Raw genomic sequence first — 60,948 nt, forward strand, 5'->3', positions numbered from 1 at the left:
CACAAATAATAATCAGAGCTCATGTTGGGTTTGTATTGCTATAAAGGACTGAAGAATGAAGAGATGAGAGATGCCCAGGACGTGAGATAATAATATCATTTTCTTGATTTTGTATGTTTTTGCAAACTATGCAGTCTAGTGGCTTGACGTAGGCTTTGTGCTCAAATGTATATAAAGATGCTGCCTGTCCTTGGTCAGTAAGATTTTGGTAAGCTGTCTGTACGCCCAGAATATGAAAACAACTAACTGTTGTCTAGTCCGCAACTTAGATATAATTAATTGGCAGGTGTTGCTGTTTCATCATTTGTTTAGAATATGTCATAGTAACTCTTTGTGTTTTAAGGTATAAAGGACCATCTTCAGCTACTTATTTTTTAAGTCTGGTGGTTGCAAGCCGGACTTCCATATGCATATGAATAAAGAGACTTCTGCTTCACAGACACCTGAACTTTGTCATTTGTTTGACACTACAGCCTCTTACTCACGTCCTCAATGTAGGGTTGACTGTTGTGTTGGACTGCCTGCCCACAGGTAATTTAGCCTATTTGGTAATTAGTGGCTCATTTGAAACCAGGGTATTGGATTGGATCTGACAACATAGCTGGTTAGCTTGATCCAGACTCCTACAACCTTTTGCATAAAGATGGGCCTCCTGTTCTTGGTTTTAAATGCACTTCCATCTAGCTGCCATTTCTCTCCTTTGGTTCAGTTGGTGAACTCCATCCTATTCAAAGACAACTGCAGCACAGCCCATCACACTGATTTACAAGTTGCAACACTGACAGACTCTAAATCTTAATCGCTACATACTGAACCTTACAAATACAGATTTTCTGTCCCAATTTCAAACAAATCTCATGGAGAAAATACATAGGAGCCTTTTTAAGAAAAACACCCTACCTCTGTGGGCAAAGGAGATACTTGAATTAAAGAAATGAAAGTGGAATGTTTGAGTAAATACAAAGCAACACAGTAGAAGCAAGTCATGTCATAAGCAATAACAAGAACTAATGTAAATGTTTTGGTTTAAACATTCTCTACAAATTTGTTTCTTAGAAGATACCCTCTATGTACCCAACATAAGAAATGCTCAACATTTCAAAAACAATATTAATAACTGCATCACCTGTTTTATTTTTAAAGTGTAAGTGAGTTGGAAAATATGATTTAAAAGCATGGTCTGACAGGCATCACTGAAATGGACGCAACAAAAATTAAAATAATAATATGGTAATAGCCAGATTAGACTGAAAGCAACTCACCAAATTGAGGCTCAGAAATTACACCAACAAATTGTTATGACTTTAAAAACATCACATCTCTGCCTAGGTTACACATTTGTTGACACAGAGTCTACAAACACTCTATCATCATGATCCAGAGTCCCACTGATTACATTAGATTAGTTAAAACCTGCATTCCCATCTGATATTATCATTCCTCTGTGGGCTATCACATAATGCATAAGGTTGTGTTGATGCATGGAAATTTGACCAATTGGTATGGGATGTCTGTGTTTTTAAATTATTATTCAGAGCCAGTCCTTGTTATCAGTAGTGACATCTTAACCAATGGTGCAGCCGACTCACATGTGGGGATTCTGGACACTCTGCGGGGGTCTGGCAGCAGAAGGGGACAGCACTATCAGCCTGTCCTCCTCAGGCTCAGCAGGCCCGTTACAATAGGTCAGTTGCTGTCTCACTACACTCACATCTGAGGTCACCCCTGCAAAACAAGGTTAACATTTCTCAACACCCTTCACTTCTCAAAACCCACAGCAGCAGACGCACTGACACACGCACCAACCTTAACACAATGAGGGCAAATGCAAGAACTGACTGAGAAGGAAAATAGGCTGTAACGAACAGTTCTTTCCGGACCCTATGCGGACGACACAGTCCGACGGAGTGGGGAAACACTGGGGAAACGTCATGCAGGAAAACGGGGCTGAAGACAGGGGGGCGTGTCCAAGGTGCGCTGGTGCACGGGGTGTGGCCTAGGCGAACAATCCCAGAGAGTAATCCTTAGAGTATCCAAAAGCACTGGAGTAAGTCCAAAACCAGGAGATCCATCAAAAGAAGGGAATTAAAACCACGAAAGCCGGGTCGGAACCGGCGGACGGGGAACAGGAACGGGAACCGAGATTAAAACCTTAACGGGACCAGGCGCTTCCAGGTCCCGGACTCGCACGATATGGAAATCAGATGCAGAGCCCGGAAGAGCGTCAGCGCCTGGCTTTTAAGGTGGGCTGGGAATAGGGAGCAGGTGCATAGAATAAAGTCACAAGTGAAAGGGCTGGAGCACCCTTAAGGAGGGGGGACTATAATCGTGACATAGGCAAGGTCTTTATCTTCTTTATCTTTTTAACTCTAAATGAGTCCCAGCAGACAGAAAGTTTCAATCTCTACTGTGCTTTACTGTTCAAACCTAGAGGTACTAATGGAGACAGTGGAGAAAAGTGAAAAAAATGATAAACACTGCTTTGTCATCTTTACAGATGTAGTGTGCTCTCTGAAGGCACCAGTTCTGTAGGGTTTGGGCATTTACGGGGATTTACTGATGAAGCGCTAGTTCACTTTATTTAATTTAGAAGAAGGTGGAGGAGCTGCCACTGCGATGAATGTTTCAGTGAGGAGGAGTGGGAGATTTTTTTCTTTTTGTATTGCTTCTTGACTAAAAAAAATTGCAAATCTGTTATTTCGGCGTAGCACTATCAACGCTCCACCATCATATTTATTCCCGTACTGCCCATTCCACCTCTTCGGAAATGTTAGGTTTGAGCAACTTCTCATCAACACACGACACTGTGCTCACTCATGTCTCCCACCGCAACAGAATGACGCGTGAGGACCCCTCAGCTTTTGAGGTGAGAACGGTTGCAAGCTGACCCTTGTGACCCACAAAGTTCCGCATTTGAACATAAAAGTGTCTCCTGTTGGAAGAGGTACTGATGTTTGCAGCCCTAGCAACACTCCATGTTAAAATATGTCCCGTTAAATTCAGTTCAACCATGATCTAAGACTCCACGGTGGAAGTAAGACTGAAAGAAAAAGGCGCTAGCTTTCTTGGGGTAATTTTTAATGCTTCTGAATTTTAAATTTTTATTGATGTGTGTAAAATGTTACTTTGTTCAGTACATCTTAACTTATCCATAACAATCACCTATCCTACTCTTAGTCAGAGGTTTTGTACATAGGTTTTGTTTAGTGTGCTTCCAAGGTTATATCCTGCAGGAAAATGGATGACAACACATGAAAGGAAATGCAGGTTTATTCAACACCTTCTTAAAAGACAAAGCCCATTTTGTATTTTGTTTGAGCCTGGTGCTTTCAAGAGTGAAACAGTTTCTTGTACTTCTTGGTTCAAACAAGTTTGGCTGAAGGCTTCATGCCACTCCTGTCATTCGGCTGAGAAGGGTGTTCTGATCATGGGCAGTCGTGGCTTTGTAGCTGGACAGTTCCAGTGTGAAGGTGGCAGTGGTAGATGGCAAAGAGCGAAGGATGGTGGAGTAACCCTGTGAGAAAGATGAACAAAAGAAAAATCATTTTTGTAAAGAAATGCTCACTCCCATCACACTCCATTGTTTCCTGATGAATATTTTGTTAAACATGTTTTTAAACAACAAAGCCCATATTGTAATGAAACCTGAAGGACAGACAAGCTTAAATGTTCTATAAATAATATTTATTCTGTCACTAAAAACCCTGTCTTTTGCCCCATCTATTTTTCGATAGATTTGAATAGATTAAGACTAAATACAGCAATAAACATTTAATATAGCATTTGATATTTGAGTAGTATTTTTAAATCAAATTGAAAGAAACCAAACTGATTTTGTTGTTAGCATATTGGTTTAACAAAGCCAATTGTAAAAAACAGCACAACACTTCTTCTAACCTCTATGTATTGTGCCCTGGGCTGCTCAGAATATTTAACAATTGCATCTTTAACTTCTGTCTTGCAATAAGCAATGACTTTTCTTTCTACATATATTTCTCTTATGTTTTCTTATATCGGTTTATTCATTTTGGGGACTACTTTCTAGAAATCAGCCTTCCATCAAGGGCGCTTGCTTCCAGTGCACTTAGTCAACAGCTCACATCCAGCTTTTTGTGAACTTTCTGATTTTATTCTCTGTGGAAGTCTAACAGACACAAAAGTGGGAGAGTTGGTAAAGGTGGAAGTTGGCACCAGGATAGACAATGGCTGGGTGATCATGTACATGAAGCATACGGAATACAATACGTCCATCAATCAGTCAAGCAACATCACTGGGAGCCTCAAGCTCCAGCCCATCTACATTTAATTAAGGGTGTACCAGAACAGGCCTGCCACAGTACTTTCATTTTTCATCTTTCACACAATTCAGTTATTGCTTTAATTCATTCACTGATTATGAATAACAGACATTTAAAAAAATAAAGTAGTTTTTAATTAGTGAGCGATACCTTTAAATACATTGGAAGCTAAACATATTCCAGATTAGTACTATGAATGTAAAAGGATAACCTAAAAAATGCATTGGTAGAAATGTATTACAATATTTAATACTCTATAACTTTCTAAAGCACATACTAAATGTAATATTCATTTTAATTAAATAAACAGTCTGACTATTAATGATGTATATTGTCCCCTATTGAATGTGTTTGTGAATGTAGATTGTGATTTTATACATTTTAGACCTACATTTTCAATTAAAAGGAAATGAAATGTTTCTGTTTTAAAATTAGAGCTGTACTATAAAATACAGGACCGCAGACCACAGACAGTACCTCTTGCTCAAAGTCGGTCCTTCAGGGAAGACAACAACCGCTGTCCAAAGTGTCTGAAATGACAAATCTTTGCATGAGACTCATTGCACCACGGAGTTGCAAAGCTGGCTCCTTGAAGCATATCACCATCTTACCCGTCTAGGAAAAGAGCAAGCTTGTACCTGGTTTCCTGGGAGGCGTCTTGTGCCAGACGAGTGGCAGCAGGCAGGATGCGGTTGGTGATATCCCTGGGGAGGTTATGTGCACCCATCCTCTCCACCAGGTCTGCCAGGTGATGAGCCATACACGCCCTCACTCTGGAGTTCAGGTGACTGTGCACACAGAACATTGTATTGTATATTACTGAGCTGTTACTTTGATTGAAACCATATCAACCTGTCACCTAACCATTGGCAATGTGGACCTCATTTTCCAATGCTTAACCAGATTTCTTTTAAAATGATAAAAAATTATATTTAACTGTCTAATGTTGTTTTTATATTTTTTTAAGTACTGTATGTTAGCATTGTATGGCAGCATGGTGGCGCAGTGGTTAGCATTGCTGCCACGCAGTGTCCAATGGGTTCAATTTCGGACCTGGGGTGCTATCTGCTTGTGTGTTCTCATGTGTTTCTGGTGTGAGTGTGCACGTGTCTGTGTCTGTGTGTCTGTCCTGTGACGGACTGGTGACAAGTCCAAGGTTTGGGCTGATTTACACCCGCTGTTTGCAGAAATAGGCTCCAGCTACCCTATGACCCTAAATTGGAGAAAGTGGTTAGAAAACGAATGGATATTAACATTGTAGTAAATATTCTTTAATACATGCTTTGATTTCAAGCTCCATGAAACGTAAATGACCCTTCACAGCTCCTGAAGTCAGACCCTAAGATTCTGGGTATTATTCTATTCTGTATATTTCTGCCCTCACCTCAGACCTCCATTCAGCAGCGCGTTGACTGCACGAGCAGGGGTACAGCTCTGCACCATGCAGTCCAGTGTGCTGTCTACACTTTGTCGGATGAATGTGTTCGATTCTCCGGCTTTCTCTAGCAGCACCTTCACTGTGTTCCCCAGTTCCGGGTCCATCCTTCTCTTCAGGAAGGTGAACACGTCTCCCAGACACACCACTGCCATCCTAGACACAGCTGATCGCAAGTTCTTCACCTGGGGAAAGGCAAACCACCGTCAGCACTGAAGAGCCTCGTCTGTGCCCCTCTCTTGAACCATTCTATATGAATGGTTCAGAATGGATACAAAAACAGTGAAAAGCAATCATACAAATGAACAATTAATATTTTGGAGAGATCACACCTCCTGCACGAGCGCCAGGGAGACATCGTGCAGTCTGCTGATCAGGATGACAGGGTGATGCTGGGACAGACGCCTTATAAAGCTCAGTCCATCAACCTTCCTCTCCCTGAATTCAGTGAACGGAAAGAAATACATCAACCAGGACAAGGAAAGAGGTCTAACTGTATAGAGCTATGGGCAACAAGGTCTGTATTTTCACTAGTCAGAATTGTATTCATAGAAAACGGAATAGGTGGATGCTGATTGTACTGCTTTATGCCTACCAGTCGTCAGAGGCCAGAAACTGAAGGCTCTGGGTGAGGGCCAGCTCGGGCCTAGAGAAGGATTGCAGCCCAGGCTGCTCTGGACCATCTCTTCTCTTCCCTTTAAGGGCAGGGGACAGCTCATCTAAAGGTCACAACAGAGTGGGGAAACGTTCTGTGATCAGTTTGGTCACCACTGATTTGACAAAAGCAGATCGTGAAAGGCTTCTGCCTCGGGGCATCAGTAAAAAAGCTCTAGAAGAAGGAAAAAAACCTGACCTTGAAAGAAAGTGGTGGAAGAAAGTGAGAAAGAAAATCAGTGCAGATGTGTGGGAGATGCTGATCTGACCTGCGATATGGGGGGTACTCTTCAGAGGGGGAAAAGAGATGTTATCCCTCTCCTCTGCAGATCCATCCCCCCCTATCATGCGCAGGCGTTTTTTAAGACTCCCCACGCTCCTCCACCGGTCCTGGACGTGCCCCATCTTGTGTGTCTGTAATAACAGAAAAGCACAAGTTAACCCTGGGGAATCCTGGCCCGGCTCAGTTTTGAGACCAGCTGGACTAATCCTGGTAAACTTTTTTACTTTGAGTCCTCTGAAATATTTACTGTTGGACCCCATGACATAAATTGTTTCACAGCACTGAATTGTGATTCATAGTATTCATATACATTTACTTGTACTTGCTCCACCTAAAAAAACAGTACTGATGTATTGTCAGTATCAGTGTCAGTGCCAGTATTAGCAAATTAGAAAAAGAAATTGAAATTGTGTAGCCAGCAATAAAATCACCCTGGGAACAGGATAGTGAAAGGAAAGGAAAGGATAGTGTTTAGAGTAATCAACTGCTCAGATCTCAGCTTAAACTAAATTGCACAAGAATATATCATCTGTAGCATAAACAACTTGGATTGTAAAAAAAAAATCATACAAATTGACAGAACAGATATGATTTAATTTACTTACGTTTTCTAAAAAGAGAAGAACAAAACATTTTTCTAACTACTTGTCACCCTCAGGACTTGGTTGCTGTTGTGTGTATTTTTGGGGGAGTACAGTATAAAAAAAAATTCTACTATAAAAAAAAAATTATTATACATACGCATACAGTATATTCAGAGTCTAATCCCAATCATTAAAGACACAAACACAATTTAAAGACATTTCCATAAATTCTATATATATTTTTCTACTGCGTCTTATAAATATTATTATTGGATGCCAGTAGAGTTGTGTTCATAACATTTATTTCACTAGGGACAACAACATCCAAGAACTGAATGTTTTGTGAATGCTAGCAATACCTACCTAGAAAAATTTGGTTTAACCCATCTGGTTAATAGGCAGCCTCCTGGCCATAAGACAAGCAGTCTCGAACCCCAGTCATTTGAGTGAACCGAGGGGTAGCTGCAAGGTGGAGATGGGGTGTAGGAGGAATGTTTGAGATAAATGCGAAGGGAGGTGTTGGAGTTCAGTATACTGTATGTAGCTAGTTTTATAATGCTGGTGATTAGGAACAGCTGTGTGAGATTGACTTGTCATTGTTATCCCTCCCGAACGTCTGTTAATATCTTCCATAGTTTGCTAAAACTAAGGTTGCTGCTGGAAGAGGTGTTAGTGGGGCCAGCAGGGGGCACTCACCCTGTGGTCCACGTGGGTCCTAATGCCCCAGTATAGTGATGGGGACACTATACTGTAAACAGGCGTCGTCCCTCGGATGAGACGTAAAACCGAGGTCCTGACTCTCTGTGGTCATTAAAAATCCCAGGGCGTTTCTCGAAAAGAGTAGGGGTGTAACCCCGGCGTCCTGGCCAAATTTCCCATTGGCCCTTACCAATCATGGCCTCCTAATAATCCCCATCTATGAATTGCCTTCATTACTCTCTGCTCTTCTCCCCACTGATAGCTGATGTGTGGTGAGCGTTCTGGGGCACTATGGTTGCCGTCGCATCATCCAGGTGGATGCTGCACATTGGTGGTGGTGGAGGGGAGACCCCATTACCTGTAAAGAGCTTTGAGTGGAGTGTCCAGAAAAGCGCTATATAAGTGTAAGCAATTATTATTATTATTATTATTATTATTATATCTGGCAAGCCTTTTTGCATTTTATTTTGAGTTTCCTCTATATTTTGCTGCCGTAACATAACTTACAGCCATATGACGGCAACTCTATAATACTGCTGATATAATTAAGTACAGTACATAGATGAAAGTGCCATGCAAGGGATTTGATAGGTGTTTTCTAAAAGCAAGCTAAAGGCTTTCACAAGTTATCCACCAGAGTCTACAAAAATGTAAAAATGTTTTAATTTCTGAGATAAATAACTGCGTCTGATCATTGTAAGCAATCTGGCCGGTCCCAAAATGATCAAATCCCTCAAATACCAAATATACTATAGATGGAAAAAGAAACATATTAGTCCTGTATCATTATTATTTCCTATATAGTGAACCCCTGAAGACATTTTTGCTGTTTGTTATTATTGGGTCAATTCATTTCCAGGCTGTATTTTTTATATCTAAATACTCTAATATTCTATTCCAGAATACTGTCTGTATAGGGCTTCAAATACTGTTGTTGTGAATATTAGGTCAGTACGTAGACAGGACTTGATCATAATATACTGTAGTTACACTTGTGTGCTATGGCATTACAGTATACAGAGTACATATGCTGATGGAGACATTATTACTAATCTTGATTGTTTTTGATGTCTAAATTGTTTTTGATGTCTTGATGTGAAGTGTTTATAAATAAATATACTGTAGAAGGTATTATAAAAAACTAGGACATTGGTGAAACACAAAAATGAAAGACCTACAGAGCATTTTTTGAAACTCAAAAGTTTTGTTTGTAAAAAACTCAAAACAAAAGCAAAGAGAAATAAAGGCCTCTTACTAACCTCCTGGACCTGGGGGTAACTGTTCTGTTGGACTGCCTGCCCATAGACTCGCGCCAGGGGCTCGACACTTGTGTTGCCAGTGCTGATGCCTTGCCCAGGGCACGACATCAGGCTCTGATGAGAAGCAACACGAGTGGAGCTCCCCAACACTCCTATAGAGGCAAAGTGACCAAAGCAATGTTTTAGTGAGTTGGAATATATGATTTAATTACATGGTCTGACAGGCATCACTGAAATGGACACAACAATATTAAAGTAATAATGTGATAATAGCCAGATTAGACTTAAAGCAACACACCAAATTGAGGCTCAGAAATTATACCAACAAATTGTTATGACTTAAAAAACATCACATCTCTCCCAAAGTTACACATTTGTTGACACAGAGTCTATCACAGTCTATCATCATGATCCAGAGTCACATTGACTACATTAGATTAGTTAAAGCTTGCATTCCCATCTGATATTATCATTCCTCTGTGGGCTAACTATCACATAATGCATCACATAACGCATAATTTAACAAAGAATCAAAGCTTAATAGTTAATTTTCCTCTGTTTTTCCTCAGAAAATAATAATAGGAGAAGAAATCACGTACAGTAGGTTGTGTTCATGCATGGGAATTTGACCAATTGGAGTGGGATGTCTGTGTTTTGAAATTATCCTTCAGAGCCAGTCCTTGTTATCATTAGTGACATCTTAACCAATGGTGCAGCCGACTCACGTCTGGGGATTCTGGACACTCTGCGGGGTACTCGGGCCGGGGGTGTGGCAGCAGGAGGGGACACCACTATCAGCCTGTCCTCCTCAGGCTCACCAGGCCCTGCAAAACAAAGTCCGCATTTCTCAACACCCTTCACCTGTCAAAACCCACAGCAGCAGACACACTGACACTCATGCCGAAGTACAAATGCCAAAATCAACTGAGAAAAATGTGGGCAGGTGTTATTCTTTATTTCTTTATCTCTAAATAAGACCCAGTAGGCAGCAATAATGAACAGCTACTGTGTAGGAAATGCAGTAATCTAGTCTAGAAAAGAAAAAACTGAAACAGACTGCCCCATTCAAAACCCAAGCTGTAATGTTTAATTACTGTTCAGTTTTGCCCAGTCTCACGGCTGGTTTCTCAGCACACAATCAAACACATTCAAACAAATGACAGGCCAGCAGCTCCAGCTGTCAGCACCTTGGTTGGGGCTGTCCTCCACTCTGGAAGCAGCCATCAGCTTTCTGGAGGGGACTCCAGCCAAGCGAGGTCTTGCTGCTAAAGGTGGGGAGTTATCGGACCTGCAGGGAAGACACAGAGACATAGAGGAGAAAAGTGAAAAAAATAATAACGATCAGCACTGCTCTGACAGTTATCTTTACAGAGCTGGAACAGAGCTGTCAATTTTGTGATCCCCAACCCCACAGGCAAGAATGTTGTGATGTCCACCGCGCCCTCCACAAAGTTTTATCTGTACAAAAAACATTGTAAATATAGGACACTCTCTGTCAGTGAGACATTAAAAAATCACCATGTTCACAGCCCTGCTATGGAGCATGTAAAAGCCACTAAAGAAAAAGATGCCAGCATGATCCACAAGCAGACAACTTCATCATTCTGAATATGTTAACTAACTCACACCTGAAGAAGGCTACACAGCCGAAACTTTGTGTTTTCTTTCTTCTCTTTTCAGCATGGAATAAATCTATTAGTTGTTCCTTTGAAGCCTATGCATGCTGACGCAGCTCAACTATGTTAACTGTTGCTTTTAGTATATTTTGGGTTTTTTTGTCTCAGCTTTTTTTGTAGGCGTTGTTATTTGTAAAGGTGGCGTGTGTCTGTGGGCCATGAGCTGTTGTGGACTGACCCGGCTTTGATGCCATCGAGGAAGTTGTGTGGGGGTGAGCTGAGCAAGTCTTGCTCCTCTGCCACAGTGTACTGCAGGAACCTGAGGGAGTTCGGCCTCTGAAGAACACAAAAGACACAAGCCTTTAACATTCCTTCTCAGTTCCTAACCCAGCTGGGCTCTCACTGCCAGTGCATTCGCACAGCTTATTGTACTTTTTGTGCAAAGCAAAATAGAAAAGACTTGGGAATGAAACCTTGAAACCTCCTGAAGAACATAACCAAATAAAACTACACAAGCAAGCTCTTATCCCTTCCTTTTTCTGCACATTTAAATGATGATATGTGGGTTAGAAAGGCCCTGGTGTGTTCTGACCTCCTCGTAGTCCACTGCCTCCTCTTCTCCATAAACCTGCAGGGTAGTTTCCATTGGGCGCTCCAAGGGGCGCCCTGTCTGGCCGGCCTTTCCGGAGTCCCTGGGCATGCCCTGGTCCCTGTCGGGCAAGGGCTTTGTGCCTCTAGAGATCGGGGGCACAGGTTTAATCCCACTGAATACACAGCGGCAGGTTGTGGAGCACATCTGAGAGGCTCTGAGGAGCTCTGGGAAGGTCCTTCCCTGGGCTTCACCTGAAGAACACAGACAGGGCTTACACATACTGTCTGAACATAACGTTCTGAGAGGAAACTATATTTCCACTTCACCTTTAAGAAGAATAAAGGGTGAGGACTGCTTGTCTACTGTGAAGGCTGTAGTGGTTAGTCAGGATGGCAGTCTTCCTAACAAGTTGCCATTGTTGCTAAAACACTACATCAAGTCCCCTGCTCTTTCACCACATGGAAGTCAAGTTGTGCAAATCAACCTGACTGTAACCACTACCAGTCTTCCACCTCTCTCTCTGTCAGAAGGGTTGGTGGGGCTCAGGAACTGCATGTCCGAGTCCTCTCCACCACTGTTCTGTGACATCCTCAGGAGCCCTTTCTTCCCTGAAACCTGGGGCTGGCAAGGCTCTGGGATAACTGGGTGGGGGAAGCAGAGTTGCTGGGGTTAACAAAAACAAAACCCACCTGTATTCTGGCCAGAATCTACTGCAAATGAGTTTGCTTACTCTGAAGGAGCTCCTTGGGATTTTCTCGGTGAATCTGGAGATATCATCACCTTGTGAGCTTTTGTCACCTGATGATCTACTGCCTTACAGAACCAAAACTTCACACCCAATACTCAAAACTCTGTCACGCCATCTGTTGGTGTGTTGGTACAGCTGGAACTGTAATGTGTACAGTAATGTGAACTGGCATGGCCACACCTCAGAGTTCAATAAATCCTGGGTTGTGCTGTTATCTCTAGCGCGGCTTGATTTGTGCCCATTGTCTACAGATCAGTTCACAAGTCCTTGAGAGTTCTAAAGGTCTTTGAAACAGATTAGTTGTTATTAGTTATAATAACATTTCTTTTCAATGCTGCTGGAGAATCCTGGATCATGGATAAAAAGGTAAGTTTTTTTTATATACAGTTACGAAGGTCTGATGTCAGAAAGAAATAGTATCAAGTCTGTAATAAATCCCTCTTTACAGGCCATGAGAGAGTTTTTGTTACCAGTGAGCTTTTGTACAGTATGTAACTCTGGTACCAGTCCCTGTTATCATTAGTGACATCTTAACCAATGGTGCTGCCGACTCACATGTGGGGATTCTGGACACTCTGCGGGGCACTCGGCCCGGGGGTCTGGCAGCAGGAGGGGACACCACTATCTGCCTGTCCTCCTCAGGCTCAGCAGGCCCGTTAGAATAGATCAGTTGCTGTCCCACTTCACTCACATCTGAGGTCACCCCTGCAAAACAAGGTCAAAATTTCTCAACACCCTTCAGAAATGTCACCCTTTTCACCAATCTCACAACACCACAGCCCACAGTAGCAGACACACTGACACTCGCACCAACCTCAACACAAGGAGGGCAAATGCAAGAACCGACCAAGAAGGAAAATAGGCAAGTTCTTTATTTCTTTATCTCTTTAACTGTAAATGAGTCCCAGCAGACAGGAAGTTTCAACCTCTACTGTCCTGTATTGCTCAAATCTAGAGCTGTACTGATTAGGTTACTTTCCATTTTGCCCAGTCCCACAGATGGTTACTCAGCACACACTCATACACACAACCAAACACATTCAAACAAATGACAGGCCAGCAGCTCCAGCTGTCAGCACCTTGGTTGGGGCTGTACTCCACTCTCGAAGCAGCCATCAGCCTTCTGGAGGGGACTCCAGCCAAGCGAGGCCTTGCTACTGATGAAGGGGAGTTATCGGACCTGCAGGCAAGACATAAATGGAGACAGTGGAGAAAAGTGAAAAAATGATAAACACTGCTCTGTCATCTTTACAGAGTTCGAGCAGTGTTGTCAACTGTGTTCACTCCCTTGCCAAGTTCACAGTCCTGCTTTGAAGCACATAAAACCACAAAAGATGCAAGCTTGGACAACAACAAGCTAATTTTATCAACACTCTTCACTCCAGCCCCCACAAAAAAACAGAAAAGATGTTTCTAAAAGTAGTAGGCTACCTGTGTGGCAGTAAGCAAAAACTGAGTAACAAGTTTGGAAAACGAGCTTCAGTGCACTGTTTATGAAAGCCACAACCGTCTTGAGTTGTAAAGGCAGCATTTTAATTGCTCTGAATGTGTCTGCAATGTGTACATTTCTGAGGGCCGTGTGTCATGGACAGACCTGGGTTGGGCGTTCGGCGGCACAGGCTTGATTCCATTGGAGAAGCAGCGAGAACGCACAAGCGTGGCTTTAGTTAGCACAGGGCAATTCTCAAGGGCTTCACCTGAAGGACACAGTAGGAAAGGCATTCATGAAAAATAAAAAAAGCAACTAGATCACATTTATTTTCTAACCACTTTATTTAATTTAGTGTTGCAGATAGCACGCCAGGAAGTGAGCCAGTGCTCACCACTGTACCACCAGCTGGAAGGAAAACTAAAAGATACTCCAGAAGCAGGGTTGAGAAACATTGCTTTAATACTGATCAGTTACAAATATCAGTCTCTGAAGAGGAATAATCTTACTCCCTAGCTTGCTGCCAAGTTCAGAACAAGCTGCTACTGTATTTTGCCATGACAGAGTTTGGGACAGGGGAGAAGAAATAGAGGCAGCAGAGGGCAGATGCATTGAAAAGCCAGGAATCAACAAAACAGGTGACCACACAAACACCAATAATGGGAATCAGTGCACATTGGCAAAGCAGGTTAATCCCATCAAAGCTCTGTTAATTTAGTCTTAATTTCAATTTATCTTGATCACATCCTCAGCTCTGACAGGGACAGCAGAAAATATTTTTGTTCAGCAACTGCTAATCATGCAAGACCTCTCAATGTGCCTGGTGTTTTATGCATATAGCACTGCACACGCACAACCCACTTCACCTCCTCCAGCCCTGCCAACATACTGCATGTTACTGACACAGACTACTCCCTACCAGGAGCACATGTCTTTTTCCTCACACAAGGAGGGAAATGTACTTCACTTTCTTTTACCACACCATGGACAGAAATGTTTGGAATGATTTTGGTGGAGTTAATGCAAGCCTAAATTACTCCTTTTTCTCTGGATTCAGAATTAGCTAAAGAATTCAAAATAGACTGTATACACACTGATAACTACAGTTCTCAACTCATTACTCAGCCTGAAATTAATAGTCTAGAAAGTATAAATCAGGTACTTACCAATGCGTTTGGCACGTTTGGCATTTTTCTGACTTATATTCATTGTTCTAGTGAACTGCAGGTCTTTCTCAGAGGAGCCACTCAGGTGGGGAGACCAGGGATCTCTGTCCATCTGAGAGGCAGGAACAATGAAGTTCTTAGTGCTTGTTAATCCTCAATGTCTGATTTCCAGAAAAACAGCAGTTTTTGTAGCAAATGCATGTTTTACTAATTTACATATTTTATCATTTCCATGTACTGTAATTGAATCTAAATATACTTAAATATTTGATGTAGAAAGAGTGCAAGAGACATTTAAAACATGTAGATCAGTTTTAGCTACCATGTTGACAGACAGCTGATATAGTGATAATTTGTATTCAATTTAAGTACAGTTCTCAGCTCATCATCTCTACTTTCATTTCTTTTGAGAACATGAACCTGAGGACTCAAGAACAGTAGTAGCTTATGTAATCTCCTTCTCTTCCAAGGAGTCCAAACAGTAAAATCCTGTTTGCTTCAATAAAATGTCCAAATTTGGACAGTGATATCACTGGATCCAGTCTACTTACTTAACACAGTTTTCATTACAAACTATTCTGATTTGCTACTTTAAAAATGACAAGTATTAAAACTGACACTCAAGCAAAACTCCTCAAAGAGTTGTGATGTGTTATCTGTACTCAACTCAAGCATTACAATAGTAACATCGCATATTGACAGATGTAATGGAATGTATAAATCAAACACGAAAAATATGGGATTACAAACATTCAGACCTGTATAGACTGTCCTAAATCTCTTCTTAACGATTTCATAAACCAAAATGCAGCAAACTCTAAGCAGGCAGTTCTATTCTATAATTTACAACTGGAGAAACAGTAATAGGGGGCTGTACTTACTGCTAATATTATCTATTTTCTGATTTGTACTTGCAGACTTTATAAGCAGCATGTTTATAAAAGATGAATGTTAATGCAACTCAGCTCCTTGATGATTTAAAAAAAATATTAGACATACAGATTGTAATCTGAAGAACAAAGAGAAGCCACCCCTAACTGTATATAGATCCCATTTCTAGCTGCTACTTCAAGGAGCCCAGATTGGGCCTTAAGACACCTAACTAGGAATCCTGTTAAAAGCACCCACAGCTCTCCAAAGTAACAAGCAGCCCAGCCATTTTATTGAAGCATCAATACCACAGCATGTTTCAAGAATTAATTCTCTTTTAGTTTCAAGTTGTGGCTCTTTTGCTACAAAAACTGCTTGACCCTATCTATCTACACTCCTTGGATTTTTAAAAACTAGAATATCTCTCACATCTTTCATTTTTATGGATTCACCAATCGACTGAACTATAAAAGTCTGAACATTTAATTACCTAATGTAAGTTTAGAGGTATGGTGAATACAAATGAATGCAGTATTATAAATGAGATTTTACTACTGTTGCAAACCTTATGTATTGCTTCAATGCTGAAGGGAGTAAGCTACACACTTCTTGTTTTATACCCAAACATTTTGTTTGTAATTTTATTGTTCTAATTAACATGAAAAAATCATCATAAACACCCAGATGCCTATAGTACAATCCTGTCTGGCGATTGATATTACCTATGTGATATGTATACCGATTATTAATCTTTATTTTACATAGCAGTTTTCAGAAAACATTGTTTCTTAGGAAAGTGCACATTCAGGAGAGATCATTGTACCAAATAAATCAATATACAGAAGACAACATGCAGAATACATCATAAGATCTATGTGACTGCCAGGGTCTTAAGGTCAGATCTGAAAACAGACTACAAGGTGAGACTACTAGAAAGCCTTATCATGCACTGTTCATAATCTGGTAGAGAGGACAAAAACTTGGCAATATCAGAAGAAAAGACAGTGTGATCAGGGAATTAATTTATTGGGACCATAAAACATAAGAAGAAAAAAAGGTACTTTGAAGACTGAAAGAAATTCAGTAGAGATACGGATTGTGCATACAGAGTATGTACTGTATTTCATGACATGGGTGACGTTTTCTAGAAGAACTGGCACAAGAAGAACTAGACAGAACTGGCTACTAGATGTTTAACGGGAAAGATTTATTTTCTTAATACGATGTGTGGTTCTGGTGTAAAAAAAACGTCTTACAGTAGGTGAATGAAGTAAGCACACATTCAAAAGTAACAAGACCAGTGCTCGAATTCACACCCCACTGTTTTTTTTTATATCGTTTTTGGATATGTTTGTATTTCTATTGATAAAAATATGAATGAAGATACTGCTTGTCTTGAAAAAAACGTTTCTGTTGCTCCGATCCTCGGACAATGATGCGTTTGCGACTCCCATCTCTTACAGGCGGTCGCATCGGTTCACCACGTGCTGGAAAGCGTCGCTACACCCCCATGCCCTCCCACAAGTTTGTACAAATCTTGAACTGAACAAATTAACATCTTCATTGATATACACATCGATTTTTATCAAACGAATTCGTTGCTTTCAGGATAGTTAAACGGGAGCTCATTCTGGTGCTCTCATGCTTCTTCCTCTGCATACCTTCTGCACAAAGTAGCGTGTAGAAGGGCACCGTTTGCACGACATTTTACTGAAGCTGGTCGTAACGGAAAATCGACAGATTTCCGCGGACACCCAATGTAAAAAAACAGTATTTTTGACCACTTTGGTTACACAGTGTAGAAACAAGCAGTCCAATTCAGAAAATAGACTTCGCCTGATCTTTACCAAGTTGCAGGGTTGCAGATGCGCAGTAACCGCACAAAAATAAAAGACTGTCGCTGCCATGCAAGTTTTTTTTCTGCACCATAGTTTACTGTTCTTGTGTTACACGCACGTCATATTAATTTACTTTTAAAATATTATACCAGACTATTTCTAACTAATAGAAAAATAGTGAAACACTAATGTTATACCAGATAAAGTCTCAGTGAAAGCAACTTCTCTTAAAGGGTACTGTAACTACTCCTAAAATCTATAGGTACCTTTCTGCTTTGCTGCGGTATTCCTAATCCGGGAAGGTTTTGCTGCAATAGTTTGCCACTCTCTTGACCATTACTACCGGGCGTACAATACGTTTTTTTTATATATGCCCTGACGAAGAGAATGAGCTAAAGCAATAACCTATGAGAAACTACGATCATTTTAACCCCTTGAGCAATCCGTCACTCTCTCAGTAATAATGCAATTGTGAGTTCAGAGATGACGCGCTGATCGCTGCGTGGCGCTTTACAGATTGAGCACGTGACCTATATAAGACGCGATCTGCGAAAATGACGTTCAGGTTAATTGAAAACAAATGCTCGGGTGAAAAAAATATTTTACCCGAAGATTAAACATTATTAATAGAAATAAAAATAAATTTGCAACTTTGGAATTTGGAAAATGCAATTCCAATTACAAAATCCGACCTCGTTCATCTTTTTTGTGGAGCTAGAGTCGCGTTTTGAGATGAAGAAGGTGGAGGAGCTGCCACTGCGGTGAATGTTTCAGTGAGGAGGAGTGGGAGATTGTTCTTCTTTGCATTGCTTCTTGACTAAAAAAAAAGTTGCAAATCTGTTATCTCGGTGTAACACTATCGATGCTCCACCCTCGTGATTATTCCCGTACTTCAGTTCCACCCCTTCGGAAACGTTAGGTTTGAGCAACTTGCTCATCAACACTGTGCTCACTCATGTCTCCCACCGCAACAGAATGACGCGTGAGGACTCCTTTGCTTTTGAGGCGAGTACGGTTGCCAGCCGACCCTTGTGACCCAGAAAGTCCCGCATTTGAACATTAAAGTGTCTCCTGTTGGAAGAGGTACTGATATTTGCAGCCCTGGCAATATTGCATGTTAAAATATGTCTCGTTAAACTCAGTTCAACCATGACCTAAGACTCCACTGTGGAAATAAGACTGAAAGAAGAAGGCACTAACTTTCTTGGGGTAGTTTTTAATGCTTCTGCATTTTAATTTTTTATTGATGTGTGTAAAATGTTACTTTGTTCAGTACATCTTAATTTATCCATAACAATCACCTATCCTACTCTTAGAGCTTTTGTACATAATTTATTAAGAGAATTGTAGCTGGTAATTCCAAACTTTGAAGTCAGTTTAGTGTGTTTCCAAAGTTATATCCTGCAGCAAAATGGATGACAACACATGAAAGGAAATGCAGGTCTTTTCAACCCCTTCTTAAAAGACAAAGCCCAGTTTACATTTTGTATGAGCCTGATGCTTTCAAGAGTTAAACAGTTTCTTGTACTCCTTGTTTCAAACATGTTTGGCTGAAGGCTTCATGCCACTCCTGTCATTCGGCTGAGAAGGGTGTTCTGATCATGGGCAGTCATGGCTTCGTAGCTGGACAGTTCCAGTGTGAAGGTGGCAGTGCCAGATGTCAGAGCGCAAAGGACTGTGAAGTAACCCTGTGAGAAAGATGAACAAAAGAAAAGTCGTTTTTGTAAAGAAATGCTCACTCCCATCACACTCCATTGTTTCCTGATGAATACTTTGTTAAATATGTTTTTAAACAACAATGCCCATATTGTAATGAAACCTGAAGGACAAACAAGCTTAAATGTTCTATAAAAAATATAAACATTTATTCTGTCACTAAAAACCCAGTCTTCTGGCCCGTCTATTCATCGATAAATTTGAATAGATTAAGACTAAATTGCAGCAATAAACATTTAATATAGCATTTGATATTTTAGTTGTATTTTTAAATCAAATTGAAAGAAACCAAACTGATTTTGTTATTAGCATATTGGTCTAACAAAGCCAATTGTAAAAAACAGCACAACACTTCTAACCTCTATGTATTGTGCCCTGGGCTACTCAGAACATTTAACAATTGCATCTTTAACTTCTGTCTTGCAATAAGCAATGACTTTTCTTTCTACATATATTTCTCTCATGTTTTCTTTCATCGGTTTATTCATTTAGGGGACTACTTTCTAGAAATGAGCCTTCCATCATGATTTCAAACGGGTTGAAGAAATTGTATTGTGCTGCATGATTATCCTAGTCTTCATCTTTTCCTTTTGAGCAAATGTTACCTTGTGCATACAGCGAGACACACAGGCTGAGACCATGGCCATTGATGTCCCAGGCTGTATGCTGACAGAGTAAACTGTAGTGACCACATCCTGCACCTGGAACCCCAGCAGTGGACCTGGAATTACTTTGAATGGCATTGGAGAATCAGGAAATGGCTGCATATGTAGAAAGCACATGGACAAACATGTAAAATTGCAGCTTTTTAGAAGCTTTTTTGACAGTGCACCTACACATCCACATCATCATTTGATGATGATGATGTTATCCGGTCAGTCGGATCCGACTCTCGGCGATTCTATAGGCCATCTCTCGCCACGCTTTCCGGTCTTGGACTTTCCCTTTCAGCTGTTCTATAGCTAAACCAGTGTCCGTTTTGTTGGCGTCGAGCCACCGCGTTCTTTGGTGGCCTCGTCTTCTTGTTCCACTGACCATTCCAAGCATATTTGCTTTCTCCAATTGCCGGAGTCTGGTGATCTTTCCCTAAGCAAGATTTCTGGCTTGATGCGCTCCAGAACCTCTTTATTGGTGACCCTTGCTGTCCATGGTATCCGTAACAGTCTTCTCTAGCACCAATAGCTTGAAAGCATCCATCCTCTTTCGGTCAGCTTTTTTCAGGGTCTAGCTTTCACACCCATACATCATCATTTAACACTACCTAATTCAAGCTGAGTAGTTCAGAACCTCTCTTCAGCTGTGTATACACCATAAATATGAAATACTCCTTACCTTAGTTAATTAGACAGCATAACATATGAAAGTATAATTCTAGAGGACTTATACAATTTACAGAATGTACATCACTATTTCAAACACGTCAGTAAAAATTGACACCCTAGCACCAGAACTTGATCTCCACTACTGACTCTTAAGAAGTTAAATGAAAAGTTGTTCAAAACAAAAGATATGTAAACAACCAGAGTTTATGCAAACTGTAGTGCTTAAAAACAATGCTTCAAGGTGAGCCTTCACATACATGACTTTATTATTGCAATATCAAATGGGATAAACATTTTTTGGACATTTTGTCAAGCTATAGTACACATCCTCTATATTGGAAACCATTCTTGGTATCAGAATCTGAAACTGACCCAAATAATGGTGCTTCAATAACCAAAGAAAACTGCCTGTCACTGATAGCCCAAATCCATTTAAGAGCCCCGTTACCTTGGAGATAAGCACTTTGTATTCCATTCTCCACTGCCTGTTTCACATCCAAAGGAAGCTGCTCTTCCACACTGTCCTCAAAGCTGATGGCAGGGGCAGCAGTGGAGCTACCCTCTGCGCAGGGGCTCACTCCCAGCTCAACTGTCACCAGGTGTCTCTTGTCTCCAATGCTTCTGTCCAATGTGTCTGACAAAGGGAGAACGACGACACTCAGGAATAGTTTCAGAACAGCAGGCTCTGCAGCAGATTAGAACGGGTCAAGCTTCTGTAGAGGGTAGGGAAATGAAAGAAAAAAACGAAAGCATTTTCTACTAACAGACACAGAAAAAAGAAACAATCCATACTTTCATAAATATTGGCTGGAATGCACACCAGGCAGAAATGCTGACATGTGATTTGAGACACCTAAAAAACCTGCAGTCATTTTGCAGAACACACATCCTATATCCTTGTGAAGAGGAATTGTGACATGTTATCAATGATGAGCCCTCTAAGAAACTGATGTCCACTGATATACTGTACAGCACAAGCAATTGTTACCTGTCAAAGTGAAGATATTACTGGCATATTGTGCCGAGGTGTGAATGTGATACCTGTGGTGGAAACCGACTGCAAGATGGTTTCCCTGTAGGCCACCTGTAGTGGTCCAAGGTGAGTCTCAATGCCATATTCTCTTCTTATTCGATCATGAATGATCTCAATGTGTAGCTCCCCCATTCCACACAGTACAGTCTTTGAAAGAATAAGGCAAATTAATTTGACAAAACAGTAGAAATTAGGTGCTGAATTACAACAGTTAGCTGTACCAAGGTGCTATTGCTTGCGTTGTAACAACTTTGGAGTCTGCAGGGCACTTGTGTCCTGCTAATGCCTTAGCCCTTCCTTAAAAACATCAAAAGACTATGGTCGAAAATTAGTTTATGTTTACTAAATAACTAGGCATGAACTCCCATCTCTTCTCACTTATGGTCATAACTGGATCTAAATCCCACTTAGGCTCATATAGATAATAAATTAATTCTTCTGCACATCCAATCACACATTATACAAGGATAGCATACACCCCTGAGTAAGGGCCCCTTAACCCCCACTGCTCCAGGGGTGCTTTATACTGTAAATGGCTGACACTGCGCTTGAGCCTCAAGCTTCTCTCCCAGTCCGTGTCTCATGGAGAGCAAGTTGGAGTATGCAAAAAGACAAATCCCTTATACAAGAAGTTGAATATGGCCAATAAAGTGATCTTTTCTTATAAATGGCCAACCATAACTGAGTTTCCTTGAGTGGAACATAAAACTGAGTTTGTTAGATGCCCATCTTTTACTGTATCATTGAATTCTGCATCAATTAATCATTCAGGTTTAACTGAGCTATAGAAAGACCGACAACTCCACACTAGACATATCAAAGGAAGGTGTGCACATTATCTTTACTCTTTTTCTACAAGCTGAAAACATGGGAAAATAATGCCTTAACTTTCAGGCCAGTCCGGGCATGCGCCAAGTCTTCCAGAACAGCCAAAACAAAGCCTTTTAGCTGGGTCTGAATGCACCTTAAACCCAAACTCTGCTCACTTTATTAGTAGAGGGCAACACAAAAAAAATGTATGTAAATTTGATTAAAAGAGAGCATTTAATGAATGTCATTGCTGAGTATTTAGTGTCAGGGAACCAATCAGCAGAATAAGAGGATCCTTATGCAGAACCACAAATCCTGTATAATGTGGAGTAGCACAGGGACAAATCCAAACACATAATCCAGGGACTTAGTCAATTGGAGAAGCACTGAGTCCAGTAACTAGGGAAATCCCAGAAAGACAATCCAAAAAACAAAATCCAAAGAGAATGGTCAAAAAGGCAGGAGCAAAGATTAGGAACCAGCAGATCAATCAAAAAATTTAGAAACACACAAGAGGATACTTTGGGAGGCTTCTCAATAGGGAGCATAAATTGGCGTGAGGGAACTTTAAATACTAAAGGGAAAGGGACGTGGTTGGATAATTGGTCTGGGAGTGAGAATTTATGGAACCTGGTGCATGTGGGAATGTGATGGGTTCAATTAGGAATGAGATTGTGAAACAGTGGGTTTGGGAATGTAATGGCCTTTGTGAGGGAGAGTGTGGGGTGTGACATTTAGCATGTCCTCTTTTTGAGACCTAAAACATCGGTCTGACTGGGATTTATTAAATTCCAAAAATTTTCATTTTTTGGATTTTGTTTTGCTTGTTACTCAGACTGTGAAAGAAACATAGGTCTACATATTTTCATTAGTTCCATGGATTACCGGTAGATGTTTTGAACTTACACGCAGCGTAGCTTGAAAAGGTTTTTGTGTGTGTGTGGCTTTTTATGATAGATACTTTATTGATCCCGTGAGGGAAATTGCAGTGCAACAGCAGCTTTACACAGTCAACACAGCCACAGTGTAACAAATGATACAATAATAATAATAGTACAATACATACAATACAATCAGTACAGTGAGGGTGCACTAAAAGAGCTACTCACAGTCCGGACACACAAAGAACAAACTAGAACAGAACAGTAAGCAGAAAAATTGTATCACACATATGAATATACAGTAAATATAGATGTAAATATAGATAAAGATATAAATATAAATGTATTGCACGGGTCCCTGGCATGTATTGCACAAAAAACGGATGTAAACGGGAAAAGAAAAGAAAAAGAACAGATGTAGCAGTAGATGTGTAGATGCGTTCAGTCCAGAAACAGATCACTGTCAATGTTGCCTCTGCTCAGACACAAGGTGGATGCATTGTACAGTCTTATAGCAGAAGGCAAGAATGACCTCCTGTAGCGCTCCCTGTCGCACCGTGGATGAATCAGTCTATTGCTGAACGTGCTCTTCATTTCTACAAGCCTGTCATAGAGGGGATGGGAGATGTTGTCCATGACAACATGATTCTCCTCTCAGCCACTACCTCCAAGGGGTCCAAGTCAGACCGTATTACAGAGCTTGCTCTCCTGATGAGCTTGTTCAGCCTTTTAGAATCCACTGCTCTAATCCCAGGGCCCCAGCATACCACTGCGTAGAAAATGGCGCTCGCTACCACTGACTGATAGAACATATGTAGCATCTTACTACATACATTGAAGGACCCGAGCTTCCTCAAGAAGTAAAGTCGGCTCTGTCCCTTCTTATAGATGGCCTCGATGTTCTTAGACCATTCCAGTCTATCGTCGATGTGCACTCCCAGGTACTTGTATGAGTCCACCATCTCCACGCCACTCCCATGGATGTAGACAGGAGTAGGTTTGACCTTTTTCCTCCTGAAATCTACCACCAGTTCCTTTGTCTTTGTTACATTCAGTTCCAAGTGGTTCACCCCAGACCACTCCACAAAGCTGCTGACCAGTCCTCTGTACTCCTCCTCCTGCTCACCCTTGATACATCCCACAATTGTAGAGTCATCTGAGAACTTCTGCAGGTGGCATGACTTTGAGTTGTGCTTAAAGTCCGAAGTATAGAAGGGTGAAGAGGAATGGAGAAAGAACTGTCCCTTGAGGTGCCCCTGTGTTACTCACTACCTGTTCAGACACACAGTTCTGAAGTCTCACAGACTGTGGTCTGCCTGTCAGGTAGTCAGTGATCCACGAGGTCATGGAGGGATCGACTTGCATCTCCTCCACCTTCCTCCTTAGAAGTAAGGGCTGGATGGTATTGAGGGCACTGGAGAAGTCGAAAAACATGATCCTTACAGTGTTGCCAGCCCTGTCCAGGTGTGAGTAGGCCCTTTGCAGCATGTAGATGATCGCATCCTCCACACCAACTCTGGGCTGGTAGGCGAACTGTAGGGTTTCTCATGGCCATGAGAAATAGCAATGTTTAATTTGTTTCATTATATTTCAAAATGTTTCGTTAAAATTTATCATTTTTGCAACCAATGAGGACTTCTCCTAAGTTATGATGTCTTCATTTTTTCCTCAGATGTGAAGACTTCTGTTGTTTTAAAAGGAAAAAAAAACTTTACATTTAAAATAGGGTTATATTTTAGTTTTTTCCATGTTTGCCAATATGGAAGAGAAATAGCAACCCTGCAACTGTTCCATAGTTCAGTAAGAAGTTTAAAAATAACTAGAGAGTTTAAATTGATTTTTTGATAACAAAAAGTAATAAAGATTCATTACATTGGAGGCATGTGTCAAGTGTCGATTCATTAAAAAAATGAAAAACTTTCACAACCCAAAGCAAGGCTGGGAAAGGTCAGAGGACTTGCCTCGTGTGTAAAACACTTAGTTGCAGCATTCTAGGTATTGTCGTTTAAATGCTATTGGCTTATGAGCAGCATCCCACTGCATAGTGCCACTTTAAATAAAACCAAGAAAAAAGATTCACACCACAAGGCTTTGTCTGTCTGTCAGCAGTATTGTGTACAGTATATAGTTGACTCTTACCTGAATGAAAACAGGACATAAAGAAAGGGTTTCAGAAATCCAAGCTTTATTCCCTGCTTATAGGCTAGATAACTGGAGACTACTTTGAGTTTGTTTCAATGATGTTTTGACTTCCTGTGGTCATATGCGGGTTGTTTGCACGAACCCATATTGACCAGTATTTCTCGCAGTGTGAATGTATGCACACAGCGGTCCCGCAGTGTTCCAGTTAGTTACGCACTATGGTAACAGTCAGGTATACCTTAAAACTCTGGGCTTTATTCCATAAAATACATGTACATTCCATGCAAAATGCAAGGGTTTGATAAGTGTTATCAATTTCTTGCAAACATTTTCTTTGAGGGCATTTTTGACAACATTCTCCCTCAGGGCAATGCAGTGTATATAACCCAAGCTATAGATCTGCGTTAGGGTTAGGGTTAGGGTTCAGATTGCTTCAGAGTTTCCACAATCTTTCACTCATTTACATGCAAAATATCCTTCACTCAATCAAAATATACTCCTGAAGGGACCACACATCCAAGCCAAACTGAAGAGAACATACTGTATCAACAATGGTAAGATTCTGTTTTTGGACAAGTATACTGTTATTGGAAAGTTTGTGTTGAATGGTGTTTACACAAGAGATCTATTGAATCAGTCAAAAGAAAATAGCCAGATACTTTCTGGGATTGAAAGGAATTTCCTATGCTGTCAGGTTAAAAGAACTCTCGGAAGGACCCATTCAAGTATTCCAAATCTTCAAAGGCATTGATAGACAGAGTTAACGCCATAGACATCTTCATAATAAACAGTAAATCAAACTTGGGAGTAAAAGTAGAAACTAAAAAGGAAGTGCAACTTCAACTTCAGCAACTTAACTTAGACTGTCGTTAGTGGCAGAAATTAGTTCAAGAAATAACTATAACATTACAATACATACAGTACAGAAAGGGTGGGGAATAAATGTAAGTACAGCAATACCACTGCATTTATGTTTCCATGATGTGCTTGAACAAGTACTGAGCCAACATTCTAAGGCATATGAGCCACAGGCAATACATAAAGAATGGAGAAGCAAGGTCAATTATGATTTCAAAATAACGACTTTATTAAGCACTTGAAACCACCAAGAAACAGCAGAGAATAGTATAAACACAAATAACACAAGTTCTGTCTTTTCTGATGTCTTCACTGTGATGTTTCATTCTCCACCATTACGTCTCTTCTTCCACTTGGAAGTCTAACAGACACAAAGGTGGGAGAGTTGGTAAAGGTGGAAGTTGGCACCAGGTAAGACAGACGGGCTGGGTGATCATGTGCATGAAGCATACAGAATACAATACGTCCATCAATCAGTCAAGCAACATCACTGGGAGCCTCAAGCTCCAGCCCACCTGCATTTAATTAAGGGTGTACCAGAACAGGCCTGCCACAGTACTTTCATTTTTCATCTTTCACACAATTCAGTAATGACTAATTCATTCACTGATTATGAATAACATACATTGACAAAAATAAAGTAGTTTTTAATTAGTAAGCGATACCTTTAAATACATTGGAAGCTAAAAATATTCCAGATTAGTTTTTTGTGCTAAGTACTATAAATGTAAAAAGAATAACCTAAAAAATGCATTGGTAGAAATGTATTACAATATTTAATCATCTGCAAGTTTCTAGAGCACATACTACATGTAATATTCATTTTAATAAATTAAACAGTCCGGCTGTTAATGATGTATATTGTCCCCTATTAAGTGTTTGTGAATTTTATAAATTTTAGACCTACATTTTCAATTTAAAGGAAATGAAATGTTTCTGTTTTAAAATTAGAGCTGTACTGTAAAATACAGGACCGCAGATCACAGACAGTACCTTTTGCTCAAAGTCGGTGCTTCAGGGAAGACAGCAACCGCTGTCCAAAGTGTCTGAAATGACAAATCTTTGCATGAGACTCATTGCACCACGGAGTTGCAAAGCTGGCTCCTTGAAGGAAATCACCATCTTACCCGTCTAGGAAAAGAGCAAGCTTGTACCTGGTTTCCTGGGAGGCGTCTTGTGCCAGCCGAGTGGCAGCAGGCAGGATGCAGCTGGTGAGTTCCCTGGGGAGGTTACGTGCGCCCATCCTCTCCACCAGGACCTGGGGTGCTATCTGCTTGTGTGTTCTCATGTGTTTCTGGTGTGAGTGTGCACGTGTCCGTGTCTGTGTGTCTGTCCTGTGACGGACTGGTGACAAGTCCAAGGTTTGGCCTGATTTACACCCACTGTTTGCAGAAATAGGCTCCAGCTAACTCATGACCATAAACTGAAGAAAGTGGTTAGAAAATGAATGGATATTAGCATTGTAGTAAACATTCTTTAGTACATGCTTTGATTTAAAGCTCCGTGAAACGTAAATGACCCTTCACAGCTCCTGAAGTCAGACCCTAAGATTCTGGGTATTATTCTATTCTGTATATTTCTGCCCTCACCTCAGACCTCCATTCAGCAGTGCGTTGATTGCACGAGCAGGGGTACATGAAGGATGAATGTGTTGGATTCTCCGGCTTTGTGCAGCAGCACCTTAACTGTGTTGCCCAGTTCCGGGTCCATCCCTCTCTGCAGGAAGGTGAACATGTCTTTCAGACACACCACTGCCATCCTAGACACAGCTGATCGCAAGTTCTTCACCTGGGGAAAGGCAAACCACCGCCAGCACTGCAGAGCCTCGTCTGTACCCCTCTCTTGAACCATTCTCTATAAATGGTTCAGAATGGATACAAAAACAGTAAAAAGCAATCATACAAATGAACAATTAATATTTTGGAGAGATCACACCTCCTGCACGAGCGCCTGGGAGACATTGTGCAGTCTGCTCTTCAGGATGGCGGGGTGATGCTGGAACAGACGCCTTATGAAGGTCAGTCCGTCAACCTTCCTCTCCCTTAATTCAGTGAAAGGAAAGAAATATATCAACCAGGACAAAGAAAGAGGTCTAACTGTATAGAGCTATGGGCAGCAAGGTCTATATTTTCACTAGTCAGAACTGTATTCAAAGAAAGCGGAATAGTTGGATGCTGATTGTACTGCTTTATGCATACCAGTCGTCAGAGGCCAGAAACTGAAGGCTCTGGGTGAGGGCCAGCTCGGAGATGCTGATCTGACCTGCGATATGGGGGGTACTCTTCAGAGGCAGAAAAAGACGTTGTAGCGGTGAGGCTTAATAATAAGGCAGAATTAAGTGTTCTGAGCCTTCCCAAATGAGGCCCCATTTCTCTGTTCATCTCTGTGGTGCAGCCACAGAGAAACTATTCATGCAACATGTTTTCTTTTGATAAGGACAGCTCCCAAAGGGGGATGCACTTAGCTAAGCCTGGCTATCATGATCAATGGTCATCCATTGGCGCCTATCTGTCTAGGGAGTGCCAGTTGGACATCTGGACTGCATTACTAAGTGTCAGGACTAAGTGACTCATATCTCACCTTGATCAACCAATCAGGGACTGGTAGGGCCGAGTAACCCACGTGGGACTCTGATGCCCATGGAACTTTCAGCCAATCAATGAGCTGAAGTTCCTCCAGGTAAAAACAGGCAACACAGAGAGCCTGAGAGATTCAACAAGATTCAGATTCAGATTCAACAAGATTCAGATTCAGATTCTAAAGGGAATTCAAAGGAGAATTCCAGGGCAGGACGGCCCAGGAGCAGAAGGCTCCCAAGGGCAGGACATTCTCGCAGGGCGCCTCCTGACCATCCTGAGACTCAGCCCGGACAACCACGGAACGGCCAGTGTGTCCGAGTGCCAGAACTTTCCTTTGTTCTAAGAGTCTAGAGTGGAGGTTGCCAGAGAGTAGCCAGCAGCAGGCCTCGTGAACAGGTCGGAACTGTGGAAAACTGAATCACTGTTCAGAACTAGCTCTTCATCAGGAACGAACCGGTCCTCTTCCTGACTTGCTGGGACCCACAGTCATCTTTTCTCCTGTGCACAAACTTTGCTAGTTAATGCCAACAATGAGCACGGAGCCAGAGAGCGCGGATTGGACAGCAACAGCCTGCAACTGTTTCTTTGTGCCCGCAGGAGATCTGAATCCCCAAAGATTGGATGAGTATTCAACTTCAATGCATTACAGCTCGAGAATTCAATTGTTATCCCAACCAGTTGATATCAATTTAATTCCTAAGAGTTATGTACTTGTTTGAGTATCTAATGTAGAAGTTATAACCAAGTTCATTTATGAAACGGTCTTAATGAATGACATACTGAACGTATGTCCTCTTGATATGTATAACTCTTTGTAACTGACCGAATATACCTTTTGTATTCTGATAACCCTCTCGATAAGATCTGTTAGGTTTATATGCATATTCTATGTATTAATAAATGTATCCTCGTGTATTAGTACCTGTGTGTGCGCGTTGTTTGAGTTATGTCGCATGGTTGGATTCTAAAGCCATCAAAAGAATCAACTTTGTGATTTACTGCTACAATTAATAATTGTCTCAGTAAATGCCCAAACCCTACAGAACTGGTGCCTTCAGAGAGCCACTATGATTACATATTTGGCGTCCCTGAACCGGTTTTCCCTACATTATTTGGCGTCCCTGGGTCGGTTTAATCTACAACGTTATCCCTCTCCTCTGCAGATCCATCCCCCCCTGTCATGCGCAGGCGTTTCTTAAGACTCCCCACGCTCCTCCACTGGTCCTGGACGTGCCCCATCTTGTGTGTCTGTAATAACAGAAAAGCACAAGTTAACCCTGGGCAATCCTGGCCCGGCTCAGTTTTGAGACCAGCTGGACCAGTCCTGGTAAAAGTTTTTACTTTGAGTCCTCTGAAATATTTACTGTTGGACCCCATGACATAAATTGTTTCACAGCACTGAATTGTGATTCATAGTATTCATATACATATACTTGCATTTTATTTTGAGTTTCCTCTATATTTTGCTGCCGTAACATAACTTACAGCCATATGACAGCAACTCTATAATGCTGCTGATATAATTAAGTACAGTACATAGATGAAAGTGCCATGCAAGGGATTTGATAGGTGTTTTCTAAAAGCAAGCTAAAGGCTTTCACAAGTTATCCACCAGAGTCTACAAAAAATGTAAAAATGTTTAGATAAATAACGGTGCCTGATCATTGAAGGAAATCTGGCTGGTCCCAAAATGATCAAATCCCTCAAATACCACTGATGCAAATACCACTGTAGATGGAAATAGAACATATTAGTCCTGTTTCATTGTTATTTCCTATATACTGAACCCCAAGGTCTACAAAAAAATTAAAAATGTTTTAATTTCTGAGATTTCTGAGATAAATAACTGTGCCTGATCATTGTAAGCAATCTGGCTGGTCCCAAAATGATCAAATCCCTCAAATACCAAATATATTATAGATGGAAAAAGAAACATATTAGTCCTGTATCATTGTTATTTCCTATATAGTGAACCCCTGAACAGATTTTTGCTGTTTGTTATTATTGGGTCAATTCCTTTCCAGGCTGTATTTTTACATCTAAAATACTCTAATATTCTATTCCAGAATACTGTCTGTATAGGGCTTCAAATACTGTTGTTGTGAATATTAGGTCAGTACGTAGACAGGACTTGATCATAATATACTGTAGTTACACTTGTGTGCTATGGCATTACAGTATGCAGAGTACACACGTATGCTGATGGAGACATTATTACTAATCTTGATTGTTTTTGATGTCTTGATGTGAAGTGTTTATAAATAAATATACTTTAGAAGGTATTATAAAAAACTAGGACATTGATGAAACACAAAAATGAAAGACCTACAGAGCATTTTCAAACTCAAAAGTTTTGTTTGTAAAAAACTCAAAACAAAAGCAAAGAGAAATAAAGGCCTCTTACTCACCTCCTCGACGTAGGGGTGACTGTTGTGTTGGACTGCCTTTCCATAGACTCGCGCCAGGGGCTCGACACTTGTGTTGCCAGTGCTGGTGCCTTGCCCAGGGCACGACATCAGGCTCTGCTGAGAAGCAACTCGAGTGGAGCTCCCCAACACTCCTATAGAGACAAAGTGACCAAAGCACTGGCCCTGAGACTTAGACCTGCACTGAGCTCTTGAGAACCTATGAACAGATTTCAAAACTGACATTAATAACTGCATCACCTGTTTTATTTTTAAAGTGTTAGTGAGTTGGAATGTATGATTTAATTACAATGCCTGACAGGCATCACTGAAATGGACGCAACAATATTAAAATAATAATGTGATAATAGCCAGATTCGACTGAAAGCAACTCACCAAATTGAGGCTCAGAAATTACACCAACAAATTGGTATGACTTTAACAATATCACATCTCTGCCTATGTTACAAATGTGTTGACTACAAAAACTCTATCATCATGATCCAGAGTCCCATTGACTACATTAGATTAGTTAAAGCCTGCATTCCCATCTGATATTATCATTCCTCTGTGGGCTAACTATCACATAATGCATCACATAATGCATAATTTAACAAAGAAACAAGGCTTAATAGTTGATTTTCCTTTGTTTTTCCTCAGAAAAACTAATTATCCTTCAGAGCCAGTCCTTGTTATCATTAGTGACATCTTAACCAATGGTGCAGCCGACTCACGTCTGGGGATTCTGGACACTCTGCGGGGCACTCGGCCCGGGGGTGTGGCAGCAGGAGGGGACACCACTATCAACCTGTCCTCCTCAGGCTCACCAGGCCCATTAGAATAGGTCAGCCACTGCCCCACTACACTCACATCCGAGGTCACCCCTGCAAAACAAAGTCCGCATTTCTCAACACCCTTCACCTTTCAAAACCCAGCAGACACACTGACACTCATGCCGAAGTACAAATGCCAAAATCAACTGAGAAAAATGTGGGCAGGTGTTATTCTTTATTTCTTTATCTCTAAATAAGACCCAGTAGGCAGCAATAATGAACAGCTACTGTGTTTTCTGTGGACAAAGACAGTTTTTTCACTGATGAAAATGACTAGGAAATGCAGTAATCTAGTCTAGAAAAGAAAAAACTGAAACAGACTGTGCCCCATTCAAAACCCAAGCTGTAATGTTTAATTACTGTTCAGTTTTGCCCAGTCTCACAGCTGGTTTCTCAGCACACACTCATACACACAAGCAAACACATTCAAACAAATGACAAGACAGCAGCTCCAGCTGTCAGCACCTTCGGTGGGGCTGTCCTCCACTCTGGAAGCAGCCATCAGCTTTCTGGAGGGGATTCCATCCAAGCGAGACCTTGCTACTAAAGGAGGGGAGTAATCGGACCTGCAGGGAAGACACAGAGACAGAGGAGAAAAGTGAAAAAATAATAACAATCAGCACTGCTCTGACAGTTATCTTTACAGAGCTGGAACAGAGCTGTCAATTTTGAGATCCCCAACCCCACAGGCAAGAATGTTGTGATGTCCACCACTGGTGTGTTCTGACTTCCTCATAGTCCACTGCCTCCTCTTCTCCATAAAGCTGAAGGTTACTTTCCATTGGGCGCTCCAAGGGGCGCCCTGTCTGGCTTGCCTTTCCTGAGTCCCTGGGCATACCCTAGGCCCTGTCGGGCAAGGGCTTGGTGCCACGAGAGATCGGGGGCACGGGTTTGATTCCATTGAAGACACAGCGGCAGGTTGTGGAGCACATCTGAGAGGCTCTGAGGAGCTCTGGGAAGGTCCTTCCCTGGGCTTCCCCTGAAAAACACAGACAGGGCTTACACATACTGTCTGTACATGACGTTCTGAGAGGAAACTATATTTCCACTTGACCTTTAAGAAGAATAAAGGGTGAGGACTGCTTGTCTATTGTGAAGGCTGTAGTGGTTAGTCAGGATGGCAGTCTTCCTAACAAGTTGCCATTGTTGCTAAAACACTACATCAAGTCCCCTGCTCTTTCACCACATGGAGGTCAAGATTGTGCAAACCAACTTGACTGTAACCACTACCAGTCTTCATAATAGGCAATCAGTCCTCAGTCTGATACTTAACAGTAATCAATAGTACTACTATCACCAAAATTGGAATCAAAACTGCAGTTGTCAAAAATCATCCAAACTACCATTATCAATGTTCCTCAATTTTTATGATCACTTAATAAAAACTGAGCAAGATGAAAGAAAGGAGAAAGAAAAGGAATGGATGTGTATCCTTCCCTGCAGTGTTCTGGGAACTGGGGCAGAGGGATCTGCACAGAAGACTGCTCTCCTTCCTGCTGGATCAGGTGCTGGACATGCCAACATTAGGGTCCACATTCCTGCAAGCTGGCTGAGAGCCCAGACCCCCAGCAGCTCCTGGGGCTGTGAGAAATGTACGCTCTACGCTGGAATGTCCGCAGAGAGGGCAGGAAGTCTTTGTAGGCACATTGTCCCCACCATGGACGGGAGCTGTCAAAACCAGCCAAACATAGCTCATTCCTTGGTTTTCCCAAACATTGAAAGATGTTAAGGATTAATATAATTAACTAGCATAGCATTATCATTACCAGCCCAAGCATCATTTGTATATCATTAGACATCAAGTATCAAGTATACCATTAGACAGGCCAAGCCTTAGCTGTTAACTAATGCATATGCGTGGAACTGTGTATCCAAAATCCATTGGGAGTTTTAATGCTATGACTAAAGTTCTGTTGAGAAATAAAAAAAAACATTTAACAGCTTGTGAGATATCAAATCCTTTTTCATCTAAAAGTCCAGTTACATCTATGAGCCAAAGACACAACCAAAGCACAGGCAATCTGGTGGGAAGAGAAGAAATGTCAATAGCAGGAAGCAGCACTCCCCGAATCAGTTTCAGCTGTGACTCTTGGGCTACTCATCAAGGATTTGCTTTTTGCTTTGAAAATTTCACAGCCTCTCACTTCTTTGTGAAAAAAAAAAATTTGCAAGATTTAATAACCGGCCTGAGATATTGGGACTGCAGATCCCCTTTCAGGCCTGACCCTCCTCTGTGAGCACACCTCTCTCTCTGTCGGAAGGGTTGGTGGGGCTCAGGAACTGCATGTCCGAGTCCTCTCCACCACTGTTCTTTGACATCCTCAGGAGCCCCTTCTTCCCTGAAACCTGGGGTTGGTAAGGCTCTGGGATAACTGGGTGGGGAAGCAGAGTTGCTGGGGTTAACAAAAAACTAAAACCACCTGTATTCTGGCCAGAATCTACTGCAAATGAGTTTGCTTACTCTGAAGGAGCTCCTTGGGGTTTTCTCTGTGAATCTGGAGATATCATCACCTTGTGAGCTTTTGTCACCTGATGATCTACTGCCTCACAGAACCAAAACGTCGCACCCAATACTCTAAAACTCTGGCACGCTATCTGTTGCTGTGTTGCTAAAGCTGGAGTTGAAATGTGAACAGTAATGTGTACTGGCATATCCACTCCTAAGAGTTCAATAAATCCTGGGTTGTGCTGCTATCTCTAGCGTGGCTTGATTTGTGCCCATTGTCTACAGATCAGTTCACATGTCCGCAAGAGTTCACATTACAGTTCTGAAGGTCTTTGAAACTGACTTGTTGCAACCCCCTCTGATAGGGCAGTTATCAGGCAATTTTCTTTTTCAAGAACCAATTTTGATCAATTCTCAATTCATTCATCCATCCATCCACTTTCTAAACACTTTATCCAATACAAGGTCATGAGGGAGGGAGCCGGAGTCACAGGGCACACAGACACAAACACAGACATGCTCATATACTCACATCAAAGCCACTTGTTCCAGAAGCCAATTAACCTACCACCATGTCTTTGGACTGTGGGAGGAAACTGGAATACCTGGAAACCCATAAAAACTAGTGCTGCGCGGCAGCAATGCCAACCACTGAGCCAACATGCCGCCCATTAATAACTCACCAAAATCAGAACGATCCTCAAAATCAATAAAACAATACAATGATCCCCAAGGCCAGTCTTACTATCCTCTAAACTTTTACCAAAGGACTCCAAAAAACATTCAAGAAAACGAATGTTAGAAACATAATGTTTTTACCACATCAGCAGCAGCAGAAGAGCCTTTTCTTGATGCAAGGCAGTTTAAAAAGACAGAGCAGAACCAAGTATACAGTAATACAATTTTTTTTCCCTGATCCTGGAGAATCCTGTATCATGGATAAAAAGGTAAGTTTATTTTCGTTTTGTACAGTTATGAAGGTGGGATGTTAGAAAGGAATAGTGTCAAGTCTGTAATAAATCCCTCTTCACAGGCCATTAGAGAGTTTTTGTTACCAGTGAGGTTTTGCATGTAACTCTGGTACCAGTCCCTATTATCATTAGCGACATCTTAACCAATGGTGCAGCCGACTCACATGTGGGGATTCTGGACACTCTGCGGGGCACACGGCCCGGGGGTCTGGCAGGAGGTGGGGACACCACTATCAGCCTGTCCTCCTCAGACTCACCAGGCCCATTAGAATAGGTCAGCCACTGCCCCACTACACTCACATCTGAGGTCACCCCTACAAAACAAGGTCAAAATATCTCAACACCCTTCAGAACTGTCACCTTTTTCACCAATCTCACAACACCACAGCCCACAGTAGCAGACACACTGACACACACACCAACCTCAACACAAGGAGGGCAAATGCAAGAACTGACTGAGAAGAATAATTGGCAAGGTCTTTATCTTATTTATCTCTTTAACTCTGAGTCCCAGCAGACAGGAAGTTTCAATCTCTACTGTAAAGCACAGAAACTTACTTTCAGTTTTGCCCAGTCTCAAAGCTGGTTTCTCAGCACACACTCATACACAAAAGCAAACTCATTCAAACAAATGACAGGCCAGCAGCTCCAGCTGTCAGCACCTTGATTGGGGCTGTACTCCACTCTGGAAGCAGCCATCAGCCTTCTGGAGGGGACTCCAGCCAAGCGAGGTCTTGCTACTAAAGGAGGGGAGTTATCAGACCTGCAGACAAGACACAAATGGAGACACAGTGGAGAAAAGTGAAAAAATGATAAGCACTGCTGTCATCTTTACAGAGTTCGAGCAGTGTTGTCGACTCTGTTCACTCCCTTGCCAAGTTCACAATCCTGCTTTGAAGCACATAAAACCACAAAAGATGCCAGCTTGAACAACAACCTATCTTTATCAACACTCTCCACTCCAGCCCCCACAAAAAAACAGAAAAGATGTTCATAAAAGTAGGAGGCTACCTGTGTGGCAGTAAGCAAAAACAAAGTTACAAGTTTGGAAACGAGCTTCAGTGCACTGTTTATGAAAGGCACAACCGTCTTGAGCTGTAAGGGCAGCATTTTAATTGCTCTGAATGTGTACATTTCTGAGGGCCGTGTGTCATGGACAGGCCTGGGTTGGGTGTTCGGCGGCACAGGCTTGATTCCATTGGAGAAACAGCGAGAAGGCACAAGCGTGGCTTTAGTTAGCACAGGGCAATTCTCACAGGCTTCACCTGAAGGACACAGTAGGAGGTATTCCTATAAAATTATAAAAGCAACTAGATCATATTTATTTTCTAACCACTTTATTTAATTTAGTGTTGCAGATAGCACACCAGGAAGTGAGCCAAGAGCCCCAGTGCTGCAAGACAGCAATGCTCATCACTGTACCACCATGCTGCCCATCAGATCTACACACTTATCTAGGAACCCCAGTGCAATAGCGATCTACATAGAGTTATTCCTAATTACTGTATATCCATATGCAGACTTGATCAGTTATTTGGAACTAAACTATGGAAGAACCCTGGAAAATTCTCCTGAAGTTTCTACAGATTTTAACTCAGAAAAAACTCATCCCCAGTACTGGAATACGACCATGCCAGCTGAGCTCTTGGTTAAGCTAATTCAAAAGTAGTTGGATGCCATCAATGCTCAGTTTTTGAGTTTCACACCTGCCTTCTTTCAAGTAATGGACTGAATGAAGTGACTGGACCTTTTGAGATTAAATTCACATTGCAGTCTACAGTATGATACAATGATTGAAATCACCTGGTTTAAGTCTTTGACAAAGTGGCATCACCAAATACTAATTAACAGAGCATCGATGGGATTAACCTGCTTTGCCAAAGTGCACTGATTCCCATTATTTGTGTTTGTGCAGTCACCTATTGTGTTGATTCCTGGCTTTTCAATGCATCTGTCCTCTGCTGCTTCTATTTCTTCTCCCCTGTCCCAAACCCTCTCATGGTAAAACAGCAGCTTCTTCTGATCTCGCCATCAAGCTAGAGAGTAAGATTGTTCCTCTTTAGAGACTGATATTTACTGATCGGTCTATTAAAGCAATGCTTCTCAACCCTGCTTCTGGAGTGTCTTACTTTTCCTTCTGGCTGATCTCTAAATGATTGAGGCTGAATGATTCTTTTTATTTGGTGATTTGACCTTTTCAACCTGTTTCTACTTTTAAACTTTGGTTTCAAAGACTCTGCTATGGCCATGTTATGCAAACAAAAACAACTGACAAATAAAATTCCACCTACTCTGCCCTCAGTTTTCTTATTAAGTGGTAGTTGCCTTATTTGTGTCTAAGCATCTCTTAACAGGAGAAAAAATGATGGTATGATGTTAAAAACATTTTTTTACGGTAGATTTCTGGCAACCACAGCTGCCAATTTCTTACCGTAAATTTTACAGGATGTTTTTTACAGTGCATCGACGAGAATACAGAGGTTTAAAAAAAGAGAATAAGCTCAGTGATAGTTTTATGTGGAGGCTGTGAACACTTTCACATGTCGTGGTCTTTAAAATGCATTTGGTTCTGCGTTTCCCTTCCAAAGATATGGACAGAAGAATATTCTAGCGTGGTCAAAAAATGGCTTAAAAACGACAGTGAAGGCTGTGGAAACAGCCACATGTATTTTGTACGCACACAAGTGTTTTCATAACTTTAGGAGTTATCGTGAAAAGTCAACAGTCGTGCCAATTGTAATCGCTTTTATTTTTAAAGACATTTTAGAAAAGTGTCATCTATGTGACCCAGTGGTGAAGAGCGGCCTGTTCTGCCAAATCCACTAGATGGCGCTACCTCTTAGCTCGCGGCTCCTGTCAGTTGAGTTCAGCGTTCTGCGCATGGGCAGTAGGGACTAAGAGGCAGTGAGCGACCGTTAAAAAGAACCCGAAATGACTCCAGAGAGTTGTAACGGTAAATACGGTGTTGTTTCCCTATTTGCACCCTAATTGAGTATTAATCGGTATTTCATAGGATTGAGACAAGATTAGCAAGAGGGGTATTAGATTTTAACGGAGTACACTGAGGCGGTAGCCAGTTTTTAGACAACTTCTCGGGCTAGGGATATCTGTTTATTGATTTGTAAGTAATGGGTTTCACATGCTCCTTGTATTTTCTGTTCCTTCATTCTTTACAGAGACTTATGTTTAGCACCGTTTGTTAAGTGTACGCAATTGTGAGTCTTATACTAATTATTGTCGTAATGTAGTTCTCGGGGAGGTGACCTGCCTATTTCTGTAATGTCATTTCTTTCTTTTTTTGTTGTTCAGTGTAGATGCGTTTCTGTAACGGGCAGATGGAATGTAAAAAACTGTCAAACTAAACATGTTTTCTTTGTTTTCCCCTCTGCGTGAAAGAACCAGCGCCGTATTTTGTGTATATAAAAATATCGTTATATGTCATTTCTTTTATTTTTATTTTTTAAAACTAAGAACAGATCAGACCACATACTCACCTAGAAAAAAAGAACCCCCAAATTATATTTGTGTCCTGTGCTAATTATTCTTTGCCAGGCTACGTCTATACAAAAAAGTTGCATTTAATACCACTCGATATTAATATATTTACAGAGGTAAGCTTTCGGATCGTGTCGTTTCTTTTTTTAAAAGACAAACGCAAGATTTTTTCAAATAGCTCCACACATTTTCTCATATGCACGTATTCTCCAATATCATCACAACAAAACCATAAAGTTTATTCCACAGATATGACACTATTGTGCAGTAAACCAATAAATTAAAGAACTAGCAGAACCCCAATAAAAACACCCGGCCAGCACAACATGTCAATATCATACCTTTTTACCAACAAAACCGCAAAAGCAAAAACCAGCAAAAATATATATATATGAATCCCATGTTTTTACCTTATTCTGAAGCATGATGTATATCCAAAATAACCCAGACTAGCTTATCTCCAAACCTGGAGGCTATTGAACGTTATTGACTTTGTAGTAAATGTGTGAAGAAGGACCGTGAGAAATAAGGCGATCTGATTGGTAAAAAGCGCTGTCAGTCATTGTATTTTCAGTAGGCTGGGCAAACGATTTTTTTTTAAAAAGAAATAAAAAATGAGATATAATGATGTGTTCCGGCTTAACTTAGACATTGCACGACTTTAAAACCTATAAAAACAGGTTTCGAGAGTTAAAAAACACTTTTTATGCGCGAGAAATGGGTGATTTTTCTTCCTCGTGATCAGCTCAGAATCTCTGTGTACGCTGTAAGGTTTTTACTTCTTAATTAAACGTTTAAAATACACGAATTCCATAAAGACACACGTTTCGAAGAGAACAAATCCCATTCTTTTCTCTTCCTGTTGTGTGAAACTGATCAGCAGGTCTTTTGTTCCCAATCAGAGGCTCTGAAAATAGCGCCCCGCCCACTGCGCTCCGTCAGAGGGGCGCGGCACCGAGAGAGGGAGGAGGCGCGGAGCGCAGCAGAGCAGAACGAGCGATCTGCTGCCTGGAGCGCTTATGGCAGCGATCGCCTCTGCATTTATAACTTAGTTTTTACACTTAATCAAGCAATATGAACCATCTCTTTTTACTTTTAAGTCACTTACTTATCATTAAGCACAGCTTTCTCACCACTTAGACTACTTTTTGATACCATCCTTAGACAAAGCAGAAACGTGTTGTTCTGTCTAATCACAAGTGGAAAGATTACAGATTTTAATCGTTGCGTTATACATTTTAGAAACGTTTCATCCATACAAACGCCACAAAACTATTCTCGATTGTATTTCTGAATGGTATGTTACACTTAGTTCACTGTTTTAAATACATCTAATTAAGAAAGTTAAAGAAAAACTAAAAACTAAAGAAAAAATAGGGTTAGATATAATTCAAAATATTTTGCTAACAATGTTAACTGTTTATGAATAATAAAATGTATTAACTAAGGAGTAAGATGACACAGTTGTTAGTATGCTTTTTGTTTTGTTTCTTTTTCATAAAAACAACAGTAGTACCTGATGTCTCAGTGGCTTTCAAAATTAAATTATGCATGCAAACCTGCGAACTAGAACGATAACTAAGATATCCATCCATTTATAATGGTGGCGAAGCGGTTAGCATTGTTATCTTGCAGCACTGGGGTCCTAGGTTCAATTCCTGCCATCCTGTGTGTGGGGTTTGCATGTTCTCTCTGGGTTACATGGTTTTTCTCCATATGTGTGATATGACTCCCTTTGCACTCGTACAAAACATACTGGTAAGTTAATTGGTTTATGGGAAAACTGGCCCTGGTGTGTGTGTGTTTGTGTCTGTCTGTCCTGTGATGGACTGGCGCTATATCCAGGGTGTATTCTGCCTTGTGTCCGTTGCTTACTGGGATAGGCTCCAAATCCTCTGTACTGGATAAAGAGATTAGAAATGGATGGAAGTAAAGGCACTATGTGGATGGAACTATACACAGTGTTAGAAACTGAAATGGCAGCATCACACTGAGAATAAAATATTTTATAGTGCTGGCTTAAGGAAACAGCCTTTCCACCTCTCTTGCACATCAGTATCCATACCTAGTTATTTAAACAAATTGCCTCTAATTATAAACATCTTAATATGCTGGCTCTGTGGATCCGCATCAGCTATGTTTGCCCATTCCTTCAATTCATGTGCATCCAACACACAGTTCAATGCTAGCAACTACACAAAATCTAAAATACAATCCTCATTTCAGTATCTATGTAAACGTACAGTCTGTTAACTTCATCATCTTCATCAAAAGTATGCCTAACCCAATTAGGAAGTGTTCTTGTTATCAGTGTATTCCTCAGCTTTCCCAAAATGATCTTCTTCTTACCAACATCTCTAGTCTTTTATCCTGCAATAACTCAGCCAACACTTAAATCTCCAAAAGCTGCTTGTGTTAATTTCTTTAAATCACAAATATCATGTGTAAATACTGGCCATGTAATACTCTGCATTGTGGAATAATAGTTTATTTTAAAGGGAACTAGAGAAACTAAGAACTAGAGAAATCAAGAAAGGCTTTTTTTTCTAGAATTAATAAATGCACATCCTGTTCACTGGGGAAATTAAATCCACACTGAGCAATCTTCAATATGTTCAGAATATGACAGCGAGAATCCTATCAGGGATGCATTACACCTGTTTTCAAGTCCTTGCACTGGTTACCTATCAGGTTTCGAGTCAACTTCAAAATCCTCATCCTCATTCAGTACCTACAGCATATGGCTTATTATCTGTCTACTCCCCACCTTTGTCTGTCTGACTCTGGTCTTCTACAGTAGCTGTCCTCAAGAACATCTACATTCTGTGGGTGAAAGGGTCTTCTCTAGCTGCACCCCAGAGCTCTCAATTTGTATTCCCAGTGATATCAGTCACGTGCCCTGAGTGCATTTAAATCTAACCTCAGAACCTTTCTTTTCAGAAGACTTAGTGTCTGTATCTGCTTCATTTTCTAATTTTGGTAGCACCTCTAACTGCTTGTCTTTCTTTACTTTGTATTTACTTGTATTTACTTTGTAATCTGTGGTCCTTTTATCTGTTTTTACATCTACTGCATTGCTTTGAGATGCCACTTTTAAAGGTGATATATAAAATAAAGTTTTTTTATTATTGTTCTAGGGAAACATGATCAGATTTTCCCTGGTTCAGAAAAAAAGATCTAAAGTACTGTATACTAGTTTGTCACTCTTCTCATTCCCTTTGCTAAATGACTTTTCATACTAATCTGATCAATCTAACTGCCTGTTTTCTGTGCTTTCTCTATCCTGCTAGATTTGCAATTATTCTGAAAATTTTCTTCTTGAAATAACTCATTTCTAAATACCTTTTTTCACTGTTAACATCTTGCAGCAACTCTGCAACAAAATATGCACTTAGCTCAACCTGACAGTTCATCCTTCTACCAACATTGAATGTTACGATTTCTTTATTTATGTCTTTATTTAGTGGTTTCATTAGTGACAAAGGCTAAACTTTCTTGGAAAAATGTATTTTATGTGTTGCGGAAAAAACTGACTTGCTTTAACAAAATATGTTTACAAATCCTTTCACCTGGCAATCTACCTGAATGCCCAACTATCTGAGAAGCCCTCCATGAAACCATGGTTGCTATTAATTCATTAATTCATCACTGACAGAATTCATTAATTCATCACTGACAGAATTGCTGTTTTTTATGCATGCTAATTTTCTGATTCCTCACTCTGTTTCATATTTATAGATAAGACTTTATTGATCGCGAAGGAAAATTGATGTACATGTTCATGTACATGATGAACATGTTTGCATGTTCTTTTGTAACATGCACCTTTTTGTGATTTTTTTGTATATCTAAGCAAGTGTTCCTGCATCCCTCTTCTGCACTATAGTCATGGCTTTTTTTCTGTTTGCTTATTTCAAAGCAACACCTGCTTCTTTTCTAAAACTTTTTGCTCATGTGCATTTTTGTATTTTTCTCTAGCACTTTAACGTCCTGAATTTTCATTTGCCTTAATTTGTAGAATGAATTTGAGTTTTAGCCTTAAAAAGCTTAAGTTTTCTCTATCTTTTGTTTCTTGTCCTACAACTGTTATTATTGATCACTGAATTATTGTACTTGACATGACTTCATTCACCCTTTCCTGAACGTCTATGACAGGCAGAGAGAGTGCTGTTTCTGGTGCGATCTTTTGCAGCTGACATTTCACTGTTTTAAATGAACAAGAAATTAGATTGCTCATAAATCACTTATTCTATATAAACACAGCGTAATTGCCCTCCGAAAATCCTCTCTTTCTTGTTCGTTTTAGAGACCTTGATCGAAACTGATTTTAGATGTCAGAAAGGATTTATTTTCTCTGTATTTCCTACATTGCTTTGTGGAGATTTAAACTTTATATTTAGGCTCAGATTTCAACTATAAATCGTACAGTAATTAATAGCAGTAAATACTGATGTTTTGCTCCCTCTTACCACAAAAATATATATGTTTTGTAGCTGGGATGAACTTTATTTCGTACGCGTAGCTACTGCGATTCGGACACGGAACAGTTAAAGATGGCGGCAAATCAGGCACCCGGGGGGGGGGGGCGTCTTCTCGACTCCATAACTAAAATGCCAAATAGGAGTGGCTTAAGCGACATACTCAGTCGTGTAACTGACAGTTTGAGGTAGCCTATCGTGTAAATTTCGCTTTGTTGCTGATAGGTTAAGCTTTCGAAACTCTCCCCCAAAGTCATGTGACTGATTTTTCGCCCTGTTTCGTTGATTAAACGCAATGATCACAAGCACCACCATGGTAAGTGGGATGTGTAGTTTTTAATTCCGTTTGAATTATAACTGTACGTACTGTCTTCATATTTGGCCAGGGCTTTAAAGAGAAGGCGCGCCGAAACATTTTGGTGCCGTCGTCTCTGCTTTAAAGGTTCCCCCGTGCTGGAAGAATTTGACTTCGGAACGTTTGCCCAGCGTATTTTCAGCCATCCAGAGGCCTGAGGGGGTAAGACTTCCTCTAGAAGCCTCAGGCTACATTCCGCCTGCCTTTTAGCTGTCAATCATTGACTCAGAAGGGCTAATCAATCAGTTTTTTATCAGTTTCTTCTCAGTGCTCCTTTTTTTCACCCTGGAAGGCAACTCTGAGGTGTTTTTCATTGCATAACAGCAGATAAAGGCTCTTTAGCAGTGTCTAAAGGTTTTTATAGAAATTGCAATGGTTTTTATTCTTATTATTTTCAATATTTTTATGATTTTTTATTATAGGCGTGAAATTTAATTCCAGGTCCAGTCTTCTCAAAACATGATGTCGAATTTTTTCTTATTGATCAATTTGTCCCAGATTTTTATCCAAGCTAGTAGTCACCCAGAACAAGGTTTTCAAATCATTCCCAGGGCCCTGACAGGCCTAGAATTGAAAATTCTGACCTCTGAATACCAAAAAAAAAACATTTTTGCCTGCTGTTTTTTTTTTTTCATATGTTTGTCTGCAGAGAGGACACATTAAGAAATATAAGAGATTTGTTCACACTCAAAGCCAAGGGGGTTGTTTTCAATTTAAGACCCGAAACCAGGCTCTTGCTATGTTCTGCTGCAGAGATATAACAAATGTTTAAGGGGGAGGAAATTCCAGGCAGAAATTGGCTAAATGTGTCAATGGTTAGAACTGGTTCAGACCAAAGATCAAGCACAGATCAAACAGCAGGATCTCACACACTGGGACTGATCTGTGATCTGTGATGTGGTTGAGTGTGAATTGTGGTGCTCTAGCAGGCACAGTCTGTGCTGTGCTGAAAAAAAACCGATTGAACAACTCTTAAGCATAGTGTAGTTTTTGTTAACAAGTTTATCAGTGAAAAGGCCACGGGCATTTTTCCTCCCACCTATGTTCTCAGAGTAGAATAGAATTTATTATTAGCACAATTTATTACAGTGCTAAATTTAATATTATTGATAACTAATAGTTTATGCTAACACCTAACTTTCTTAACGCGAGAAATACTGCTCAATATGGCTTCGTGCAAAAAACCCGTACAGATGCAGCCATTGAAAGTGTGCGGTACAGAGACGTACCGGAGGTAATTGGCTACGGCGTCGCGTATTGTGATGCACGATGACTCGCGGTACCGCGGTACGTGATTGGTTGACTGACAGGGGCACTCGTGGTCCGTTGGTCTGTCGTAGAAAGATTTACAGTAAACGTCTTTACTGTGCCCGTTTTAGTATTGAATATTTATATGGAATTTTACCACTGAAGGGAAATCTTAGTAGCTGAGCATAAAAAGAATAGGAGCATACTGTGAGGCGTGTGAAGGCCATAAACGATATTAATTTTGGAACATAAACATACAGTATATGGCTGGTCTCGGTACTTTAAAGAAAAATTACACACCAGTATTCCATTTCCCCCTAAACATTTTTAGCATCGAAGTCTTTAACTAACGAGATACCGGAGTCAACAAGCATAATTTTAGAATTTGATTAAAAGGGAATATAATGTGGAATCGCGTATCTAAAGAAATTAATAACGATATAATTATATTCATGTACCGCAACACAAGAATAGTACACGCTGTACATTGTCTGTTGATAATGTTTCTGTAGTGCTTTTACAGCACTCTGCATGTGACCTTGCCGGTGGCGCTGTGTGTTAGGTTCCTGACTCCCACGTCACACGGTCTGTGATGGAATCCCACTGGAACCATGACTTTTTTTTTAACAAACATTTCTTTGAAAAAATGAAACGTTTCTCTTGGTCAGAGATTAAATAAAACCTCACTCGCACCAAAGAAATTTATATTTCTAAATATCACAACATGATCGAATTTAAGTCATTTTAATAACAATGAATAGTCACCTATGCGTTACAATATAAACATTTATATTGATTTAAATCGCGTTTTGATTTAAATCGTAAACGCGTGTTTAAATATATGTGTTTTTTGATTCACAATCAGACAAATGCAACATAAATTGATATCTTTGTCTTCTAAGTATCTTAATAAACTTTCAGCATAACTTTCTCCCCGTTTAGATGTATTTTTCTTGGGATCTTGGGATCAAACGTGGAAAGATTAGATTGTAATGGTTTTTATTTTTTAAATACATTTTATAAAAGTGTAATCTATGCGAAAAAGTTGTACACCACCCGCTATAAAGATACATATTGTGATACTTTCGGGTTCGGATAGGACTGACACGAGAACTCAGACTTGCGGAGTTTAAGCAAGTTAAAGCCTTGATTTTATATATCACCTTTAAAAGTGGAATCTCAAAGCAAAGTAAATACCCAACACTGCTTGTACCCATCTGTCATGCTAATAAAGCACCTTGAATTGAATTGAATTGAGGGGGGGGAGGGCGAGAGAGCCAGGACAGACAGGCAAATAAGATACACTCCACAGACATTCACCGCAGCGACAGATCATAAAACGTTTGCACATATAGTTAAGTTATTACTTGGTTTTCAAAGTGCAATGAAATACAATATTGTTGTTGTTGCTGTTATTGTTGTTTTTGTCCTGTAAAGCGTTTTGAGAAGCCACCTTTTAAGGCGATATATAGAGGCACTGATTCTTATGGAATGTGTTCCGCCGGGGATTCAATTTTTTTTTATTTTTTTTAATCGCGTATCTAAGGAAATCGCAGTATAACTTTATTCATGCACAAACAGTGGCATGTTACATTATTAATTTGGGTGTCTCCTCTTGGCAGAAAGCTCTAAATTGCATTTTGAGTGCGGTTTTTGACTTTTTCTAAATTGCAACCCATAAATAAAGCTGATACAGTTTAGACTTATTTTAAACTGTATTACAGCAGCACAATGGACAATGCAACGTACATTGCAAAAATGCACTTGGAATCTGTCCAAGCCCTACTTTGTCAGGCATTTGCTTTTACTGCAACGGACATAAAAACTCCCTTGCTTTTAACAGAGCGTTCCATAATTTCTAACTACGAAAATTATTTAAACTGCGACATTCCATTCCATTCCATTATCAGTCTCCCATTTCTCCCTATACATTTTAAGCATGAAAGTTTTATGAAACGGTACCCAAATATGCGATTGCTGTTTAGAATAAAAAATTATTTAACACGAAAATTAAGCTGTTTACATCTTCCGCCTGAGAACAGTCACCCGTTGCTACCCAACGCAAAAACACAGCCACTAATTAGCAAAGAGAGGACATTAGCTAGCCAATATGATAAAGAAATAAATGATTATTTTGTTTATTTCTTTTGCACATGTATTTGAACATTTGTTCAAACATTTGATTGTACAAGCACTTGGAAACTGTCCAATCCCTAGTTCATCAGGCATTTTCTTTTACACTGCGGGCATTCTCCTGGTCTGGCGCCGGTCTGTGTCTTCTAGGATATAATGCCAGCGAACTCTTGTTTTTATGTCCACTATAACAGACAATCTCCTTTGCTTTTAACCGAGCGTCTAACCCCTCTGATTGGAGAAAAAAGACGTGCTGGTTTGATATACATACTGTACCAGGAAGATGATTTCTTTCTATTCGAAACGTGTATTTTAGAAGTTTAAGAAGTAAAAACCTTACAGCGTACACAGATTTCTAAACTGATCAGGATCGTTATCTTTGTCTTATCCGTAATAATGTTCACCGCTCTGTCCAGCAAATTAATAATAAACTTTATTTTATATAGCGTTTTAAACGAATAAGAAATGAGATTGCTCATAAACCTAATCACTTTTTCTACATAAACACAGCGTGATTGCTCTCTGAAAATGCTTTTTCTTTTTATTTAGGCTCAGATTTCAACTATAGATCGTATTATTATAAACTTTCTTGGAAAAATGTCTTTTATGTAAACCACGTTTGCTATTAATTCATTTAGGGCTAGAATATGTTCATTGTCTTCCAATCGAGTCGAGTTGACATTAGAAGCTTGCCACACCCGGACTGTTACACCAGCGCATTAGCATGTTAAAGCGATTTCATTGAGGAGCCTAGCTTTCTTAACTAGTAAGTACTGTACTTCCTTGGCTTTGGAGGGGGGAGGTGTCCTTCGCTGGAAATCTCGCCCCCTTCTACTTTGAAAATACCCGTGAAACCGATTTAATTCGTCACAGCCAGCACTCCTGCAGAGAGGGGGGTTGTACTCGTTAATGTCTTAGCCGAATCATTATATCTCCTTTTGTATTTCTCTAAAAAAATCGTTTGCCCAGCTTAATACTATTGCTGTTATTGTTTTTATCCTGTAAAGCGCTTGGAGGAGCACAGCTTTCTCACCACTTAGATTACTTTTTGATACCATCCTTACACAAAGCAGAAACTTCTTGTATTTTCCGATGACATACAAGTGGAAATTTAATTGTCTTTTTTCTGAACCAGGGAAAATCTGATCATGTTTCTCTATAACAATAATAAAAAACTTTATTTTACATATCACCTTTAAAAGTGGCATCTCAAAGCAATACAGTAGATGTAAACCACAGATTACAAAGTAAATACCCAGACAAACGCAAACGCGTTTTTAATAAAATGCTTTTATTCATTCAGCAGAGAGAGAGCGTAAAACCTGGGCGTAACAGCTGCTCCTTTTTCTGATCACTCGCTCTCTGGATAAACGTCTCACCTGTCCTGTTCTTTGTTTCCCTAATTTGCTGATTATGCCTTCTGGGATCCACTCCTGCCCTCACACCTAAAGAAGACTATTTTAAATTTCTTTGCGCGGTCCATTGTGCAATTAACCCTTGTATGTGCTGTCCTTAAGGTGATAATCACATAAAGGTGATATGTAAAATCATGTTTTTTATTATTGTTATAGAGAAACATGATCAGATTTTCCCGGTTCAGAAAAAAAGATCTAAAGCATACTAGTTTGTCACTAGTATCCTTTTAATACAGTCTTTGCTGTGCTCTAGAGGATCCTTGTGATATTTCGAGCTCTGGTTGAATGATAAGTGTCGCAGTTTAAATAAATTTCGTAGTTGGAAATTATGAAACGCTCTGTTAAAAGCAAGGGAGTTTTTATGTCCGTTGCAGTTTTTTTTAAACTGAATCAGCGCTGAACTTGTTTGGATTGACTGAGCTCCGTTCTGTACCACACAATGATCCCCCTAGAGTCTCTGCCCCGGGTGATTTCTCTCTCGCTTGCCCTCTCCCCCCTGTGTATTGTCTGTTTTTTTTGTGCTGTCCTTTGACAAAACAAGGCTCGCCAGATAATGTGAATCGAAACCTGTTTTTCTAGCTTTTAAAGTCGTGCGATGTGTAAGCGGGAACACATCATTATATCTTACATATGAAAAATACATACGATAGTTCCCAAACAAACGCAAATGTTTTTTTAATAAGATGCTTTTATTCACTCATAATCTGACAATTTCAGGAAGACTAAGGGAGGTCTGGCTTTTTTTCTGGAAAACCATAACTCTGGTCTTGTCCAGATTGACTGTCAGCGCTCAGGTCTGACAGTGCTGCTCCAGCAGTGCCAGGTTCTGCCGCAGCCTCTGTTCTGTGGGTGACAGCGGGACCAGGTCGTCTGCAAAGAGCAGGAACTCGATTTCTGTAATTAATGCAGATCAGTAATTCAAGGGACCAAACAATTATTGCGCCCAGCTCCTCAATGGGCTTTGACGTGCTAATGCATTGGTTTAACAGTCTGGGTGTGGCAATGTTAGAAATTATGGAACGCTCTCTAAAAAGCAAGGGAGTTTTTATGTCCGTGCAGTTTTTTTGCAACATGAAGATAATTATGTCGTTATTAATTTCTTTAGATATGCGATTCCATATTATATTCCCTTTTAATCAAATTCTAAAAGTATGCTTGTTGACTCCGGTATCACGTTAGTTAAAGACTTCGATGCTTAAAATGTTTAGGGAGAAATGGAATACTGGTGTGTATGTTTTCTTTAAAGTACAGAGACCAGCCATATACTGTATGTTTAAGTTCCAAAATTAATATCGTTTATGGGCTTCACACGCGTTACAGTATGCTCCTATTCTTTTTATGCTCAGGTACTAAGATTTCCCTTCAGTGGTAAAATTCCATATAAATATTCAATACTTAAACGGGCACAGTTAAGCCATTAAATATACATATACATACTGTATACAGTACAGTTTGCATACGGTAATATGTTTATGTTCCTAAATCAATCTCTTTTATCAGCATGTGAAAGGCATGGTGAATCAATTCTCAAAAATTACTGTACTTTGCATGATTGGAAACAAATGCGTGATTGCGAAATGCTGTGGTGTTACTTTTACAAAGACGGTCAATGAAAACAATAATGTGGACCAGGGCAATACTTTGAGTTTACAGCTTGTCCAAGGTCATTCATTATTAATACTATTAGTAATATCTTCGTTAAAGACTTTGATGGCGACAGCTCAAACATGAGAGGTTGAGCTTTATTAGCTCCACCTTGTGGAAATTCCGGATACTATTATTTTGCTTGCGGTATTATAGGAGAATTTACGGTAACTAGCGGTACTTACCGGTAACTCGCGGTAGACTGCGTAAAGTGCACCGCAAAATAATGCGGTATCGCCCGCGCATTTTGAATGGCTGCATCTTTATATGACTATAGGAAACATAACACCGTAGCCTCCAATTACTCAGACCACAAAACAAACGAATAAATGTTAAATGAAATGTCAAAAGAAAACTGAGGACATAAAGAAAGGGTTTCAGAAATCAAACAAAGCTTTATTCCTTTTGCCCAAATCGGGAGACATTAGAGGCTTGCCACACCCGGACTGTTACAGTAACACATTAGCAAGTTAAAGCAATTACGTTGAAAAGCCGGGTGTAATAATTGTTTTCTTCCTTGATGTTCTGATCTCCAAGGCAGTTTTTTCCGCAGCGAATGTGGATTCCGTCTCGCATTGCCAGATTGTGAAAAATAAAAGTATTTTATGAAACACACGTTTGCGATTTTAATCAAGATGGGGGTAAGGGAGTCTTCTCTATGACACTCTCCCGTATAAAATTAACGTGAAACAAAACAAAAACTAAAAATAAGATACAGGTACAATCGACAGACATTCACAGCATGTAAATGTTTTATGATATAATGTTAGGAATGTCTGTCGATTGCATCTTATTTTGAGTTTTTGGTCAGACCACAGCCAGGACCCGCCGGGCCCCACAGCCCCATCTGCACACACCCCCACAAACCCACCCGCACACACCCCTTCTCCTGCACCTCACCGCGCCCGGCCACCACTGCGTCACACCACACAGACGGTGTGACGTGAAAGATGGTGACGTCACCGTGCAGGCGAGCAGACACACTCTCTAGTCAGGCGTATGTGTTAAATATATTTAGATCTTTGAATTAATATTATTATTGATTTCTTTAGCCTCACAGCATTGTCCAATAATACGCTTCTTGTGTCTAATTTTTAGTTAAGCAGGATTTGAGCTACAGACCATAAAAAAACAGGATTCACTTTTTTCACATATTGATGATAACGATATCGGTAACAGTCTGAAACTATCCATTGTTGTTAATAAATGACTTAGATTCGAACATGTTGTGATATTTAGAAATATAAAAAAGTCAATAGAGTGTCCATAATATTGCTATTTTCGTTTTTCAAGGTAATGTTTGATAAAAGAAAACTCATTGCGATAGCTGGGTTATTTTGCTTATAAGTCAGGCACTTAAACCATCACGCTACTGAGACAGTCACATAACAAGTGGTGAAACAGCCGTACACATCAATAGATATGTGTATATACTACTGTGCTATAGTACATGAATATAATTATATTGTTAATAATTTCTTTATATATGCGATTCTATATTATATTCCTTATTAATCAAATTCTAAAAGTATGCTTCTGTTTACTCTGGTATCGAGCGTATTCACAGAAAAGCTTAAAACTATCACTTTTCTCACAAAGTACTGAATACTGTATAAACGTACAGTAACATGGTCAGAAGGAGCAAGGAGCAAGTAAAAACGTTTCCAAAATAACCACATGTAAGACTTTGATTCTTAAAATGTTTAGGGAGAAATGGAATACTGGTGTGCATTTTTTCTTTCAAATACCAAGACCATCCATATACAGTACAGTTTACATACAGTAATATGTTTGTTCCTAAATTAATATCTTTAATGAGCATGTGAAAGGCATGGTGAATCGGAGATTCTCAAGAATTACTTTGTATGATTGGAAACAAATGTGTGATTGGATCAATGAAATGCTGTGACGTTATTTTTTGTCAAAGAAAACAATAGTCTTTAGATTTACAAAGAATGTGGACCAGGGTAATACTTTGAGTTTACAGCTTGTCCAAGGTCATTCATTATTAATACTATGAGTAATATCTTCTGTAAAGACTTTGATGGCGAAAGCTCAAACGCTGTACATGAGAGGTTGAGCTTTATTAGCTCCACCTGGCGGTAATTCCGGACACTAATATCTTACTTGCGGTATTATACGATAACCCGTGTTATTCCGGGACACTCCCACCACGTTTTACCGCAATATAATCCGCTCGTTTTGAATGGCTGCATCTGTAGGAATATAGTTCTTTGAGTGGAATATTGTGAAAAGCCTTTGAGAAATATTTGAACCCTAACCCTAACTAACAAAACCCCAAGCTAGGTATCCCTTCCTAGAGCACCGCATTGGATCCCAATCCTCCGCAGTCAGCCCCAGCGTGACACTAGGGTTAGGGTTTTATTCCCATACAATGTAGACAGTTTTTGATGGCATGGCTGTGTTTTAGGGCTGAAAGCATACTTAGGAATACCGTTCTTTCAATGTTTTCTAAACATTTTTTTCTGACCTATGTGGCTGTATACAGTGCTATGCCCCCAAAAGGAATGGTGTCTGAATTGCCCGACAAGCAACAGTTCAAAATAACCTGTTTTAACTTTCCAACTCTTGCCATGGGCTTTTAAAACACTGGCATATTAACAAATAAAGCCAAAATTTATTAGTTGTTTTGGACTTTTAGGCCACTTAAGCCTTAACGTACGTTCATTCGGCACTCCGTTCAAAACAAAATTTCCACTGAAATAATACCTTTCAAAAATGAATTTGACCATTCCTGACACACTCTTTTGGTTTTGGCAGTGTTGTATTGTCTTTTCAGACTAATATTTTGATTCAGAGAAGCAAATTTTCTAGTCAAATGAGTGGAATATTGAGAAAATTGTCTTTGAGAAATATTTGAACCCTAACCCTAACTAACAAAACCCGAAGCCAGGGTTAGGGATTTATTCCCATACAATGTAGACAGTTTTTGATGACATGACTGTGTTTTAGTGATGAAAGCATACTTAGGAATACAGGTCTTTCAATGTTTTCTAAACATTTTTTTCCTGACCTATATGGCTGCATACAGTGCTTTGCCCCAAAAGGGAACGGTGTCTGAATTGCCCGACAAGCAACAGTTCAAAATAACCTGTTTTAACTTTCAAACTCTTGCCATGGGCTTTAAAATCACAGGCATGTTAACAAATAAAGCCAAAATGTTTTAGTTGTTTCTTTTAGGCCACATAAGCATTAACTTACATTGATTACACTAAGGGGTGGAACGGGCAGTACGGGAATAATTACGATGGTGGAGCATCGATAGTGTTACGCCAAAATAACAGATTTGCACCTTTTTTAAGTCAAGAAGATATACAAAAAAGAAAAAATCTCCCACTCCTCCTCACTAAAACATTCATCGCAGTGGCAGCTCCTCCACCTTCTTCATTTCAAAACGCGACTCTAACTCCACAAAAAAGATGAACGAGGTTGGATCTTGTAATTGGAATTGCATTTTCCAAATTCCCAGGTTGCAAATTTATTTTAATTTGTATTAATTTTGTATTAGATCGCGTCTCATGTAAGTCACGTTCTCAATCTGTAAAGCGCCACGCAGCAATCAAAGTCTCATCTCTGAACTCACAATTGCATTATTACTGAGAGAGTGACGCATTGCTCAAGGGGTTAAATTGATCGTAGTTTCTCATATGTTATTACTTTAGCTAAAAAAAACATGCATGGCAGCGACAGAGTTTTATTTTTGTGTGGTTACTGCGCATCTGCAACCTTGCAACCTGGTAAAGGTCAGGCGAACTCTATTTTCTAACTTAGATTCCGGTTTTCTACACTGTGTAACCAAAGTGGTAAAAAATACTGTTTTTTACATTGTGTGTCAGCAGAAATCTCTGTCGATTTTCCATTAAGACCAGCTTCAGTAAAACATCATGCAAACGGTGCCCTTTTAAGTGCTCCCATTTTACTATCCTGAAAGCAGCTAATTCGTTTGATAAAAATCGATGAGTATATCAATAAAGATGTAAATTTGTACAGTTCAAGATTTGTAAAAACTCGTGTGAGGGCATGGGGGTGTAGCGACGCTTTCCAGCACGTGGTGAACCGATGCGACCGCCGGTAAGAGATGGGAGTCGCAAGCGCATCATTGTCCGAGGATCGGAGCAACAGAAACGTTTTTTTCAAGCGAAGCAGTATCTTCGTTCATATTTTTATAAATTGAAATACAAACATATCCAAAAACGATAACGAGTAAAGAGTGGGGTGTGAATTCGAGCACTGGTCTTGTTACTTTTGGATGTGTGCTTACTTCATTCACTTGCAGTGGCTTTCTAGTAGTCTCACCTTGTAGTCTGTTTTCAGATCTGACCTTAAGACCCTGGCAGTCACATACAGTAGATCTTATGATGTATTCTGTATATTGTCTTCTGTATATTGATTTATTTGGTGAAATTATCTCTTGTGAATGTGCACTTTCCTAAGAAAACAATGTCTTCTGAAAACTGCTATGTAAAATAAAGATTAATAATTGAGAATCTCTTTAAAAAAAATAAAACTACAGACTAAATTTGTAACTTGCACAGTTCTTTAAATCAGGAGTGTCAGACACAGTTTCTGGAGGGCCTTGAGTCTTCTAAAGTTTGTTCCACATGTTCTCTCAGTTATATGCTATATACATTATACTGTTAATGCAGCTTCACAGTTATCATCACTTCCGTTCAAATAGTCATTATTTAATCACACCGATTAGGCCTTTTTGTTTTTATTGGAATTTCTGAAATATTTCGACATATACTGTTTTTCCACCATTTCTAGCTCAAATACATACTCAAAAATCTTGAAATTAAGATGCCAGTATTAGACAAGTCCAAAGCGGTTCATGGAGGAAATAGAAACATATCCTATATCCTATACAAATTGATCATGCTAGTGATTCCAATACTTATTTTTGATAGATTTTTAATGCCTTGGTATACATATCACATGGGCAATATCAATCGCCAGACAGGATTGTTCTATAGGCATCTGGGTGTTTATGTTGATTCTTTAATAGTCAAATTAGAACAATAAAATTACAAACAGAATGTTTGGGTACAACATGAAGTGTGTAGCTTACTCCTTTCAGCATTGAGACTATACATAAGGTTTACAACACTAGTAAAATCGCATTTATAATACTGCATTCATTTTTATTCACCATACCTCTACAATTACATTAGGTAATTAAATGTTCACACTTTTAAAGTTCAGTGGATTGGTGAATTCATAAAAATGAAAAAAGAAAAAAACAAACAAAAACAAAAGTAGTGAGAGATATTCCAGTTTATAAAAAACCAAGGAGTGTAGATGGGGTCAACCATTTTTTTGTAGCAAAAGAGCCGCAACTTGAAACTAAAAGAGAATTAATTCTTGAAAGATGCCGTGGTATTGATGCTGCAATAAAATGGCTGGGCTGCTTGTTACTTTGGAGAGCTGTGGGTGCTTTCAACAGGATTCCTAGTTAGGTGTCTTAAGGCCCAATCTGGGCTCCTTGAAGTAGCAGCTAGAAATGGGATCTATATACAGTTAGGGGTGGCTTCTCTTTGTTCTTCATGTTGTTTTATAATCATCAAGGAGTTGACTTGAATTAACACTCCTCTTTTATAAAAATGCTGCCTATAAACTCTACAATTACCAATCAGCAAATAGACAACGTTAACAGTAAGTACAGCCCCCTATTACTGTGTCTCCAGTTGTAAATTATAGAATAGAACTGCCTCCTTAGAGTTTGCTGCATTTTGGTTTATAAAATCATTAAGAAGAGATTTAGGACAGTCCATACAGGTCTGATTGTTTGTAATCCCATATTTTTCATGTTTGATTTATACATTCCATTACATCTGTCAATATGCGATGTTACCGTTGTAATGCTTGAGTTGAGTACTGATAACACATCACAACACTTTGAGGAGTTTTGATTGAGTGCCAGTTTCAGTACTCGTCATTTATAATGAAGTAAATCAGAATAGTTTGTAATGAAAACTGTGTTAAGTAAGTAGACTGGAACCAGTGATCTCTCTGTCCGAATTTTGACATTTTATTGAAATAAAGAGGAGTTTACTGTTTGGACTCTGTGGAAGAAAAGGATATTGCATAAGCTTCTTCTGTTCTGCATGCAGTCCTTAGGTTCATGTTCTCCAAAGAAAAGAAAGTGGGATTGATGAGCCCAAGACCTGTACTTAAATTAAATAGAAATGATCACTATATCAGCTAACTGTCAACATGTTTACTAAAAATGATCTACAGATTTAAATGTCTCTTGCAGTCTTTCCAAATAAAATATGTAAGGATATTATTAAGGTTCAATTACAGTACATGGAAAAGATAAGATATGGAAATTAACAAAACGTGCATTTGCTACACAAACTATGCCAGTTTTCTGGAAATCAAACATTAAGCATTAACAAGCACTGAGAACTTCATTGTTCCTGCCTCTCAGATGGACAGAGATCCCTGGTCTCCCCAACCGAGTGGCTCCTCTGAGAAAGACCTGCAGTTCACTAGAACAATGAATATAAGTCAGGAAAATGCAAAACGTGCCAAATGCTTTGGTAAGTACCTGATTTATGCTTCCTAGACTTTTAATTTCAAGATGAGTGATGAGTTGAGATCTGTAGTTATCACTGTGTGTACAGTCTGTTTTGAATTCTTTAGCTAATTCTGAACCCAGAGAAAAAAGAGTAATTTAGGTTCACAATTACTCCACCAAAATCATTCCAAACATTTCTGACCATGGTGTGGTAAAGGAAAGTGAAGTACATTTCCCTCCTTGTGTGAGGAAAAAGACATGTGCTCCTGGTAGGGAGTAGTCTGTGTCAGTAACATGCAGTATGTTGGCAGGGCTTGAGGAGATGAAGTGGGCTGTGCGTGTGCAGTGCTACAGTATATGTATGAAACACCAGGCACATTGAGAGCTCCTGCACGATTAGCAGTTGCTATAAAAAAAAAAATTCTGCTGTCCCTGTCAGAGCTGAGGACATGATCAAGATAAATTGGAATCAGGACTATATTAACAGAGCTTTGATGGGATTAACCTGCTTTGCCAAAGTGCACTGATTCCATTATTGGTGTTTGTGTGGTCACCTATTGTGTTGATTCCTGGCTTTTCAATGCATCTGTCCTCTTCTACTTCTCTTTCTTCTCCCCTGTCCCAAACCCTCTCATGGCAAACCCTGCTTCTGGAGTGTCTTTTACTTTTCCTTCTGTCTGATCTCTAAATTATTGAGGCTGAATTATTCTTTTTATTTGGTGATTTGACCTCTTCAACCTGTTTCTACTTTTAGACTTTGGTTTCAAAGACTCTGCTATGGACATGTTATGCAACAAAAAACCTGACAAATAAAATTCCACCTACTCTGCCCTCAGTTTTCTTATTAAGTGGTAGTTGTCTTATTTGTCTCTTAGCATCTCTTAACAGGAGACAAAATGATGGTATGATGTTAATTAGTATTTGGTGATGCCACTTTGTCAAAGACTTAAACCAGGTGATTTCAATCATTGTATCATACTGTAGACTGCAATGTGAATTTAATCTCAAAAGGTCCAATCACTTCATTCAGTCCATTACTTGAAAGAAGGCAGGTGTGAAACTCAAAAACTGAGCATTGATGGTATCCAACTACTTTTGAATTAGCTTAATCAAGAGCTCAGCTGGCACGGTGGTATTCCAGTACTGGGGATGAGTTTTTACTGAGTTAAAATCTGTAGAAACTTCAGTAGAATTTTCCTGGGTTCTTCCATAGTTTAGTTCCAAATAACTGATCAAGTCTGCATTGGGATATACAGTTATTAGGAATAACTATATGTAGATTGCTCTTGCACTGGGGATCCTAGATAAGTGTGTAGATCTGATGGGCAGCATGGTGGTACAGTGATGAGCATTGCTGTCTTGGTGTCTCACTTCCTGGTGTGCTATCTGCAACACTAAATTAAATAAAGTGGTTAGAAAATAAATGTGATCTAGTTGCTTTTATAATTTTTTAGGAATGCCTTTCCTACTTTGTCCTTCAGGTGAAGCCCGTGAGAATTGCCCTGTGCTAACTAAAGCCACGCTTGTGCGTTCTCGCTATTTCTCCAATGGAATCAAACCTGTGCCGCCGAATGCCCAACCCAGGTCTGTCCATGACACACGGCCCTCAGAAATGTACACATTCAGAGCAATTAAAATGCTGCCCTTACAGCTCAAGACGGTTGTGGCTTTCATAAACAGTGCACTGAAGCTTGTTTTCCAAACTTGTAACTTTGTTTTTGCTTACTGCCACACAGGTAGCCTCCTACTTTTATGAACATCTTTTCTGTTTTTTTGTGGGGGCTGGAGTGGAGAGTGTTGATAAAGATAGGTTGTTGTTCAAGCTGGCATCTTTTGTGGTTTTATGTGCTTCAAAGCAGGATTGTGAACTTGGCAAGGGAGTGAACAGAGTTGACAACACTGCTCGAACTCTGTAAAGATGACAGAGCAGTGTTTATTATTTTTTCACTTTTCTCCACTGTGTCTCCATTTGTGTCTTGTCTGCAGGTCCAATAACTCCCCTCCTTTAGTAGCAAGACCTCGCTTGGCTGGAGTCCCCACCAGAAGGCTGATGGCTGCTTCCAGAGTGGAGGACAGCCCCAACCAAGGTGCTGACAGCTGGAGCTGCTGGCCTGTCATTTGTTTGAATGAGTTTGCTTGTGTGTATGAGTGTGTGCTGAGAAACCATCCGTGAAACTAGGCAAAACTGAAAGTAACCTAGTAGCTCTAGGTTTGAACAGTACAGCACAGTAGAGATTGAAACTTCCTGTCTGCTGGGACTCAGTTAGAGTTATAGAGATAAAGAGGATAAAGACCTTGCCGATTATTCTTCTCAGTCTGTTTTTGCATTTGCCCTCCTTGTGTTGAGCTGTGTGTGTCAGTGCGTCTGCTACTGTGGGCTTTGGTGTTGTGAGATTGGTGAAAAGGGTGACAGTTCTGAAGGGTGTTGAGAAATTTTGACCTTGTTTTGTAGGGGTGACCTCAGATGTGAGTGTAGCGGGACAACGACTGACCTATTCTAATGGGCCTGGTGAGCCTGAGGAGGACAGGCTGATAGTGGTGTCCCCACCTGCTGCCAGACCCCCTGGCTGTGTGCCCCGCAGAGTTTCCAGAATCCCCACATGTGAGTTGGCTGCACCATTGGTTAAGATGTCACTAATGATAATAGGGACTGGTACCAGAGTTACATGCAAAACCTCACTGGTAACAAAAACTCTCTAATGGCCTGTGAAGAGGGATTTATTACAGACTTGACACTATTCCTTTCTAACATCCCACCTTCATAACTGTACAAAACGAAAATAAACTTACCTTTTTATTCGTAATACAGGATTCTCCAGCATCAGGGAAAAAAAAATTGTATTACTGTATACTTGGTTCTGCTCTGTCTTTTTAAACTGCCTTGCATCAAGAAAAGGCTCTTCTGCTGCTGCTGATGTGGTAAAAACATTGTTTCTAACATTCGCTTTCTTGAATGTTTTTAGGAGTCCTTTGGTAAAAGTTTAGAGGATAGTAAGACTGGCCTTGGGGATCATTGTATTGTTTTATTGATTTTGAGGATCGTTTTGATTTTGGTGAGTTATTAATGGGCAACAGTATGTTGGCAGGGCTTGAGGAGATGAAGTAGGCTGTGTGTGTGCAGTGCTACAGTATATGTATGAAACACCAGGCACATTGAGAGCTCTTACATGATTAGCAGTTGCTATACAAAAAGATTTTCTTCTGTCCCTGTCAGAGCTGAGGACATGATCAAGATAAATTGGAATCAGGACTATATTAACTCCATAGACATCTTCATAATAAACAGTAAATCAAACTTGGGAGTAAAAGTAGAAACGATAAAGGAAGTGCATCTAAAACCATGAAGTAAAGAACAAGCTACAGTACTTCAGCGTTGCTGAAGCTGATAGCCTGCAACAAATATTTGGATTAGATCCTTGTATCATTTAGGTGCAATCTACAAAATGAGCTCTTCACATTGGGAGACCTTATGTTCTTAATTTTTTAACTTAAAAATAACAGAACATCTAGTTAACTTCATACACTGTCTTAAGAGGCAGAAATTAGGTCTAGAAATAACTACAGCATTACAATACATACAGTACAGAAAGAGTGGAGAAATAAATGCAGTGGTATTGCTGTACTTGCATTTAGTTTCCGTGATGTGCTTGAACAAGTACTGAGCCAACATTCTAAGGCATATGAGCCACAGGCAATACATAAAGAATGGAGAAGCAAGGTCAATTATGATTTCAAAATAACGACTTTATTAAGCACTTGAAACCACCAAGAAACAGCAGAGAATAGTTTAAACACAAATAACGCAAGTTCTGTCTCTTTCTGATGTCTTCACTGTGATGTTTCATTCTTCACCATTAAGTCTCTTCTTCCCCTTGGAAGTCTAACAGACACAAAGGTGGGAGAGTTGGTAAAGGTGGAAGTTGGCACCAGGATAGACAGACGGGCTGGGTGATCATGTGCATGAAGCATACAGAATACAATACATCCATCAATCAGTCAAGCAACATCACTGGGAGCCTCAAGCTCCAGCCCACCTGCATTTAATTAAGGGTGTACCAGAACAGGCCTGCCACAGTACTTTCATTTTTCATCTTTCACACAATTCAGTAATGACTAATTCATTCACTGATTATGAATAACATACATTGACAAAAATAAAGTAGTTTTTAATT

The 60,948-nt window shown here is 40.1% G+C and overlaps 3 long non-coding RNA genes across 3 annotated transcripts; all 3 read right to left on the reverse strand.

Moving 5' to 3' along the window:
• Nucleotides 1–5,829: 5,829 nt before the first annotated feature.
• LOC138226265 (uncharacterized) lies at nt 5,830–6,413 on the reverse strand. Its single transcript, XR_011184455.1, has 3 exons — nt 6,329–6,413; nt 6,066–6,171; nt 5,830–5,918 (listed from the first exon to the last, which is right to left on the reverse strand). It is a non-coding gene; the product is annotated as an uncharacterized lncRNA (long non-coding RNA).
• A 6,850-nt stretch (nt 6,414–13,263) lies between these two features.
• On the reverse strand, nt 13,264–17,830 carry LOC138226258 (uncharacterized). Its single transcript, XR_011184448.1, has 4 exons — nt 17,738–17,830; nt 14,764–14,875; nt 13,763–13,865; nt 13,264–13,348 (listed from the first exon to the last, which is right to left on the reverse strand). It is a non-coding gene; the product is annotated as an uncharacterized lncRNA (long non-coding RNA).
• A 17,864-nt stretch (nt 17,831–35,694) lies between these two features.
• On the reverse strand, nt 35,695–39,933 carry LOC138226270 (uncharacterized). Its single transcript, XR_011184460.1, has 3 exons — nt 39,373–39,933; nt 36,130–36,230; nt 35,695–35,781 (listed from the first exon to the last, which is right to left on the reverse strand). It is a non-coding gene; the product is annotated as an uncharacterized lncRNA (long non-coding RNA).
• Nucleotides 39,934–60,948: the final 21,015 nt, after the last annotated feature.

This window comes from Lepisosteus oculatus, unplaced genomic scaffold (assembly GCF_040954835.1).
Source record: "Lepisosteus oculatus isolate fLepOcu1 unplaced genomic scaffold, fLepOcu1.hap2 HAP2_SCAFFOLD_121, whole genome shotgun sequence".
NCBI lineage: Eukaryota > Metazoa > Chordata > Actinopteri > Semionotiformes > Lepisosteidae > Lepisosteus > Lepisosteus oculatus.